This window comes from Lutjanus erythropterus, chromosome 20, assembly GCF_056507025.1.
Source record: "Lutjanus erythropterus isolate fLutEry1 chromosome 20, fLutEry1.hap2, whole genome shotgun sequence".
NCBI classification, from domain to species: Eukaryota; Metazoa; Chordata; class Actinopteri; order Lutjaniformes; family Lutjanidae; genus Lutjanus; species Lutjanus erythropterus.
In genome coordinates this window covers 17,852,090-17,908,466 of record NC_139336.1, presented here as the reverse complement: position 1 = coordinate 17,908,466, position 56,377 = coordinate 17,852,090, and the positions used below count along the sequence as shown (strand labels likewise).

General features: G+C 38.6%; 5 protein-coding genes across 6 annotated transcripts; 2 read left to right on the top strand and 3 right to left on the bottom strand.

The window, feature by feature from the left end:
- Window positions 1-10,587: 10,587 nt before the first annotated feature.
- Window positions 10,588-12,480, bottom strand: LOC146308351 (uncharacterized). The gene is made up of 3 exons (XM_084746185.1): window positions 11,765-12,480; window positions 11,464-11,646; window positions 10,588-11,377 (listed from the first exon to the last, which is right to left on the bottom strand). Exons 1-3 carry the CDS (start codon window positions 11,820-11,822, stop codon window positions 11,220-11,222), a joined length of 399 nt encoding a protein of 132 aa, XP_084602311.1. The 5' UTR covers window positions 11,823-12,480; the 3' UTR covers window positions 10,588-11,219.
- Window positions 12,481-16,760: 4,280 nt separating this feature from the next.
- Window positions 16,761-24,616, bottom strand: mtfp1 (mitochondrial fission process 1). The gene is made up of 4 exons (XM_084746384.1): window positions 24,458-24,616; window positions 19,709-19,836; window positions 18,672-18,904; window positions 16,761-17,051 (listed from the first exon to the last, which is right to left on the bottom strand). The coding sequence occupies exons 1-4, from the start codon at window positions 24,525-24,527 to the stop codon at window positions 16,985-16,987; spliced, it is 498 nt and encodes a 165-aa protein (XP_084602510.1). The 5' UTR covers window positions 24,528-24,616; the 3' UTR covers window positions 16,761-16,984.
- A 2,058-nt stretch (window positions 24,617-26,674) lies between these two features.
- On the top strand, window positions 26,675-33,652 carry lman2la (lectin, mannose-binding 2-like a). Of its 2 annotated transcripts, XM_084746369.1 has the most exons (9): window positions 26,675-26,878; window positions 27,303-27,421; window positions 28,169-28,286; window positions 28,387-28,469; window positions 28,600-28,632; window positions 29,694-29,855; window positions 30,656-30,770; window positions 31,152-31,274; window positions 32,098-33,652. In XM_084746369.1, exons 1-9 carry the CDS (start codon window positions 26,689-26,691, stop codon window positions 32,238-32,240), a joined length of 1,086 nt encoding a protein of 361 aa, XP_084602495.1. In that variant the 5' UTR covers window positions 26,675-26,688; the 3' UTR covers window positions 32,241-33,652. The 2 variants fall into 2 exon arrangements, with proteins under 2 accessions (XP_084602495.1, XP_084602496.1); XM_084746370.1 differs by lacking the exon at window positions 28,600-28,632.
- A 6,264-nt stretch (window positions 33,653-39,916) lies between these two features.
- Window positions 39,917-46,451, bottom strand: wbp1 (WW domain binding protein 1). The gene is made up of 4 exons (XM_084745430.1): window positions 46,220-46,451; window positions 44,177-44,279; window positions 43,342-43,509; window positions 39,917-41,366 (listed from the first exon to the last, which is right to left on the bottom strand). Exons 1-4 carry the CDS (start codon window positions 46,280-46,282, stop codon window positions 40,813-40,815), a joined length of 888 nt encoding a protein of 295 aa, XP_084601556.1. The 5' UTR covers window positions 46,283-46,451; the 3' UTR covers window positions 39,917-40,812.
- A 1,063-nt stretch (window positions 46,452-47,514) lies between these two features.
- On the top strand, window positions 47,515-52,259 carry LOC146308347 (ADP-ribosylation factor-like protein 3). Its single transcript, XM_084745431.1, has 6 exons — window positions 47,515-47,653; window positions 48,981-49,124; window positions 49,787-49,903; window positions 50,061-50,111; window positions 50,874-51,059; window positions 51,734-52,259. Exons 1-6 carry the CDS (start codon window positions 47,651-47,653, stop codon window positions 51,779-51,781), a joined length of 549 nt encoding a protein of 182 aa, XP_084601557.1. The 5' UTR covers window positions 47,515-47,650; the 3' UTR covers window positions 51,782-52,259.
- Window positions 52,260-56,377: the final 4,118 nt, after the last annotated feature.

The window sequence follows — 56,377 nt, the reverse complement described above, 5'->3', positions numbered from 1 at the left end:
AATTTTCATGTTGCAGCGTTGGGAGTTTTACATTTTCTCAGTGAGGCGTTTGAACATCAACCCAACATCATGTGACGTGTATAAACGGATGCACAGTGGCAGCAGTTTTATAATTTATGGTCTGTTCCAGGCTGAATTTCTATGTGTAAGAGATGAAGTGTAAATCTAACAGAGCTATTTATAGACAAGTGTATATTCCTTTTGCTGCCATCCATCTCGAGCAAAGATCATCATATACTGACATATCCAATCCATTATGATATAAGTACACTTCTGACATTAATCACTACATACAGCTTTATGTATTTGAGAAAACAGCTTGCAGCTGGTACATACTGCCACAGAGAGGGAGCCTTTAGTCCAGTGATTCCTCTTCTATCTGAGAAGCAGGAGGGGGGAGAAGATATGAATCAGATGGATGAGCGAGGGCTTAGCCTGGCGGTTATTGATCCCTGTGCTCCAGGAATGATCCAGGACTCATTTGGAGACTTTTCCCCCCCTTTTGTTCAATACATCCTTAAAGGCTTTCAAAAGACTCTCGCACACACAGTTTGGCACACTTGGTGTGGAGCTGATGGGATGAGATGCTATCAGTTTGAATAAATCTATTTCAATATGCCACGCATTTCCCCTCATCAGGCCCCCACTGACTTGATCTGTGTGTGAGGAGAAAAGAGGCGTCACTGCTCTGATTAAAGATAATGTGTTTGTCTAGACGATGTGTTTAGACTTCTTCAGGATAAAGAGGAGAGGCGTGTGTGTGTGTTTGATGTGTGTCTCTGCTAAGTATATGTGGATCTTTCATTTAGTCTACTGTCATATAAACTGATTAGGTGCAGTAATGTATTCGTGTGGCACATCTTTTTGCAGCAGATACATTATTCATTGTTTTATGATGTAAAATGTAAAATCTGATAAGTTGATTTACTTTTTAAAAAATGTAGGAAACATACTACGCTGTAAAAAGTAGGTAAATGTTACTATTAGTAATGTTTACTTTCTATCTACTAAAGTTTACTTTAAAATCAGTTGTATTTACTTAATTGTGAAATTGTTCCAACCTAAACATGGTAAGTGAATTAACTTCTTTTTAAGTGTGTGAATTATTTCTCCATATTATTAATCATACATGGTTAAATGAACTGAAAAAGTTTGTGGAAAAACTTTTACTACGAGTTAAACTCTAAAAACTTATCAGGAGCCAGTTGTACCAGCCATTAAGGTCAAACTAAACCAAGTTACAACATAAGTGTTGGCTAGGTGGAGATTCACCATAGAATGTATTTTATATAGTGGCCGGAGCTTCCACGTCTGAGCGGTGAGGCCAGTGCAGAAGTGACATCTGCATAAAGGCAGATGTGCTGTTTAGCTGTAATACAATAAAGACTGCATGTGTCTGGTCTCCAAACTCAGATCAAACTAGGCCATGCTGATAAAATATGAATCAAGATTCTCTCACTACATGTCTCATCCTAAAATGTTTTCAGAAAACTTAAGTGTGCTGTTTAGCTGTAATACAAGAGACTTTATGGCCAGGAAGGCCGCCATTAAACACATTAAACTTAAACACAATGAATTACAAATAGTTGGTGCAGCCCAATCCAGGACTCCCCAGATGTGGTTTGACCAGATTTGATGATTTGAGCTGGTGTGAGTAGAACAGATAAACATAAAAATACAAAAATCTTTAATGTAAATTAAGGAAAATTGTTTCGAATTTGGCAGAAAGTTGTGTGTTCTTGTAGGGCACAATCACTTGTAGTGAGAAGCTGATTGAGAAAAAAGGTTTTAGGGCCTTTAAAATATTACAAATAGGTCATGATGACAAACACTGCCTCTACATGTTTTCCTAAATGTTTTGCATACAGCTAACTGTTGGAGCGCTCATTATTAATTTAGGATCCTGCCTGCACGGACATGGAGGGGTGTTTATGATTCATACCCAGAGAGGAATGTGTTTCTCTTAAGAACAAGCAGTCGCCTCGCAGTATCTTCATTAGTGATTGATGGATCACCGCGCACTAAGTTAACACACACCTAGCAGCAAATTCTCTCCATAAAATCAGATGAGAGTTTCTCCTCTTCTTTTTCGCGGCTTCCAATACCTCTCTGGCATTTCCTGGAGCGCGGAGAGTCTGGCTGAGAAGAATAGATGGTGTGCATTATAATGAACATGGGCTGACACCGCCTCATCCATCATTCCACCCAGGAAAATTATAGCAGTGCCAGAGAGAGAGAGCAGGAGCGAGGGAGACTTTAAATCACAGAACGTCTACAGGTCTAACTCCTCTCAGACTGTCATCAGCTCTTTGTTGTTGTTTTTTTTAACTGCCCGGTACACGTCTGATTTGGCTCTCAGAGGGAAGCTGTACGACTGTTTGTCTCCCTGTCAGTTTACTCTATACTGACTGTAACTCTCCTTATGTAGGTTACCTTAAATATGTGTCTGTCTGTTCACACTCATATGCTTGTTTTGTGTCTGCTGGATCTACTAGACTCCATTCTTGTCTTCTTCTTTTCTTCTGTTAATATTATATTCCATTTCTGCTATATTCTGCCAACAAATCCATGTAAACCTTGAGCTTTAAACATAAAGTTAATTATCAAAAGGTAGCAGGTTAGGAGAGTTGCAGTCAGTATGTAGTAAACTGACAAAAACCAGCTTCCTTGTGAGAGCAAAATCAAAAAAGAAGTGGACTTGGCAGTTAAAAACAACATCAATCTAGCTGATGTTGAGTAATTTTCTGCTTGACAAATTGAACTGTTTCAACACCAATTTCAGGTTCACTCACTTACTCCACAGTCTAGCATCACATATTTTAATAGGCCTATTTTGCTCTTTGCCTGTCCTGCCCTGTGATGCTGGTTCTCTTTGTACTTTGCTGCTAATGACTGCAGCGTACTGTCTGTCTGTCTGCTGGCAGAGGATGCACTCCGCTGCCCATGATCCTCTCTCCCCAGTGAGCCCACTAAACCCAGTATAATTCATCCTGATACCGGTTCTGCTCTTTTGTGATTTTATGCACATTTCTCAACGTGCCAAAGATTTGTTTCTGGGCACTGACACGCGATTAAATTACACTGAGCGCTCTTGTCCTTTTCAGAGCTTTTTAATTAGACCTTTTTATATCAAAGGACACAGTGGAGGTGACAGTGTGTGTTTGTTTACCTGATCCTGTATGTGTGTGTGTGTGTGTTGTCTTTGTCTGCCTGTGTGTGCGCGTGTTCATCTGTGATCTTGAGTGATTCACTCAAGCACTGTGAAGACTGTTGTAATGGTGTTTCCGCAGCATATTGATTTCACGATGAGCAGACGATGTCTTTGTGAGATTACTCGAGAGATGGGAAATTAGATGTTATCTCATAGCAACAGACGACGAGGAATCATATGGTCTGTTATCTGATTTTGATATTACGTCAAGCTGTCAAACCCGCTGATACGCAGATGACATGTGTGCTACTGCAGACGAGGATGATTACCACAGATCTACTGTAACTAGTAAATCAAGTGTAAGATGGGAAACAAAATATAGATTTTAATTTAAATTGCAAATAGTAGCTTAAAGTTATGCAGGGTAGGAGATAGCCTGAAGGTTAGAGCAAGGCCTTTAATCCCCTGTTGCCCCAGTAAACCTCCTCTGCGACCACTATAGAAACCAGGTTGTATTGCATATTTCAGCCTGCGAGGAGAAGAATATAGCCCAAGCCGTGTGCTGCTGATGCTTTCATGTAGAAATATTACCACAGATAGTGTGCTTTAAGTGACCAGCCAGCATTTCCACTTGGCTGCACCCTCTGATGCCACCTGAACAGAATTCAGTAGGAGCCTTCAAGCTCCTCATACATAATGTATTGCTGAAGGTCTGCTCAGTTTTCATGTTCTCCTAATTCATTTCACAAAGAGAGAGGAGAGCTCTGCCAGCATACAGAGTACACGGCCTGTATCACACTATACACTGTCAAATCAGGAATCACCACTTCACCACCGACAGGTTCTTTGTCGCTTTTTGTTTGGACTGAATCTTTATTAAGCCAATATATATTGATCCACATGACACGGAATTGTTCCTGGTGTCATTCTGTCATTGTGGTTCCAGTTTGCTATAATGTATTTTGAGAAAGTCAAAATTATCTTAAAGACAGACTGCTGTTTGTTTTGTTATCATTAATTCACCCATCCTAAGTCTTGATCCTTTTTGCTCTGCTCCAGTAACAGTTGAGCAACCCCTGTACCTGCAGAGATTTATTTTTGGGAATGGCAAGGGCATGACCCATCATACTCTGCTTTTGATTGGCTTACCCTAACTGTGCCCAGTCTAACTGCTCATGCGTAAACCAAATTTTGAAGATAGGTAAACGATGTTGCTAAGGGACCTGTAAAAGCAATTTATACATAGTCACATCATAAGTTAGCTAATGTTAGAAAATGTGTAGATTTTCTTGCTAGTTGGCTAGATTTTTGCTAACGTTTGATATTAGATGTAACTATCCCAGCCACTGATTCATCTAGATTAACTAGCTAGTCAGCTAGCATTTGCTAAAATGTAACTAGATTACTACATAGTTTTTTTTTTTTCCTCGAGACTGTTCTGCCTAGTTCTGACCTGAGTTGACCATGTCCGAGTACAAGTCAGAAAAAAAAAGTTTTTGTGCTTGATAAATAACAATAAACACCATAGCATTGTGTCCACAGATAGAACTTAAACACCACTTTGTGTAAAACTGATGTAACAAGACAAGAGTTAATAATCAGCTTTCGCAACTGTTGATGTGTGGAGCGGCCATATTGAATTTTGACATCAAGGTTAGTGAGGTTCCTCCAACTTTCGGAGTCAGAAATCCAATTTCACTGGGCTTTCCAGTTGAAATTTACAACTGGGAATGAGCAAATTCTAGCTTCCTGGTTCAATTGGAGTGCACAATAGCTAGCTAGCAAACATTTGATGTAGATTAGCAAACTAGTTAACTAGCATTTTGCTAAAGAACAAAACGCTAGCTAGGTCGCTAATGATTAATGGAGATTAGCCAGCTAGTTAGCTTTCTGTACAGGAAAGGAAAAGAGAAATTTGACTGAGGTTCCGAAAGGGGTGGGACTTTTATTTAATTTATTAGTGTGAGTCTTTTGTGCTACTTATCATATCGTTTGATCCTGCATTTTTGCTTAAATGTATTTATAGTCTTTACACTTGTTTCAGTTGATAGTATGAGTATGATGCTTGCCTTTATTCTCTAAAAGATACTATTTGAAAATAAGCCACTGACTAAAGCACTAATAATATGCTAATTTGACCCCTTTACAGAGTTAAGGGCTTGATCAAATCAACATAACAGCATAATCCAGTAGAATTCTCCATGCTCTTTGTCTTCACGTTTCAGAAAGAGAAACTGATATTTATTAGTTTAATGCTCAGTGACACGGCTCTGGCCTTGGCCTTCATTTTTTATGTTGCTTTCCCTTATTTCTTTTGTGGCGTGATTTGATGTGCAGTGATTGTCTTTTGTTTCTCCTTTGCTCACAGCATAAAATCATTCATGAAAATCAATCCAACCATAGCCCGCTCCTCTGTTTCTCAAAACGTAGCCTTCTGCTGACCTCAATAAATCGACCAGTGAGCGTCAAACATTTCAGTTAGTGCCCTTAAAGTGGCCTTTCCACAAACATAGTCCTTCACTAAAGGGGGGTACTGAGAGCTGCGTGTGTGTGTGGGCTCGCATGTGTGTGTGTGGGAGAAAGAGAAAGAGAGGAGCAATAGCAGTGTGGTATTGTAGCATAATAAAATTATGGCTGATTGCCCATTGCTAATGATGGTGTCTGATCATTTTAGTTGATGTTATTTTAAGGGGAGGATCCTGTTCAGTCTGCCCTTTATCTGAGCGTCAAATAGAACAAAGTCAGGAAGTCAAACGAAATTGTATCTCGTTACTGATGCTTCTGTGTTTGCGAGTTGTGGGTTGTGAGTAATGATTTTTAGCTCCAGGGATCGTCAGTCAGTTCACTGCTTTGGTCCAGACTGAAATATCTCAACAGCTATTGGATAGATTATTTTGAAATTTCATGCAGATTTCCATGGTGCTTAGAAGACGATGACTTTAGTGATCCCCAGACTTTTCCTCTAGCTCCACCAGAAGTTTTTCACATATCCTGTGAAATATCACAACATACACAGTGTGGACCGGCACCGAATTTTGTACAGTTGTGGTTTCTAGAGGATGAATCCAGACTGACTATGGTGAGCCATTCAATTTTCCTCTAGTGCCACCACATGACTGAGATATCTCGACAACTATTGGAAGAATTGCAATAAATTTGGTGAACATGTTCATGTCTCCATCAGCATGACTTCTTATAACTTTGGTGCTCCTTTAATTTTTCACCTAGCACCACCATCAAATCAAAATTTGTCCAATACTTTGGTGGTGATTTGTGAAACGTGTCAGTATCATAAACATTTCCTGACACAGAGATACTTTATTGCAATAATCCAAAGGTACAGAGTGATAAGTTTTGGATTGCCCAACAAAAACATGTTGTCCATTCAGTATTCTACGTGTAAAACTAAAACTTCATATTTATTATAAACTAGCAAACGTTAGTATATTTTACTTTTGCACCCTTTTAACACACTGACACATGACTGTGGAGAAAAGGTGAGGTTCAATTAGTGAGTACATTTCAGACCCTGTACTTTTCCACTTTAACTTGAGTAAGGAAGTTGAGTCAGTACTGTTACCAGTCTTTTTACTGTATCTGTAATTCTGCTTGAGTAAGAGTGCCACCTCTGCAGCTAGCATGGCAGTCTAAAGGCACTCTAAAGAGAGATAATCTATCGTCTTCTTTCCAACCATGCGTGCATTGTTTCGACCTGGTTATCCTGTCTTGTTCAGAGGTGGTTGGGTTCAGCCTCCTGTGACCATGATGGGACAGGTTCTGGAGGCTGGACCTGTTCCAGTAACACACTGAGCAAGATCCCTCTCCTTTCCCCTGTATCCCACTGCAACATCGGCCACTGCCAGTTTTTCTCTTGGCCAAGAACCTCTGCACCCATTGCCACACTGGTCTTGTGGCACTGTTAACCTGCAGTATTCATTACTGCTACTTTACCTCACCTTCAGCTGCTGCAGGTTTTGCATGTTCTTCTCCAGTATCCTCTGCTCTCAGGCAGCCGCAGATATAATCTGATCTCCATTTGTAATCCACACATCGCACAAAAGCCGTGAAGAAATCAGAGCTCTGTATCTCTATTGAATCACCCTTTAGCACCTGTTCCTTTTAAGGGTCAGGTGCCTTTGAAGGGGCAGGTGCTTCAGAGAAACAATGGAGATTCAGGGCCAAGAGGGTTCCCCCCCCCCCGCACATTGTTAGAAAGTGCAGCAGCCTTCAGTGCCAATACTGGATTACATTTTGTTTGTTATAGCGAAAAAAAAAAGACTTTATTTTTCACTCTGAACTCACAGGGTCAAATGAATCATAATGTTAGCTGGAATCAAATATTCTTTTTTTTTCTAGTCTGGAAACCCAAACAAGGCAACTCAAATGAGAGCTCCAGTTATAAAGCCAAGCTCTTCCACTCTGTACTTATATGGACCTTACAGTTAAAGCATGAAAAGAGGATTACAACTGACATTATGAGAAGAAATTAAAGCGTGGTGTGACTCCCTGTGTTCAGGACATATTTTAATGGAACAGGATAATGTGTATTATCTCAGACAACAACTCCCAAGAAAATTACATTTCTATGTTTTAGATATTTTTATTATGATTTACATGTATATGCAATTTTGTCATCAAAATTTGATACTGAATGTGCATTTGTTAATCAGTTCTGTACACACGGTCCATTGCATGTTCGTTTTGGATGTGAGATCCTTCCTCTGTGGTTCTTCCTGAGTTTTCTTCCATTTGTTTCGATTTTTAAAGGGTTTTTAGGGTTTTTTTTTTTCCCTTACCTGGATTTAGGGTCTATAACAGGGGTTTCTAGTCTTCTTCATGTAAAGGACCCCCATAGATGCACATTAGACTGCAGACCCCCAATTTTAGAGGATTCTGTCTTAAGGAATCCCCTCTGAGTTTATTTTCAGTAACAGAAATAATCCAGTTTTGTTTTAGTTTACATAAATAAAACCTGATTACGTTTTAATATATTGTGGCAAATGACTCATTTTCAATTTTTCAAATTATATTAAGCACCGTAATGTAATCACACACCTCTTGCAAATTATGGCTTGTGTGTCCACGCTAATTTAGCTGATAAGCATAGATTTCAGGGGGGATGAAGGGGACAGGTCCAGCTCAATATTTGAAACCAGTGCATTTGTCCCCCCACCCACCCACCCACCCAATAAAAACATGAAAATGCAGATGACTTTTATTTTTATGAACCGCTTGCCTGAAAGCCTATCTGAAATCCACACATTACTAGTCATGATGTAACTGTAAGCAAACTGTATATTTAGAATAAGGCGAGATTGACAGATATATATGTTTGCTTGACCTGAGTGAAGCTTGTTTTTCTGCATCTGGCTGTATGGATATCAGGGAGGATTGTGGGGGTGGAGATGAACTGAAAGCCTGGGAATTCCTAAAAAAAAGAAAAAGCAGCAAGACAACTAAGAAGGAGAGAGGGGGGTCTTTTGGCCACTTGTGGCCTTCACAACCCAGGCACAAATCATAGAGGGACATGGAAATCTGAGTGACAGATGAACAATGCTCCCATTTTGCAGCCCCCTGTGAACAGGCCCATCCATCACGGGAGGGGAGATTAATTCAATTCATCAGCTTTTTGTCTCCTTGGGCCCCCTAATGCCACCTGATATTGCTCGAGGGGGGCTTATAAATGTTTGTGGACTTGATCTGAGCCCGCTTGCTTGACACTGAATTAAAACATTACTCTTTACTCTTAGCAGTGCACTGGGTTTTGCCAACAGCCTGCCTGCCAATTCTGCCATAATTCTGATCAAGATTAATTCTTATAGAGAGTAAAATGCTCGCCAAAGGGGGCGAACAAACATAAACTGGAGTTTACAAAGTGAGAAGAGCTTTGGTGTTTGGGAGGCTGGTGGTGCTTAGAGAGGAAAATACCGGTCCTGTAAATGTTTCATAGAAGAAGCTTTTAATGAAAAAGCTGAATCATCTCTGCAGGGATTCAACTTTTATTTAAATTTTTGTTAAAGCACAGAAGATACAGACACTTTTAGGCCTATTAGCATCACACTGTCAAAGGTTATTCACACAATGAGGGATCTCTACAACTTTGTTACACATGTTTGGCCAGTTTTGTCGCCTTTGGCCAACAAAACAATGGGCTGTTTCTAAATATTTACACAGACATAGCAGAAATACCCACTAATTATCACAGATAATTAATTCAAAGTTACATTTTAACATTATCAATAGTTTCAAAAGTATGGTGAACCAGCTTTCTATGCACCAAGGAACAAACTCCCATTACAAATGGACAAGCAACTTCTGTTAATAGTTTGAATAGCTCAAAATGTAATATAAATAATTATAAATAACTTATATTTATATGATCTTTCTTTTAATTAATCCCTCCTTTTAAAAACAGAATTGTTATTGCTTTAATAACTTAAAATAGCTTTTACCATAATTAGCTTGGTTTTATTAATAGTCTTATCCTAGTTTTTAAAATCTTTTGACTTTTTTTTTTTTAGCTCCTGTGTCTACTGTTTTAAATACATTTGTCATTTATTAGTTATTCTAGAGAAGCACTTTAAGCTGCATTCTATGTTATAAAAGGTGTTGTATAAATCAAATAAAGACATAAATGACCTAAATCTTAGGTGAGGTTGGAGGGTTGTAATTTGCTAGTGTTAATATAGTGCCAAAAGAGAATAAACTTGATGTACAGTGAAATACAAGTGTGCATAGCTGCAGTCCTGTCAAGTGGAAATGTGTAGCACCGTATATAGACAATGTTAGTGGTGACCTCTAGTGGTCATTACAATAACTGAAGAAAGGATTTGGTCTTAAAAAGAAGCTGTTTACAGTAAATCTAAACAAACATCTACCATGTTGATTTCTAAGTTAAAACATTAAACAATCCAACAGTCTTAAAAGGGTTAAAGAGATGATTTAATTGTGAATATTGTTGTTATATTATTGTCCACTGCCATTGTCAAGATGACAGACACTTAAACTTGCTGTATGGCCTGCTGTATGCATTTCTGATGTTATTAAAATTAGAATCAGTAGAATTCTTATTGTGTCTCATTTCCAGGATGTCAAATACCAACATTTCGGCCAAATAAACAGAAGGCAGGGTGTCAGATATGGCCACCATTACACACTTCCAGTGGGCCATAAGAAATGATTCAAACAGACTGTTTGAGTTCTGGGGTTTTTTTTTTTTCTTGTTTTTTTAACCTAAATAGTTATATTCATTCCTAACCTGCAATATCAGCTTCTTCACTCAGTTTTATAGCCCTCTTACTGTTTTTAAATTTTATACCAATAATTTCTTACTTTTTTTATACTTTCCCCTTGTTTGATAGAAGTGAATGCACCAACAGGATTGCTTCTCAATTTTGTTGTATTTTGCAAAGACAAAAGGAATTCTATTCTAAATATGCAAGAAAAATATTTCAGTATACTTAAGATTAGCTCTTTAAAACACTCATTTACTCCATAAACACTGAGTACTACTTTCAAGAAATACACTTTATACATCATTTTTCCTTGGACAATTAAGCAGCTTTTGACTTTCATCACCTGAGAAGCTGTGGCTGAAGAACAAAGAGCATCTAAGCAATGCCAGTTGTTTGCCTGGCACTGCTATTGAAGCAGACTGACATACCTGCTCTGCATAGACATGCCCAATAAACCAATAAATAACAGCTACAACCGAAAAATGTAGTTCAACTTTTTCCAGCTGTAGAAAATAAGTGTCTTTATGAACCCATGAAACTGCTGAAGGGTCAATAAACTGTAACTATTCAAAAACAGATACAGACACAGCTGCTGCATTATTAACAGACAAGATGGGTGAGTCATTAAAATTTATGTTACAGCAAACAACTGACCCCTTCCTCTGATGTATGTCCTTGTCATAGATCATTGGTGATAAAGAGAATAAGCCGTAGCATAAAAGAAAGTAACAAAAGTGCCCAGGTAAGATTTACAGTCCCATATCCATGAGTCAGAAAAAAAAACAACAACCCTGAAACATCTTGGGAATTTCAGCAAAAAAGCTCACTTTATTTTAAGTATAAACCTCCTTCTGAGGCTGATAGTGAATCCTGCCTCCCCTCCAGACACACATGTAATAGGCCACACTCAGAGATCCCACTACAGATACCAGCAGGGCGACCGCCACCAGGATAATTTTCCACACGGCTGATTCTTCTCCTTCAGCTGAGTCTAACAGGAAACACAAAATATTCAGCGGCTATAGATTAATGCTATCGATGCTCATGAAGCAGGCATGATGATTTGGATTTTCCCACCTTGGTCTTTCAGAACATGCAGCTCTGGAGTGGTCAGCAAGTTCTGGTCCTCCGTCACCACTTCAACAATTTCTGATGGGCTTGCGGGACAAATGTTCTCCTCTACTGTTAATTCATCAGTGTCTTCATACTGTGGGGTCTCATCAGCGATAAACCACTGGCCCTGGATGTACCGAGGAATGCCTGTAAATGTTAATATGTCAGCGTGGTACAAAGGGTGGCAGGGGAACAGGTGCAAAATTTAACTTCATATATCAAGCCTTTAGCCAACAGAAGAGTAATATTCTAATTTTCTTCTTACCTGACTGAGCCATTGATGTGGCCAAAACAGCCACAAACACAAGATTAAGAACAAACATGACTGTGTTTACCCGTGGTGCCTTTCCTCAGGCTTTTATGTGAGCACTTCATCTATAGAATTGGCATCAGCTGTGGCCTCGTGTGACTCAATCAGGATAAATTACTGCAACTGGCTCTCAAATCTCCTGCTCTGATGTGCTTTTCAGTGCATCCATTTCATTGGTTAAAGCGTCCCTTGAATTACTCCTCTTTGATCTGAAAGTGACAGTGGGTAGGAAGGAAGTGGAAACTATGCAAAGAGCAAGTTGTTATACCGCCACTTCAAGTCACACTTAAGAAAGGGCCTTGATGCAGGCTGCATTAAGATAACGCTGAAATATCAGCGCCAAACCTCCCATTAATGCTGTATGTATACTCTGCAGACCCAAGAAACCTGAAAAGGATAACAGAGAAATCTTTTCTCAAAAATGGTATTGTCATCTGGAGCAGCACATCAGCATTTTAAGGATACTTATCTGATTTTTATCTTCTCCATATGGGGAAATGCATATTTCAATGCCAAATTTAAGAATCTGTGCAGAAAATAGAGGACCTTTATATGCATGGTAATTGTATTACATTTGATCAGCTGTGTCAGAAACACAAACCTCAGTTCCAATGCAGATACTTTCAACTTGTATTCAATGTAAATACAGTATAAAGACAAGATATTTAATGTTCAAAATGATAAACTTTTTTGTTTTTTGTAAATATATGCTCATTCCGCATTTGATGCCTGCAACATGTTTCAAAGACTGGGAAAGTTGTGGAATGCTCAAAATACTCAAAAAACAAGTATCATGACTGGGTGTTAAAGGAGCATCCTCAAAAGGCTCAGTCCTTCATTAGCAAGGATGGGACCTGTGTGGGAATAGAGTCCAACAGTTTAAGAACAATATTTCTCAACACAAAATTGCATAAAATCATTAAAAGATTCAGAGAATCCAGAGATATCTAAGGGCCAGGGCAGAAAACCAGCATTTAAAACCCATGACCTCTGACCCATCAGGCAGTATTCCATTAAAAACAGACATGATTATATAAAGGATATTACTATATTGGCTCAGGAACACTTTGGAAAACTGTTGTCTGTAAACATAGTTTCTCACTGCATCTATAAATATAAATTTAAGACTCCGCATGCAAACAACATTAATGTCCTGAAACTCTGCTGACTTCTCTGGGCCCGAGCTCATCTGAGATGGACTGATGCAAAGTGGAAAACTGTGCTGTGGTCTGATGAGTCTCCATTTTCATTTTCAGAAATCATGGATGTTGCGTCCTCTGGGCTAAGGAGAAAAGGAACCGTCCAGATTGTTAACATTGTAAAACACTGTAAAGTTCAATGGACTTGCCCATGGCATCCTGGGTAACTGTCATATCAGTGAAGGCACCTTTAATGCTTTAAAGTAAATACAAGGTTTTACAAGGAGCAACATATGCTGCCATCCAGATGTGTATTTTTCAGAGATATAGCTGTTTATTTCAGGAAGACAATGCCAAGACAAATTCTGCACGTGTTACAACAGGGTGGCTTCATAGTAAAATAGTTCAGGTACTTGACTGACCTGCCTGCAGTCCAGACCAGTCTCCCACTGACAGTGTGTGGTGTTTTATGAAGCAAAAAGTACAACAACTAGAATGAGAAACAATTTCACTTTCAGAACAATTAGTGTCCTCGGTTCACATTTAAAAGAGAAGATGATTCATCACAGCGGTAACATGCCCCTGTCCCAACATTTTTAGAATGTGTTGCAGGAATTAAATTCAGAGTGAGTGTATATTTACAAAAAACAAAAAGTTAATCAGTTGCAACATTATTTTGTCTTTATACTGTATTCAATTGAAATCTAGGTCAAAAGGTTTTTGCAAATTATTGTACATTTTACAAAATGTTCCATTTTTTGGAATTGGGGTTGTGTTTTTGTTTTCTGTTTTGTTTTGTCTTATCTATTTTTCTTTAAGTATGTGAAATATGTTTATTTTCTTTAGAGTGTGAAACTTTTTACATTTCATTATCTATTTGTATGTGTGAAATATATGCGGAACTCAAAAATATAGTGTTTTTGTTGTTGTTTTTAAGATAATGCTATGATTATTTCCCAAAGTTAAAAAGTGGTTATGGTCAATATTTGTTTTGTGAAAGAAGACGTGCAGGAATATTGAACAAACAGACTTTACAAGGATCGACATGTAACCGTATTACCACTCATTCACACTGTGATTTATATGGTTTGAAAGAAAAAATACGCATGCTCATCATTACATAATTTATTTCACTACACAAGTTGTTTTTTCTCCAGTGTTCAAGAAGTTGTTACAGAACTGGAGGACTGCTGAACATTAGGTGTCCATTGTAATAAATGGCGGTTTCAGCTTCCATCAGTTGCTTTCACATCTGAAAAAAATAACCTCCAGCTACAGCACAACGAACAAAAGTTCTGAGGTTTGACAATTTTTGTTTTCAGTTAAGGCTGAAAATGTGACTAAAAATCCTCCTCTGACCACATAAGTAAAATGTCAAAAATGTTCAAAGAAAAGAGAGTAAACTGTTTCATTTGCAGCAGCCAACAATAAAAATACAATGAAGTTCTGTGTACAATCTGAAATGTTAAAATTGAATATGAATATATAGATCCTCACTGGGGATGCACCAATATGTTTTTTTTTTTTTTAAAGTACCGACAACTTGATGTATCACAGCAGAAAAAGCAAAGGTATAATTAATGATGTGTGCAACACATTGAAGTGTCCCAGTTCCAGGGCCACATTACTGTGCACCATTAATCACTGTTGTAGTTTACTGGGACACTTCAGGAAACTACATGTTGATGTTTGACTGTGACACTTTTTTGACTTCTGCCTTTGCTGCAATGTTAAGTCAGACTGTCTGTGTGAAAAAGCTCTGTCACGTTACACTTACACGAGGTTAAAGTGAGCTCTGTGCTTTTAGTCAATGAAAACATCCAATACTGCACACATACGTAAGTTTTGACCATTTAAAAAGACAATAAAAAACTACTGTTTCAGTGGTCTTGTGACCTGCTCTGGTTATTAAATACTAAAATATTACATCATTAGTCAGTACCAGCAAGTAAAAACATGACAGTTGGTGCACCCCAAGTTTTCACAATCTTTTCTTTTAGCATGACAAAGTGAACCACATCCTTCATAGCAAAGAGAATATGGTGTGACACAAACATATACACAAAGATTATTGCTAACATGGTACACTGGTGAATACTGACACAAACATTGGCAATGAAAAACATTTCCAATATGGTATATCTTGGTGACAGCTCTTCAAAATATCAAGCTACGTTTGTATCAGATTTCCCTTCTTAGTTCTCAACATTTTAACATTATGTAACCACATACTTTACTTTAATTTTGGGAAAACAATCCCTTTAAGTTTCAAAGCTTGTGTATGCACACAACGATTCGTTTCCCTTGCATAGTTCAACATGAGATACAGTATTTTATTTGGCTCCTCAAAGAAAAGCGTCAGAAATAATATAAAGACATATAGCATCTGTATATTTCTTAAATAATCCCTTAAATCATTTTCTGCATAGGTATGACGCTGACCTCAACAAGTATTTGAGAAGTTAATACTAAATCTACTCTTATACATCAAGGAGGAAAATTGTGCGAAGCTTAAAGCGTGCTTGGAGGAGTATGATGTTTTAAAGTCTGATCATACCATACTGTCTCAGATTAATCTGGAGAGAGACGGAACTGAAACAGTTTGAGTCCAGGTGCTACTAAGTCGGTTTAAAATTAGTTACAGATGTTTGAAACTGGTATGTCTAAGATTTCCAGACTAAAGAAGCTACAGTATTGTACAATAAGATTGTTAGACTACAAACTTATACATAATTATTCATAAGTTGCACACTGACCACTTCAGTCCGTTGTGGTGAAACATCAACACTGCTGCCATATTGGACCAGCTGATTCTCAGCTAATTTCAATGAGTCATTTTATATCCAATAATTTATGATCTACATGGAAGAGGGAAAAAAGGCTTTTTTTCAAACTCCATATTGATCATGAATCTTTGAATTAAAAAAAAGCCATCGCCTGCCCAGGTGAATGTTTTCACTATTGGTTGAGGCTTTGATTCTGCCCCTTCTAAGTTAAACTCGATGCAAAGAAAGCACGCAAATTCATGCCCACTTCCCTTAAATTCCCTTAAAGTGTAGCCGGGCCTTAAAAAATATACACAAAGAGACAGGGCTCACAGATTTTTTTTTTTTTAGGGAATCCTAAAATATTTTTAGTGACATCCGACAGTCAGAATTAACTATGAATAATATTGCCTACTGCAGCTTTGAGATATTACTGAGAAAAAATTCAAATACTTGTGAATAACTGTATAAGTGCAACTTGTTGCTACTACAAGTATACTTCAGTTAAGAGGACTATATATCATACCATAGAGAATAATATAGATTGTAACCGTGGTGTAGAAAATGATCCCAGTGCAAAGCTTGGCTCCCGTGACCAATAATAAGGTAGAACGAAACAAGACAACTTGAAATATCTATTCCAAGTAACAGACGCCTTTGTTAACAGCAAGAAAAAAACACAGCCGAAGAATAAGTAAGGAATAAGAGGGACATCATGGCAAACTGGCTTTTTGGCCTGTCAGTACAGTACCACTGAATATGGCTAATAAACACAGCAACAGTGTGACATCTGGACATGAGGTGAGCCACAGCCCACAGCTCTAAACCATGAGGGCAACCGTGGAGGCTTTCTTTGTCAGGAACATCAGGAATATAACAGCACACTGTATCCCTGCAGAAGAACACTTTCAAAAGCAGGATTTCACTGTGACAAGTAGAATATCAATACATTTTTCATGCTGTTAGATTCCTGTTTAAACATTTGTTGGTGTTGTAACCCAGACTGTCCTGAGAGGTTAAAGTTAAGGATCCCCAAGAGGGCATTTCACAGAGCAGGACTTTTAATAATTTACCTATATAAATTCTACAATTCTGAAATTAAGTAATTTTATTATAGACTCTGTATCTTTGAGTAACTGTACAGTCTTGCTCCCTGAAATCCTTCTTCACACGTTTTTAGTGCTTCACAGTGGTGGATAATCAGCACAGGTCTGCATGGAGATGACTGGTCTCTTCCCAGGAGGGGACCATTTGTCCCGCACAGTCCCTCCTTATTTGTGCTTCTCTCCCTCATTGTAGACCTTCCGAAGGCTCGAGTCCAGCAGGAAATCCACTGACCTGCAGGGTACACAGAGTGGACACATTGTGACGTTGGATACATAATGCAGCATTTCTGAATCCATTTCATACGAGCAGAAGTGAAAACTTCTACTTTGTGCTTTCTGTTTGTGCAGCTCTCTATTGGTCCACAATAGTGGATGAACCTGAACCTGCAGCACAGGTCTTTTACATATACATAATAAATGGCCTCTACATTCAAAATTTTGCCAAATGAGTTCATACACAGTGGAGTTTTTAAAAGCGGTATCTGTGGGAACATTCCCATGCTGGTGGGAAAATATGTAAACCAGCAATAACTGGTTTGCCAGAAACAAAGTGGGGGACAACTGTAGCAAAAAGTAGGCTGTAGCATTCAGGAGCCTCTGCCATAAAACTGTAGACATACATCATGAGCACGTGTTGTTTGTGTAATTACTGTCACTGCCAGAGTGGATATGAAAGTTCCACACTGCAGGTTTAACAAGAGCAGCTTTGACAATAAAGACAAGCGGGCCTAAAACTTTCACATGTAGGCTAACCACAGACACATACACATAGACGCTTCAGCTTGTTGCTGCCTTATGTCTTCGTCACCGCCATTTTCATCAGGTCAATATTGACCTGTGAACAAATACAAGTAAACATTATGATGCTTATTTCTCAACCGATCTCAATGACTAGAGTTATATTCAAGGGTTTATGATCAATGTGGAAAAGCTTAGGAAAAAAAAATCTAAACTTTTTTCTCATTTCACGTAGACTACACATACTCTGAACTTTTAAATCCTAAATCTAATCATTCCAAACTAATCTGAACTATTTGTCATCATTTTGATGAAGACAACTTAATTTCTCATTTGAAAAAATGGTGGCTTGTTCGTTCAAAACCATGAATTCGTAAATGATACATCTTGTGTTAATCTATTTTTTCTTATTGTAAACAAGTCCCATGAAAGACAGATACCAACAACTGTTTTAGTTCAATACTCTATGTTCCTACTTAAATTGCAATTTTGTTTTTTTTTTCAATCCAGACCCTGTTTTACCCCCCGTTTTTGTCTAAGTGTTAGACTACTGTTAGAGGCAGTGGGAAGAAAACAGCTGGGAACTGTAGGTTTTATGTTGGTTCAAATGTTAATAAAACAAGAGCAAATTGTGGGGGCTATTTTCACCAGTTGATTAACACCCATTTGGTGCCCTGGTGAGTATTTCCAGCAGCCGGTGTATGTGGGATTAACAGCACTGACTGTGTTCATGACAAATGAACGTGTCACCCAGTGCAACAATGTGGCTCTTTCATGTGTTTTTAATCATTTTTAGACAACAATGGAGGTCTATGGCACAGAGGAAGAAGATCTATTAGGCTCTGGATTCACAGACAATACTTATTACAAGGATATATTGTTGGTTTTGGTCTTGTAATGTAACTTGCTGACATTAAGTAGTCAGTCAGTCTTCCCCTTTCATAGTGTATAGAGAATACATCAATCACAGAACAATACATCGGTTGAACTGAGCTGCACTTTGCACAAAACACAGCAGCAATCATGAGCGAGCAGCCAAACCATTAAAATCAATTCTTGCATAATAGGCAACTTATATAATACATAGATTATACATGGACACAAATACACCAACCTGTCTATTGGAGTAATGATGAAGGGGATTGTGGAGAGGCCTATAGCTGTGGTGGTCCACTTGCGGACGGGCAGAGGCCACTTGGTGGTTTTGCCCAGCAGGTGCAGTGACGCAGCACACACACGGTTGATGGTGAAGCCTGGGATAATCACAGAGGCGAGCGCCTGCCATACGAACGTATCCACCACTGCCACGGCTACCCGTGTTGTCTTCCCTGGGTTGTCCCCATGGGCCTTGAGGGACAGACAGAGGATCAGAAAATGAGGGTAGTCAGAAGTTTTTCAAACACAGAAAATAATATAATAATTAATTTGGGCTTGATTGACTAGTTTTAGACTTTATTTATGGACCCTGTTCTTTCTGATCATCTAAGAGGCTGGTTCCCAAACGTTCTGACTTGTGACCCCTTGCATCTAACTTAATTTGAATAATTCCTTGAGTCCTATAGCAGTAAAAAAAAGAAAGAAGCAGAAATAATAAGCACAACTATATGTAAAATAGGTTGGTTTTTGTTCAGCTTTCTGTTAATGCGTCTCATGATGCCTCAGATTAATCTTGTAATCCCCTGCAATAATCTCCACATTCAACCAGTGATCTAACATGATGTTGACCTAATATTTATTTATTCCCCTTTATCATTACATAATAACTGAAAATTGACCGAAATAAGAGAACAAATACAATCCCAATTCCAAAAAAGTTGGGATGTTTTGTAAAACGTAAATACAAATAGAATGAAATGATTTGCAAAAATTTTTTGGCCTCTATATATGCTCATTCTGAATTTGATCCCTGCAGCCCGTTTCAAAAAGGGGGAGAGGGGCATACAGGCAGCAAATTCAGAATGAGCAAATATTTGCGAAAAACAATTAAGTTTATCACTTGTAACATTGAATATCTTGTATTTATACTGTATTCAATTTAATACAGAGCAAAGGGATTTGTAAATCATTGCATTATGTTTTCATTAATGCTTTACACAACTATTTTGTCCAAACTATTTTTGAATCTGGGTTGTATAAACAGCAACATCTTACCACAGCTGCTTTCTTCCCTTTGTCCACAGCATCAGCAGTAACATACGCAGTGGCCACAGCATAGCTGCCCCAGACCAAACTCACTGGCACCAGAGCACGGAAAGCCTCCCCGACTTCATTGGCATAGCCTGTGTGGATACATACATAAATACAGATAAGACTTAAACCTTCTTAGTCTCCTCTAAATGCAACATAACCTTAGTTTGACAACCCACCAACATGAAGTTTAATGTCAGTCTGAGCATTGGGGCAGTGCATTAAAAATTCAAAGCTCGGTTTTCAGTGATGTCACATCTGAGAGCACTCTCAGGATGACCATTTTTTTAATGTGAAATTGCATAATATATATCCTGAAAAATACAATTGGCTAATAAACCTCAACTTTATCTCTGACATTGTGAAAATGGTAAGTGACATTTGGAAAATTATGCAATACCCATTCCACAAAGGATTGAATGACTCAAATGTCCTTGGTCTTTTATTGAGAAGTCACCTGTGCCGTATGCCACAGTACATGTAAATCACCGGTAAAATTAACTTGTCACACGGTAAGTATTATCTTCAGTTCTGCGACAACAAAACTATCAGAGCTTGCTGAAGTCAAATTCAGTGGTTTGTCTCCATCTCTGGTACTGCTGGTGAAACTGAGCCTATAGACTATAGTTCACTGTGCTACCGGTGTTGAAAAAAACTTAATTTACAAACAACCATGTCACAGCCAATGAAACACAGCATGGTGATGATCCACTTTTATCCCAAAAAATGGTGTTTGGCTAAATAAATAGGGAACAATTTTTGGAAGCCAATGAAACACACACTTATCAGTTTTAAGGCTTCTTTCTATTTATTCTCCAGTTACGAAGAGCAAATCAGGATTTAGTGAGGAAACTGATAAGATTCAGATTATAGATTTCTGTCTAAATCTAATTAATCCTTATCATGATTTAGTGGATCATTGAAACAAAAGATTTTTATCATGTGCATTGACTGAAATATTCAGAATCTCCTACAGCAGCATCAATACAAATTTCAATACAAATTCAAAAAGGAGTCATGCAATAGTTATTATTGACGTTGTAGTCAGTCTGTGTGGGCTGTCCTGTACTTGAGTTAGAGTCCTGTTCTGAATTGCTGTCTCAATGCACCCCTGCTCTCCAGTAGATCTTGTACTGAGGGAAAGGTGCATCAATCCAACACACCAGATCAGCATCACCAACAGTGACCTTACAAAGAGGATCAGGTGTCGGTCTTGACATGACTGACTGAAACAGTGTCTTCCTCAGTGTGTTTTTTAAATTCTGTGTTTTTCTATCAGCTATATTCATTCAGTTATAGTGGGCCAATAACCTCTGGCCTAATGTTCCTTTATGTACGTATGATCAGAATGAGTTCCATGCAATGTAAGACAGATTTTAAAATTTGGGGAAGAGAGCTGGGGTATTTCCAGATGCCCTGAGCTGAAAGATACCCAACGCTATTTAACATGTTTACAGTAACTAAAATACTTTCCAAAAAAAGTGTCTTTCAGTATTAGTTTGCTACAGGCTCACATATTCACAGAATTGTGGGGGAGCTTACAGAAAATAGGACACAACAATTCTTCTTTGCTCACTTTGAGAACAATTTCATTGGAACTCAGTCTTTAGTAAGAGATGCAGAAGTGAATCATTCCTCTGCAACTTCCTTAAGAGAGCCAGCTTTATTTTTGTTTTTCCCTGGTTTCTAAGCAACAGTCAAAGAGCACATCCCTTTAAACTCAAAAACTAATCATAGCAAGCTTTGTTGTCAGTCATGTTTAGGACTGAGCAATACCCCAAAAACGATTATGACCTTCTTCTTATTCTTATTATGATAACCATATCAATACAATACCACAACCTTGAGTATCTGCCAATCCTGATACCAATCTAATATTGACTTTTTCCCTCTCTTAACCAAGTAAGCTGTTAATAATACATTTGTATGGATGTATGCTGCTTTATCTGCCCATATCAAAAGCAATGTGGTCTAACTGTGAAACAAATAGTCCATGTGTCACATTACGGGTTCACTGTGACCACCAGAGCTGATCACAGCCATGCTACACAATGCTTGTGATTCCACAAGAAGTGCTGCAGTCTGTCCCAGAAATGTATAGCGAATCCAGTCAATTTTCAAAATAAAACACCATGTGCAAGCAATACACACCGTGCAATACACTTGCCATGTGGAGGATTGATCACAACCAGTGATCTGACCCGTATCAGGCAGATTCCAAGACTGAGGTATTGGCACATCCATAGCAATAGGTGCTTAGAATTCCAAATTTAAGTTTGCATAACATTAAGTGGCTATATACACCAACCCAAAATACTGATCAAGAAAATATGTATGTCTCACAGTACCTATAAGAAGTACGTTTCTGGACTAGAGGTTGAGTTAAAGCTTACACTGTGCAAAGTCCTAAAAACTGTGAAAGTGATGTGGAACAGTAAAAATATCCATTTAGATATGATATACTCTCTTTTTCATAAAACAATGAAAACCTTCCTACCATGACAAATCAAAATGTCTTTTGGGAGGAAGGCTGGCAAAGAGAACAAGGCAACTTTATGAAACTTGGTCTTAGCTGTAGGCTGCCTGGTTTAATACTGTAGCAATGAAAATGACAGTAAAGTAACTACTGGACGTGGAGCTCCTGACACACTTGTGAGTACAAGGTGATAAGGAGCTGGACTGGTATAATAAAGCATGATAACAAGGAGAGCCTAGATAAGATTATCATCTAGCAAGGCACTTACTTAATAATAAAATGTGCCATGCCCACACATAATATGACTAAGGTCCAATTCTGACCTGTGAGCAAAGGCTTCAGATTACTATTTGCAATTCACTATTTGCCGTCAGCCCACCACGGCATGAAGGTGTATTATGTAGACAGAGCGTGTGTGTTCAGAGGATGATGGAGGCAGGAAAAACAGATGAGATAAAGAATGAAAGGAGGGGAGCGAGGTGGGGAAGCTGATGTGGTGAGTGATAAAAGAGAGGTTCACCAATGTCCAGTAACAATGACTGGCAGCAAGAAGAAGAGAAAAATAAAAATGAAATATACGTACAACAACCATATCCAGTCTCTGATCTACACCTCAACGCTGCTGCTGTTTTATTTACCATCAGTGGATTTTAAAAGTCACCTGGGATACTACATCACATTGAAAGAAACAGCTATCTACAAGGATATCAGTCAGTCCTGTCTCTGCTCTAATGTTATCCACCTACTCTTATCCTGTTGAAAATTTCCACAAAAGAACTTTGGTCTAAAAAGGGTATTTAGATCCATCAGACTGGTGATACATCATTTTAGGATGGTGTGTGTCAGCGAATATGTGATCTGTGCCCACACGAGGGGCAGTGAACTCCTCAGGACAGACATCTGATGGCTCTGGATTTTCCTGCACATCCAGTCTTTGTTACATAACCACTATCACGATTCACAGCTTTTCCACAGTAGTAAGAAATAATCTTTTCCAGACAAGCTAGAGAATTTTGGGAATTCAACACTGTGAAGAAACTGGTTCTTGGCAGAATTATGTACATAGGAATAAGAATAAGTAAGTAAGTATTTCAAGGGAGAAGATACATTATATGCGTTGGTTAAGTGTCCCAGTCACAGCACAATAATGAGAAAATAAGAAGATAAATCCTGCATAGTGCTTTTGCTTTCATGCTTTATTGAAATAAAAGTAGCCAGCCATGACCTACACATGTGCAAAAACTGCCATGAATTGTGTTTGGCAATGAAAGACCACAAAACTAAACATAACTGATAGATATCAGCAACAATATGGAAATTATAACAATAATTACCCATGTAATATCACAGTTGATCATTACAGTCAGGTATGGTATCGAGACATTTTGTATTGCATTATCATAATATTTAAAATATTTTTGCATCCTTGTTAGAAACTGATGTAGGAACACTCTTCTCTGTTTTCATACGAGTGCATGCAGAGATGGAGATATTTCACTGCACATGAAGGATTAAAGACGTGAGATTATGAGTTTATAAGGGGGCTAAAGTGACATTACATGGTCCCTGATGGCCACAGCAGGAGATTAATGCATGTTCACCAGGAGAACAGCCTGCACAGATGCACTGTGGGAACTGCTGCAGTGGCAGTATGGATGCCCTTCAGCATGTTTCTCCTGTACACGACCCGCTCAGCTAACAGCTCATTGGGTGACAGTGTAACTCGTGTTACGAACGACCCTGGTGTTTCAATTAGAGGAGGACATAAGAGACACCAAGTACTACTAATCAAACCTATCTGCCACAGAGTGTTATTCAGTCTGGCTATGCCTACGGGCGTTTCTTTGTGGTCGAGTGAGTCACTGCCTCAACTTGCTCAACAACTACCTTTACTGAGTCAGAGCTGTATTACAGAGATAACTAACGCAAAAGGTAACAGTTAGATAGCTAACGTTATGGAAACAAAAAGCGCAAATGACGACAGTGTTGTCCACTTTCGGACTTCATCCATTCCGTCCTGTGGTAACGGAATGTCCTTCAACAGACAAGTTTGCTAAAAATAGAATTTTAACAGTGTAGTTAGCCAGCTATGCTAAGCTTTAGCTAGCTAGCACACAGCTATAGGTCACAACGGCTCCGGTGTAACGTTACCGGTATGTTCTGTAGTAACTGTTCATTTAATCTGTCGGTTCAGGACGAGCTAATCAACCACACACAGAAAACATAACAATACATACCGAGGAAGCGGACCCATGTATCTCGATATATGTCCACCGCTTTGCTTGTTTTTTCTTCAGAGGGATCCATGCCTTCCTGCTTTTACTCCATCCCCCTGTGCCGTGCTATAGTGTGAAGAGTGTGGGAAACCCGACAGACAGTAGGGGCAGTGAAGGGGGCGTGATCTTAACTAACTACAGCATCCCGCAAAAAAGTCCCAGCCCCTGAACTCAACACAGGGCGGCAGCAGAGCCACCGCACAGGCGTTTTTGGGCTGATCTCCCTGTTTTATTCATTCTTATTTTATCGTGTGAAGTACCTTAACTTTGTTTTGAAAAGTGCCACCTAAATTAACTTAACAACAATAATAATAATGATAGTAATAATAATAATAATGTTATTATTATATTTTTTATGAAAATGGTTTAATTATTCCTGCCCTCCACATAATTATTTCATATGTCTTCTATAATTACATGACACATCAGCTGATATTCTTTGAACAGCATATATATATATAAACACACATTTTTTGATCCCTCAAAAATGATGAACATTTGTGACAAGTAATGGAGGCATTGTAGCTTACTTTACTGTCTCAAATGACATCAAGGCAATGAAACTATAAACTCTATCCAGTATTTAATCATTATAAATAACTATGCACTCAAAAATGCAAACAGAAAAGAACACATGTATAAAATAAACCAGAATTAAGAAATAAGGATTGACTATACACAGAATGCACATGAGGGTTTGAAAATAATGCCAGCTGCAATAACAGTAATTCTTTTCAGAAATATCCCATAACTCTGTGTTTCATACAGGTTTATCAGAGTTTGCTACAGACATTTGATGGTCTTATAGATCATGATGCATCGCTGTAGATGAAACCAGCCAACAGTGGCCTATAAAGTAGTTAAAGGGATAGTTCATCTAAAAATGAAAATTCAGTCATCCTAATGCCAAATGAAGGGTGGGTTAAGTGTTTTAGTCCATGGAGTTTCACAGGAAAACAGTGTTGCAGAATCGCCCAAACAATAAGAGTGAATGGTCACCGGTTTTTACATGTAAAAAAACAACAGAAAAAATAACAAAAAAACACTTGTCTAGTGTAATCCAAGTCTCCTAAAGCCCCAACATGCCAAGTTGACTTGAAAAATGTTATCTATTATTCACACCATGTGAACTGGATGTGAGTGTTTTGACGGTGTGCAAATGGAACAGTGGGACTTTAGGGGACTGTTCACTATTCACTTAAACTGTCTGGGAGATTCTACAACACCGTTTTCCTGTGAAACTTCAGCTGTGTTTCGTGGACTGAAAACCTATACCCGACCTTCAATCAGTATAAGAATGAGTAGATAATGACTGAATTTTAATTTTTGGGTGAATTATTCCTTTAAAATGAGCTCAACCTTAAACATCTACAGCAGTAACCATCAGTAACATTAAAAATATTAATCCAAAAACATCAGACATGATAACACTGACAGGGAACATTTTACTGTAACATTAATACTTTAACTTTACGTATATTTATCTGATAATTTTTCCATTCCTTTACTTCCATAAAGTTTTGTGAATGCAATGTGAACTGACATATTTTCTCAGCTTTATAGTTTCTGTCTGAACCAAACTCCACTGCTGCTGCTTCAGTAACTTTTCTCATAGTTATTTTGCAAATCATTAATTATGCTACTTCACTGTATTTTGATTTTTTAAATAAAAAACTCCAACTTTGCACACTTGTCAAATTTATATGATACCCTCTCTTTACATAACAAATTGTGGCTTGTTTATAGAGTTTTTTAAGTTATATGGTGTACTATGTAAATGCTTTACAGATTTATATCTTCTCATTTGTATATGGTATGCTATGTTTTTCTACTTATTGTATTATTTCACTCGTTACTTGTGGGGCTATCTTTAAATTGCTATATATTTTCTCTCTTCTTTATGTATGTCACACTGATCCCGTAAATAACTAACCATCTGCTTTTACTGAAGAATTAGCCAGTTTGAATCAGTAAAGGCTACATCTATCTATTTTACAGTTACACACTTCCAATTCAATAAGTTAATTGATTTATTTTCACCCTTCACACGTTCTAAAACGACCCTACAGCGCATCCAATTACAAGCGTGCATTCTGATTGACAATCAAATAGACCAATGGGCACGAGCTATGCAACATAGCGAACCAATGGGAAGGAAGCTGACGCTGTAGTGGGATGAGTTTTGACCTACGATGGCTGCCGTCAGCAGGAATCATCAGTACAGGGAGTCTAAAATCCCATTCAGACGGAAAATAATGTCTTTTAAATTAGAGTGGACTTTCGCTTTTCTTATTTTCACTGCCAGTCGGTGTTTGGCCGACGATGACCACGAGATGGAGGAGTTTTTGAAGCGGGAGTACACCCTTTCCAAGCCTTATCAAGGTACCGCTACCCGTTATACAGTCTATTAACAGTAGTACTGATTCACAGGGCGGCAGATGTTTCTAGAACAATTCATGTAGCGTTAACGACTAATTTACTCCTGTGTTTGAGCTCTTTTGTTACCTAAATGTATTGATTAGTCTTAGAACGTTTGTATTCTTCAGATGAAGTCCTGCTGCTGTTGCATCCAGCCTAACAAACCTTTATAACGACAATATAAGGGCTACTAAAATATAATTACATACGCCATATTTAATGCCCAACATTGGGCTTGATTAATAACCTTTTCTTGAGTGCTTTGTCCACTTTTTCGCCAGTCAAGCAGACGTTTTGTTAAAATAACAAAGCACCGACTCAATAAACTCTATTTATGGGGTTGCTGTGTCAGCTTTTCTCATGGCGACGGTACTATTTGTGTGCCCAGGTGTGGGTTCTCTAGGCTCCTCCCACTGGGAGCTGATGGGGGATGCCATGGTAACCACCGAGCAGGTGCGCCTCACACCTGACATGCAGAGCAGGCAGGGGGCAGTATGGAGCCGCATTGTGAGTATATTCAAGTACTTGTGCATGTGAACTGTAGCAACACAGGTGTAACCAATGATGCTAAATAAGGTACCGTTCCATGTAGTGTAGCGGAGCTCTTCTACTGAGCCAGCATGAACAATAGAAGCATTCTGACTCTGTTTGACCTAAATGGAATGAAACCATAGTTATTGTCATAGGTAACATCTGTGTTTACCTACTATTTTCATGTCAAAATGGCTGCTGTGAAAAAAGTCTGTTAGGTTCACCAAGCTCAAACGAATGCAGTCTAATAAAAGTAACCCTGCAATAATAAAGATTATAACGTTAAGTGTTTGTGTTAGAGCGGTGTTGATTCAAATTCACTGTGTGGGTGTGGAGTCAGAGCCAGGAGGGGTGGGATCGCAACATAAAATGACATCAAAGTAGCAGATTTCATTCAAAATTTGAGGATGTTGAGGGCTCATCATTTGGGGTCTTTTGGCAAGACACCTCAGGTGACTGAGTGACATAAAAGTCGCATGAATTGCAATATGACTGTTCACACTGAGGTTGCATTGCCAAATCAGATCTGTGTCTGATTCAGGGCCACAGATGAAAATGGCCTAAATCAGAATTAAAAAGATTATAAGTAATCATATTTTTCATATTTCTGCTCAATATATGTGCTGTTCACATATGAGCAAAAATAAATAAATAAATAAATAAACACATCAGATTTGGGCCTCTTTTGCCTTTAAGTTATATTTAACCTCTGTGTGTTTCTAGCCGTGCCATCTGAAGGACTGGGAGATGCAGGTGCACTTCAAGATTCACGGGCAAGGAAAGAAGAACCTGAATGGTGATGGGTTAGCCATTTGGTACACAAAGGAACGTATGCAGAAAGGTAAACACTGTCGGACATACTATTTACTTATTGCATGAGGAACACGTTTTTTTCTATACTAATATTATTATAAACACACTGTCTTTTCACTTCATTACAGGTCCTGTATTTGGAAATATGGACAACTTCACTGGCCTGGGTGTGTTTGTAGACACGTATCCCAATGAGGAGAAACAGCTAGAGGTACGCTGTAGCAGCATTGCGTAGAAAGAAAAATAGGGTCAAGGGCAAGTACAAGCCACTTTCAAATGCTCTTGCAAATTTGTGTAAAAGGGCTGTCTTTGTGTTCTTTTGTGAAACTATTTGGAGACAGGCGCAGAAGAAAAGATATACTCCTCGCACACAGGTAACTGGATTTTGGAACATTTGATACCAACCCGAATATCTAACCTCATTATTCAGTGTCCATTGGCCCTTTAGCGTGCTTCTCTAACTGCAAAATATGAGATGTTTATTTTATTTTGTCCCTGCATGGTTGCTGTGTGGTCTTTTTTGTGAAGTGGGGTTGTATGAGGTATTTATTGACAGTCAGTCTGCTATCTGCAGTAGATGCCAGTCAGTAGAACCCGAGTTTCTAGAAGCAGCAGGAGGACCGGTGTAGTGTTGTGGACAGGGTCAGCAGCAAAACGTAATTTAGCTACCTAAAAAAAAAATTAACATCAATTTAAGTGTACGATATATTTAGAATATTTTCGCAACTGTACTTAATACCACTCTCTCCAAAGCCACCAGACTCCATAGGCAAAATTAGTAACTTTATCTCACAGGGACTTGCTGGTCTACTGGGGCCTCAGTCTATAAGTCTGTTTGTGTTATTGTCTGACTTCTGTGTTTTTAAGAAGTTGGTTCAGATTCACTGTCACACAATCACACAAACAAACTAAAAGATTGAGGCAGTGGTAGTCCAGCAACTCCTGTGTTCTGTGAAGTAAAATGATTTTACTTATGGAGTTCGGTTGGTTTAGAGAGAGTGATATTTGGCTTATATAATGGTGGTTTCCATTGGAAAAGGCTGTTAAAGTAAAGTGATGAAAACAGTCTAAAGATAGTATACACTGATATATATATGTATATATTTTTAGGTGGGCCTTTTTTAAGTGGCTAAAATACATTTTGCTGCTGACCCTTGCTGCTAAATTGTGAAGTGAAAATACATTGTGATTATCAGGTTACTTCTACAGATCACAATATGATAGCAGCATGTCTACAATGAAATTGTGTGTTTCAACATCGTAGATTCTTGTTCAAGTGTTTCTGCATGACTCCAAGCTGTTGAGTGTGAGCAGCCCAGTTAAAATCTCCTCTGTCCACTAAAAAAAGTATGACCAACTCTTAAAGCTATAACGATGTATATGAGGGACTTACTTGACTGTTTCCTCATCCTTGTCTTTTCCTTGTGACCACAAGAGGATCTTCCCCTTCGTTCTGTCCATGGTCGGGAACGGCAGCATCAGTTACGACCACGAGCGGGACGGTCGCCCCACAGAGCTGGGTGGCTGCAACGCCATGGTGCGCAACCTCAAACATGACACCTTCCTCTTCATTCGATACGTCCGGCGCAGGCTCACGGTGAGTCACACACACATACACACTACACACTGTGACCTCTGTCTTCAATTATCCACAACAATAACACTGCTTAGTACACGCAGACATGTCCTCATGTCCTCAACTGTCCAACTTGTTATCAGCATACGCAGTTTTTCCAGAGGAGTAAAGATAAAATTTGACATAAAATTTATGACATTTCTTAGTCACTCATCTGACATTGTCATAAAATGCAGCATTGTATTAAATATATTTTATTGAGACGAAGAAAATTATACTTACAGCATACTATTGTCAATAATAAAAAATTAACAAAGATAAAATAGAAAAGAAAAATCTGAATCTATAAATAGGAACATAACTCAGATTAGTCTTCCTCATTTTCCTAAACGTCTCGTGTTTCCCTGTCTCCTACTCTTCTGTCACTCAAATATTCATCATATAAAATAACTTAGTGTGTAAGTACAGATTACAGCTTAGAAACTTCAACATGCAAGGTGTGAAATAAGTGGTTGATCTAAAACAAATCTCATCCTCTCTAAATGTTATGTTTTGGTTAAATCATGTGGCCACACACTGAAGATAAAATACAGTGTTCAGTTGTCTAACAATTTCTCACAGCAAAGTAACAATCAGTAACAATTGTTTATATTTTACTCCATGTCCAGGATCTGAGGGCATTCTGGGTTTTACTCACAAAGTCATTCAGATAATTGAATGACCTGCTTCTGGGAACAGAACCGAGAGCCAGATGTCAACACATTTTCATTCTGCAACCCTCTAAAAGTCACTGAAGCTCTCTGATTGCTTCTGTTCTCCAGGTGATGATCGACATCGACGGGCAACACGAGTGGAGGGACTGCCTGGACATACCCGGAGTGCGGCTTCCGCTAGGTTATTATTTTGGAGCCTCAGCCATCACTGGAGACCTCTCGGGTAAACAGCTGTCTCTCTCCCATGCAGCTCAGCAAGTAACAGTGACTCAGCAGCACAGTATTTTCAGCTTTGTCGCTGCGAAAGTACATACAACACTAGTGTCTTCTGTATATCTGCATTTATTGTTTTTTAGCAGAAATACTTGAATATAAATGAATCTGCAGGTTTTGTGGTATTTAGTATGTAATATTAGGAAGAAGGACCACTTTGTATTGATGCTTTTTTGCACCTGATACATTAATTGATACACTCATTGTAGCTTGTCATGCTATGATAGATATGTATGATCCTGTAAGTGATCAGACTGAGGACTCTGACGAAGGCAGGATATATCTGTTTTTTTTTTAAGTGTAATCACATTTTCCAATTCGCCATTTATAGATAACCACGATATAATTTCTCTGAAACTCTACCAACTGACGGTGTTGCGGAGTCAACAAGAAGAGGAAGAGGAGGAAGAGGAGATAACCATACCCAGTGTAGATAACATTGAACTACTGAGATGTAAGACACAAACACTTTAACTATCACTCTGTCTTTTCTGCTGCTTGTCACTCTTTTCCTCCTTGTTTGCTGTCATTCCTCCATCCAACTCGCCCTTTCAGGATATATGCACGGATCCTGAAGTTAAATTTAATACCTTTTCAGACCCTGTACATACATTTTAAGACCTCATCACCACTTTAAGGTCTTTGTCTTTCATCAGCAACACAATTTAACTTACTTATTTACTTAAAGGCACAGATTTGTGCCTTTCATTTGATCCTGAAATACAAAGCACATCGCAAAGTCTGTTTCAATGTGTTTTCTATAGATTAATCATTGGTAATCGTTCTGATGTTTATGAATGGTGACTGAGATATCACCATGGTGATGGCTGACAGGTACATGTGATGCATTAGGGGTATGGGCCCCAGAAACAACCACAGCTTTGTGTGATGGTTGGTTCTGTTCTGTTAGAACCTCATTGATGGAAACCAATCTTTTAAAACTATAATATGTAACATTTCTGCATTAAAATGTCTATAAACGTCAAATCCAGAGAAATTGTAATTTATTCACGGTAATAGTTTGTTTCCTGATAGCCACTAGTTGCTATAATTTCCAGGAAAACTGTTATTGAAACCTCTGGAAGCAGAACTTACATGGTGTGCATTTAAATTGAAAACTTGCATATGTATTGAAAACAAGCTATTATATAAAATTGGAAAATGGCATTTAAGACTTTTTAATAGTTTTTTAGAGCCTTAGTTGTCACTTAATTCATTTGTCAACTCACACTTGCATACACCCTGTCTTTAACTCTGACTGTCGTCCTCTTTTCCAGTGGGTCAGACTGAAGAAGGGATGAGTGGAATAGCTCTTTTCTTCACCGTGCTCTTTTCCATGCTGGGCTGCATCTTCCTCATCGTCATCGGCCTGGTGGTCTACAGCCACTGGAATGAGAGCCGACGCAAACGCTTCTACTGAGACAGAAGAGGGAGAAAACAAAGCTGGAGACTGTGATCTGACTGTGGTCTGTGGACCCAGCTGCACTGAGACAAAGTGAGACGCTGCTGTCGGCCAGCAGGGCGCAGCAGATCGTTTCATCCCGAGGACAACACTAGTCTGACAGGAGATGGATTAGAGTATCACCTGCTCCAGAAAGCCATTCTCTAACTTTGCCATTTGGTAGTCATGAAGCAGTAGGAGGACTTTATTTCCCACTTCAGCCCCTGCCTGACACACACCAACTCGGCCTTACCACCACATGAGTTCTCATGAACATTTGACAGCTATGAAATTCTTTAGGTTTTGTTTTGTTTTTATTAATTTTGCAGTTCATTGATGTCAAGGAAAAATAAGTATCCCCTGTGTTCCTTCTCGTGACCCACCTGCAGTATCACTTGAAGCGCTAACCAAATAGCACTAAAAACCAAAGATGCCATCTTTATTTCAGCTCCTTGCTAAATAAAGATGCATCTTTACTATTCTTTGCATTAGGAAAGCATCTGAGTGATCATTTTGATTGTGTGTGTGTACTATATTGTGTACTGTATATTCTCATCCTGTAGTTGTAGTATGCATGGTATTCATTGAGCTTATTTTTATATGAATGCATATGGAAAACATGACCTCTGTCACGTTGGTGCATGTGGAAAAGATGTGGGTGTTTCAGGGATTATTTAATTTCAGTCTCACAAAATGTTTATTTATATTTATTACTGTTCCCTTCCCTAGATTTAATGCATGTATTTGTGAAAAGGATTATTTTGGGATTAGTTGAGAGCAAATTCTTCTAAATATATTTAAAATAGATTATTTTAAATGTCAGAAATGGACATTGCACTGAGGAGACTTTGATTTATTGCAGCGTTTCTCTTTTGCTGACACTTTTCTTTGCACACTGAGTACTCACACTGACCTTTTGTTTGTGTTTCTTTTGTTATATGTAAAAACAGAACCTCCGTGTTTCTATTGACTGTGTCATAAACTGAACAAACATGCCGGTTTGGCCTCAGGCTGCCTCCTTTGGATCGGCTGTTGACTCAGCCCTGTCTTCTATATGTTCTGGAAATGTCAACATGTATCTTTTATGTGCTTTATGGTTTGTTTTCAATCATACCATGTGGGAGGATTTTCTCATTTCCTGTCACCACTTTGACAACCGCCCTACCTTTTTCATATTCTCTTGATTCATTTTCTATCATTTGTTGTTTTGTATGAAAACCGTGTGCCTCATGTACCCATTCATTGACCCACAAATTACTTTAAAGTTTTTATCTTGTGTCTTGTGACTTTGAACTATTTGAATTGTGAATAAAGACCAAACAAGACCGATATTTATATTGTGTATGACTGCTGGGTGTGAAGCACAATAAATATTAAAGGACAATAAAGGACATATTGACCATAGTTGTTCTATATTTAAAGATGCACTGCACACCTAAACACGTTTTTTGAGTTGTAAACTGAATGGTATGACTCTACTATGATTTAACACATCAATGGTGTTCTTACCAGATTTATTAAAATCGGCATTTTGTGAATTGAAAAAGGCTCAACATGCCATTAAAACAGGGTTGCACCAACAGAGATTAATTTAATCTGTGATCAATTCTAATCACAGTTTAGTAAAACTGAGTAAATGTTTAAAAGTTAAGCAGAGTCAGAAACATATTTATGTTTTCTAGCCAGTTAAACAGTTGGTTAGCCTAGTTAGCCTATTCATGATGGCTCAGCAGTGAATTATGTTGGTCAATCTGTCAGCCATTGTAAAAGTTAAACCTCAAGTGTAAATTTAAAGGTAAAACTGGGTCACTGTTTAAATTTCTAATTTTGCACTGAACTTGAAATTTTAAATTGCCGACACCCTCTAATCAGAGGTGGACACTATAAAAAGTTAAATCCCAATGTTAAAGTTGTAAAGTTAAATGTAAAGTTAAAGAATAAACCTATAAACATTGAGCATTTTAAGATGACAGTGCGTGTGATTATGTGTTTTTGGATTACATAACATCTCGTCAATAATGTAGGCTAACGGCTGGCGGTGCCTCTCACATAACCATGTGATAATCCTGCAGATCAATATCTCAGCTGTGTCACATGTCTGTGTGGAGTACTATTTTCACTCTCGAGTGCTCAAGGTTACTTTATCTTTGAGCACTCGAAGAACCTTTTTTCAGGCTTTACACAACATGCAAGAATCCTGCAAAAGGCTGCTTGAGGTTAAATGAATAAAATCAAAAGGGTCAAGAAACGACAAAGAGAGAATTGAGTGCCAATGTTTGTTTTATTAAAAAAATAAAATACAAATGATGACCCAACGAGTACACAGCAGACTTCTTACTAAAACCAAAGCATTTTTATCATTTTATCATTCAGTGCTTTAATTTTTTTTTTCTCTTTTTCCACTTTACTCATTTTGGCTTGTTTAAAGTTATTAGGAACAAAAATGTAGAGAGTCCAGTCTGTTTTCGTAAATGCCTGCTTCCTTCTCAAACTTGGATGTTTCTCATTTTGGCAAAAAAAAAAAAAAAAAAAGAACAAAAGAAGAAGAACTAGCTCAACCATGGCACCTCCATCTGTTTGGTATTATCTCTGGTTGAGAACAAAGTACAGTTTAACAGAAACAATCACACTGATAATGTTCCTTTTCTTGGAGGGGTCCGCTAAGTATTTTAACGTAGACTAAGCTGACTGTGTTCCATGTTGAGGTCTTTCATGTGTATAATATATATAAAAAATTTGAATTTGACGGTGTAATAACTGAGGATTAAAAGGCAACAGTTAAATATTCAGTCCGTGAATGGAAAGAGAGGAAAAGCTGTTGCTTGAACTGAGAAAACCAACACATTGGATTAATTAGTGCAACAAAAACGAGAGATGGGAAAGTGGCAAATAGACCAAAGATATCATCAAAAACAATATATTCAACATTTCCTTCCGCATACAAGACTTAATAACGTGGTTTATCTGTAAGTCAGGAGTAGAAAGTGTTAGTGGTTGAGGAGGCAGGCAGGAAAACGCCAACGGGGGGGAATATAATATAAAACTAGAATGGCTTTTTCACTCAAGCCCCTCAGCTGACACAGAAGCATACACACCACATCATTACAAGAATTCTTTTTTTTTTCTTTTACAAGTTTTCTTAAACAAATACATGTACACAGACCAACCAAAGAAGTAGATTATAGTACAGTGCAGTGCCACACGTACTGATCGACAGTTATATTGCTTGTACTGGTGCCCAAAGACAAATCAATAACACAGAACGTGAGAAAAAGGGGTCGCAGCATATTAACAGTACGTTTATGTTTTTGCATAGCCTAGTAGAGTAAAGTACAATACACACTACAGAGATGCGTGATGCAGAAACACACAACAAAGGGGAGTGACTGCTTTGGCTTTATGAGGCTGGTGGGTCAAAAAATGTGTTGAAGATAACCCTGAGAGTGGGAAACCAAACACACCATCACCATGACAACCACACACACCAGGGAAAACAGTGATAATCAGTGTTGCATGGAGATGGCAGCGACTTTGGTTGATTATTCTGCAGACAGCTCTTCTGCATGGCTGGATGTGCCCTCCTGTTTCCAAGGGTTCAGATTAGAGCCTGACCGATACTGAATTTTTGGGTTTAATTTAAAACTTTTACAACTGCCACATAGGATGACATGAAAATCTTAAATTTAGCATACAAATAACATGGGAGAGATTTATCTTCAAGTTCACATCAGGACATGCTGGACAACATATACACCGTTACTGATATATCGGTCTGGCTCTAGTCCACATGCAGAAAAACAAACAGCTACAATGTTGGCTACAGTTTCTGTTAGCAAGATGGAGCTCGGTGGAGGGTGCAGTCCACCAAAGAGCCAACAGAGCAGACTAAAAACTCAAGCAGCTGGTTACATAACAGAGAATGGTTCTCATTGGGTGGTGGGGGGTGGAGGGATGTCGCATCACGCACCTCCATTGAGGTCGACAGAACAAAAAGGCAAAGTTAAAGCCTATAAAACAAACATACACGGTCATATACAATCAGCTATTAGTTAAACATGAGCTCCACCACAACATTAAAAAGGACATCCAAATCCAAACACTGAGCATGCTCACACCGACCACATTCAGATAGTGGACCTCGGCAACTGTGGCTTTAAAATGAATAGCACAGAGCAGACGAATCTCTCAGTGAAACTGATGGATGGATGTTTGATGACAGATATAGCCCTTTAATCTCAGTAAACACAGGAGGAGGCATAGCAGTTGTTTGGCAATGGGAAAAACTATGGACCTCCAGTTCACGCATGCACAGAAATACCCCTATACTCCCCTCACCCCCCCTTCCCCTTATTATTTTGTCTACATATGAATACAAGTAAGCAAAAATGCACCTTTGCAAGAAGAATACAAAGCAATCTCTTGTTGGAGTTACATGTACTCCAAACACACAACACAAACAAGATGAAACAAAGAAAACATTTTTTACTCATTTTTCTCATACTTTTCCTTATGAGTGAGTTCATTACAGAAACTAATCGTGACCAGGTCCGTGAACTCAAAATCTGGTCTTGACAAAATCCGTCAGTGCCACAACTAACCAGACACACAGTATTTGAAATGCAACTGAACCTCGCCTCAGATACAACACCAATGCAAGTAAAACTCTACATAACATGTGACAGTTAAAATCCTGTGGCTTTAAAATGCTTTTAAACCACATCCTCTTCTCAATAAGCAAGCAGGTGCTGTTTTCTATTGATACAAAAGCGCTCCTCTGCCTCTGCTCGGAAGCGATCATGCTCATAATGACGCAGACGCTGCCATTCAAAAGAAATCCAGAACAGAACCACATAACTAATCTAATAAGGCAGTAGCACATCTGTTTCTGCACACAGAGGCAATATTTTATTGTGCAGCTCCATAATCAAGACATTTGCTCTCTAGAGATACAGCAAGGCAGCTTGAGGTGTGTTGGTCAAAAAAAATGTCTTCTATTATGTGTACTAATGGGCGTGCAGTCATGCTCACAATGTAACAGCTCCTCTGAAAAGGTCATTGTCATGTTAGTCTGGCTTCATATTCAAGCACCTGCTCTACTATGCAAAGCTTTCACAATTCCTACAAAAATGGCTTGTAGCATTTTTGATTTGGACATGAAACTAAATAATCTTTCAATTTTAACCTTAAGGAGCTGTACATTTGTTTTGTTTCACTCTATATTGATATTTTTAGTACGCTGGCCCTGTCTTTTATTGTTCTCCTATGCTTAAGCCATAATTGTATGTATTGTAGCTCAATTTGTAGATCACAGACACAAGAACCACAACCACAGCCAGTACAAAGTGCTCCGGACTGCTGCTAGTTCGGAGGAAAGAGGAAACCCAGTGTTGTGTCTTGTTAAGACGGCAAGAATTTCCTACACGTGTCCTCGTCAGAGTTCAATCAGTGCTGAAAAAAGAAGTAGTCGGGCTGCACAATACTGTAAAAACAAATTACATTTAGATTACTCTGACAGATACTGCAACTGTGATATGATTCACGACTAGTGGGAATGGTCATTTTTGCATCACATGATTCAAATAAAAATGATTAAAATCATGTTTTCTTACATCTGGAGAATGAGATTTGTAGGCCAGGGCATCTCTGCAGAAACAAATGATGGGAGGCCAATCAGGAGTGTATGTGTGTGTGTGAAGCAGAATGACTGACCCTTGTCTTTACACTGCGCCCATTTAGACACACAGTATCAGAGCTGACAAATAAAAAGTTGTTAAAACAAAACTGTCAATGAGACATTTACTGACTTATCAGATACTGCTCGTCTTGCACAGCAACTATTTTGTTTTGCGGTGGATTTACTATTTGACAACACCCAGTTTGACTGCTGCTTTGAATACATACTGTACAGTATATTGGACAAGCCACAGGACATGCAGAGAAGCATGCAATTAAACACGATGCATTCTGCAGCTGTGCCAACACTGACTGGGCTGCAGAGCAGAGTCTGCAGCCACCTCAAGTTGCTAATGCACCCACCTTTTGCTGCCAATGGAAAATACCACTACAAATCCCTCACACAGCCAAGAGTATCGGGGCCCACAGAGAGCCAGCTCACTCGCTACCAGCACTGCATAACAACATAGCACAGCTCACACAGTCATAACAAAACAATGAAACTACATCCAGGGTATCTAAAACTCAGCACACTTCTTTAGCCACGTTTCCACCCAAAGTACCCAGAACTTTCAGTCCCAGGAACTACTTTTCAAGGAACTAAAATGTTCCTTGTCTGCTTTTCCACCGCAGTCTGAAGTCCTGCAAAGATTAGACTAATAATTTGTTGATGTATGAAAAAGCAACGGCTGTTTTTAGACATAAAAACTACAAACCAGTGACATGTACACCTTATCCTTGTAGGTCAGAGATTCCAATTCTGACTGGATTTTGTCAACAAAAATTGTCAATCCATTGTTGTGTATCTGTAACTCCATGTGTTTCTGCACAATGAACAAAAAACAAACTGATTTACAGCTTAACCAATCAGAGATGTTCAGCACTACAAGCTGCACCATCTAAATTCCTCTACTTACAGAAAATACTAACCCCCGAGCCAAACATGTTGGGGGGTTAAATAATGTCCCTGGAACTTAATTTTGAGCCTGGTCCCTGCAGTTCAAAGAACATACTCGCCCATTTTTCCACCTTGGTTCTTGAACCAGTTCCATTCAAGATTTCTGGAACCTCGGTGCTATCTAATAAACCAAACCACGTTTCCACCAGTTCTGAGGGGAACCATTATAATCAAGGATGTCATCAACAGAGGGCACTGAACAACTCAAGCCCACTTTGGTTCCCAAGGAAAACCTGCTATTGTTTGGTTCCAGCCCTGAACGGTTCATAGTTAGTTGCTTGAATGGGGCTGGTTTCATGTTGGTGGAAAAGGCCTAACTGAGTTCCTCCAAAGGTTCCTAGTCCCTGGGGAAAGCTTCTGGAGTGGAAATGTGGCTTTTCTCCCTGAACATCTGGGCACACCGTCATGTAGCCACTGTAGCCACCGTAGCCAAATTTGACAAACAGATTAACAAAGGAAGTAGCACAACAGCTTGAAAACGCTAATGAACTCAAATATAATCACAGAAATTCATGCCTCATGCAAAAATACCAGTGCTTTTAATGGTTAATCCACCTCAGTGCTGAATAAGTATTTCAACCAGACGCTACAGCACTTTAAAGATACACACATACAACTCAACCTTGCCCTACTGCACTATAACACTCACTAGTACACACTCTGGCAGCCCCCGTCAGGAGCTTTGTTGCAATTAATAGTGACACCTGTGGCATTTACCGAAGCATAGCTGGTTATGAAATAAAAAAAAAGCAAGTACATCCTTTGTTATGAACATCCAAACTATATACTTATGTGTAGGATGAGCCACAAGTAAAACCTGCGAACACTCACACACACACAGAGCCACCAAAGGGCTTTTTATTGATTAGAAAAATGGTGGCATAGCCCTCTTGGCTATTACTATGAACGCAATGCAGTCAGAAACCGAAGTGGGGAGATTACATGCACACAATCACTAAACCATTAAAACCTTGTCACTCTTTACCTACAGTCATGCTGATTGGTGATGTAATCATACTTTTTGATATCAAAAAAGGAAAAGAAAGGTCTGGGGTGGTTGACATTTAAAGTCCAGAAACAAAACAACAAACTCATTCCTGTCTCTCTCCTCTGCTATTTGCGGGTGTATAATCTCCCCCCCACTCGAGATGTGCAAGTCCCACAGACTTCACACCAGACGCTGGTTGCCATGACCTCAGAACTGACATCACCATGCAGCTGTGCCCTAGATTTCACAGTGCACACACGCGCACACGCACACACACACACACACACACACACACACACACACACACACACAAACAACTCTCATTCACACACACACAGCTTTGGGGAAAAACGTGTGCTCTCATCTTGTCATTTCATCCAGTTTCATCCTAAGTTTTCAAGAGGTTTGTTTTTCTCTCCTCTGCTTAGTCATAGTAGGGACTTGTTGACCGTGTCAGTATGCGCCTCTCTGACCCGACCATCCCACTGTAGGTAAAATGTCAGACAGAGGGAAGGATGGCAGGAAATGTTTTGACCAAAGGAGAGTGGTGAGACAGAAAGGGAAACGTGGTGGGAAGGAGCAAGGGACACAGTCTCATTCACAATCAATTGCTGCCTTCTCGCTACCCAATGACCAGAAAAATGGAACATCAACATGTGTTTGCTGGTTTCCCCGCTAAGGAAAAGCAAAGCAAAAAAGAAAATATGCCAGGAATTTTGTCCACACACAATGTGTTATTCATCTTTCCAAATCAGGAGCCATTAATGATTAGTCATCATCATCATCATCTTGATGTCATGCCTGTGCATTAGTTCTAAGAATTAAAACACAGACAGTCCCTGTGGTGATGATGATGGTAACATCTGTCTCGTATCACCCTGTGTGAAGCAGAAAGCCAGACCGATTGGTTGGCTTATTAGTGAAGCTGTGGATCACACCATGTGGTCCCCAGTGCTGGTGCTGGCGGTCTGACTGGGCAGCTCGGAGGTGCGCTCCTTCTGTCTGAAGGGCTGCTGCTGGTGCCCAGAGCAGCAGTCCCGACCGGTCACCTTACACATGCGGTGCTCCTCGTCGCTTTCCTCTTCGAGCCCTGAGCCCTCATCCATGTCCAGCTGGCAAACGCACACCTCGATCCCAGAATCTCCGGTCACATGGCGACGCCGAGTAACAAGCTCCTCGTCCTCTTCCTCCGCTGCCACTGCCGCCATCAGCGGGGCCTCAACGTTCTCCTCTGCCAGACACTGCGCTTGGACTGGCATGGACACCGCTTCCTGGTCTGATGATGAGCCTGAGGACTGAGTGTCTGCCCTTGGGTCTGCCTCAGCCAGCGGTTGTGGCACCGCAGCAGCGTCTGGTTGGTTCGTTTGTGCAGGGAGTGCTGGTCCTGGAGTCGTCTCAGGAGGGTTTTCAGAGTAAGGAGGAGGTGGTGTCGGGGGGTGACCCACCACTTCTTCATAGTCAGGAAGCTTGCAGTCATTCCAGAACCCTGATGATCAGCAAATACACATGATTTAGCTTTCAAACGGGAGTGGGCCTCCCTGGGGGGAGTTCAAACCATTTCAGAAGAGGCTCAGTAAATGGAAATGACAAAAACATTGCATTACTTATTACATTAGTTACCAAAATGGGATCATGCAGAACACTTTTCCAGAATCAGTAACTAATAAATGCTTCTAGACAGACTTTTTTCATGTGTTTAGTGTAGTTTGGAGTTATGTCAAAGAGCAATTTTACACTATCAACTGTTGAGTGTCTATGGGATCAAATAACAATCATAATCCCATCTGCACAATTAATCAAAAACTATTTTGATAATCAATTGTTTGGGTCATTTTTTAAGCTCAAATGCCCAAAATGCTCTGGTTCCAGCTTACAGAGTAAACTTTTTGTCCCTGAGTGAATATCTATCTTGGGCACAGTGTTACAGTCCATTGCTTCACATGAAAAGTCACAAAAACATGAGATGTGTTTAACTCAATGTGTTTCTTCACATGAAAACATCTTAAATTATTAAGAGACATTTCACTGATGGATGAACATATGTTTTATCTTATCATGTAAAAACCTCTGGAAAGTTCCAACTGAATCTGTGAAACAGTGATCTTCTTATTGTTCCATAAAAACAATATTAGTGCAACATCTTTACTGGTCAATAAACAATAATAGCGCTGATTCAGGCACATCTGTTTTCAAACAACAAAGTCCTTGTGGTTCATGAGAAGACTGTCTGTCAGGCTCTTCTGTAGTCCACATGCAACAACTAATCATTTTGTTTTGCAGTGTTCTTGATTACATGTCTTAATGGAGATTGTGCAACCGTTGGGCTACATTTTTGTAAGCCTACTACAACTTTCCCATATGTCAAAAGCTCATCTAACCATTCCTAATAGCACTCATTGGGATTCAAGGTCCAATAGCACTTCTACAATGGTGGCACCTCATGTTCATGCTGGTTCAATAGATGATTACATTTGGTGAATACTGTCTGAGGACACAATCAAATGAAGATAAATTTAAAAGAGGTATAACATGTCTTTGTGTACAGGTTTGGAAGGCATGCCTAGGAAAACTAAAAATGTACCCTGAGCTTTTGGAGATAACTTTATTCTACGTTCTCCATAATATCCTTTGGGAAGAGCTGTAAGAGTACATGTTCCCCGGATCTCTGTGTGAGTCACCATCTGTGTACGGTCACAGTTAAGAGTTGTGTTCACATTCTTGACATTAAGTCAAGCATGTTCACGGTGGGCCTCAGACTCTGACTAGTGTGCACCTTGTCCCACCTCCTGTTTGTGATATTAGCAGACAAGATATCAAGTTTCAGCCAAGCTCCAGAGTGACCACTGACATGAGGGTGGCATCTCTGCTGTCTGCTGTCCCTCTGGCAATGTCCGATACACATTCGGACAATTTGCAGCTGAGTATGATGAGATCAGGAAGAGGATCAGCACCACCAATTCTAAGGTTATGACTCAGTTATGTCTCGGTAAAAGGTGGCTGATTCATTCCAGAAGAGGGGAGAACAGCTGCTCCAAGGACAGTTGTATTGTACCTTGGGGGCAGAGAGAGAAAAGTTCAAAGTCCTGACCCTGCCAACATGAAGCCTATAAGATAGCTAGCTCTCAATGTGTCTATGATATGTAGAGGAGTGAAGTTATCTAAGACAAGCTTGGTATAGAGCTGCTGCTCTACACTGAATCGGGGAGACCTCAGATCAGGCTGAACAGAAAAAGGAATCTCCCAGCAGGTCCATGATCACATGAGGATCCCATGGGAGAAGCTGGGGGAAGTTGCTTCTTTGCTGAAATCACCACAACCCTGTTCGTTGCTCCTATTTGTATTCAAAATGCAGATGTCCATTTCATGGAGTGGACACTTAACAACTGTCAAAGGCACCAAAATAAAACAATAACATCAATAATATCTTTAACATCCCTAAAGCAAACACAAAGGCTACTCACTTAGATTGAGCGGCGGAGGGGAGATGAAGGAACTCGAGGCTCCCTGGTAGGCCATGAGGCTGATCTCACGCTGACGTTGCTCCTGCTGAAGACGCATCTTGACCCTTCGGTGTCGGTACGCACAGCAGCAGCTAAGCATGATGATCAAGGTCCATACCAACCAGAACCCTGTGAGGGGGGGGGGGGGGAGATTCAATCTAATCTTATCTTCATCTACAGGTAACTGATGAAACTGAGCAAGGTTTTACTTGACGCTAAACAAGGCAAAGGCAGTAAGTTCATGAGCATTAAATAATCTTAAATTCCAGGTTAATGGCACTTTGCTTTCAGTATAGGGCTGAAACTAACATTTTGATTTTCGATTACACTGCCAATTGTTTTCTTGATTAATTCATTTATTGTTTGGTCTATAAAATGTAAAAAAAAAAAAAAAATGTTTCCCAAAGTGGCACCTTGTTCTGTACACAACCCAAAGATAATCAGTTTACTGTCTTAAAGGAGTAAAACCAGAATGTATTCACATTTAAGAAGCTAGAATCTCAGAATTTTGACTTTTTTTCTTAAAACTTTACTCATATCAATTGATACTCAAAATAATTAGCGATTAATTTAATACTTGACAACTAATTGATTAATCATTGCAGCTAAATTTAAATATGCTTCTTGTTAAAGTGAAACTAGTTTTTGGATGAAATAACACACATTAAACAAACCAACACAAATCTTGAGAGTTAAATCTCCAAAACAGAGAATTAAATGGACAATAGGAATGAAATGCAAAGAAACATAGGAAAATGCAAAAAAATTAAAAAAAAGAAGAAGAATTGTAACTTACACCAGAGCTCATAGTAGTAAGTGCAGCACTCCGTCTCTCCACAGCAGTATCCCATCTCACAGCGATACTGCTCATTGTTTACTCCAAAACAGAACTCCTTCCCCTTAAATACACACAAGAGGTACACAAAGTGAAAGTCTGAGTCAATACTCAATCACACAAGCTGCTTAGCGAGCTCTTGATAGACTGACCTATTTAGCCTTTGTCATTTTGTCACTTCAGTGTCACTTATTGTTTACGCAATCTGTGCTAATTTTCTGTACAGTCAATCCACTGCTAGATGTTGCTATCAATACACTACAACTATTGATTGTTACTACAATGAAATTGAAGGTGACTTTATATGAGAGAAACCTGTATTTATAAAAGAATGATACTAATGTTACTGTTACACCTCCAGTGTCATTAATTTTATGTCCATAAACAATAGGTTCCTTTCAGGTCAAAAAGAGTAGCAGAGTTTTTCATATTTTTGTGACACTGTAAGCATCTGGTCTATATTTGTGATTATATTGGGGTTCATAAAATTTAAACTATTTATGAAATTTCATATTCAAACGGATACATTTCTTAACCCAAACCCATATTTTAAGCTGTTTCTAACTGAATTTTAATTGAATTTGAGTCTCTTGACTTTTTTTCTCTTTCCTCTTTTACATGTTTGTTTGTTTATGATATTACTTTCTGATCTTTTTTTTAACTGATCTGGTATGACTGATTATTTGTATATACCAGGGGTGCCAAACATACAGACTGCCAAAGGGTCCACTCTGGCCCACTGGATGACTTTGCAAGGTGTAAAAAAAAAACTGCAGAGCAGACAAGGAAATTGATCATTGCAAAAAATATGGTGCATTTGCAGCTTCAGTAAGAACAATTTGTATCAGATTTCTATCTTAAAACAATATCGGTCGAACCCTATTGCTGAGGCACTGCCAAACCTTTTGATTTATAAAAAGGTGTGTAAGGCAAGTGATAATTTAATCTTCATCTGCATTAACATCTACTTTAGTGGGTGTTGTATGGTGAGGGCAGGATTATTTTTTAATTTAGCGATCTCTACATTGTGATGTGAGATTAGACTTTTCTTAGATCTTAGATATTCAGATTCTTTAAGATCATCATTATCTGAGAATTTATGGTATGTTATTTTAAAGAAAACGTGTAAACCAAGACATATGTTGTATACTGCAGTATAGCCTAAACATATCAAGCTATTATTTAAATACCATTTCACCCAGCTCTAATTACTATATTGTTATTCTGTTCCAACAAACCTAAACGTTTGGCACATTTAAATACATCCACTGTGATCTGTGTATTGTAATGTACATGCAATGACAATAGACTTACTAAATGTGTAAGAACTGAGACATTGTTGAAATTGCATCATCTCAGATTTCATCAGTTGTTTTGTAAATAGACGGTTCATTAATTGTGAACATTTCCAGAATGTATATTTACGTCTTTACAGTAAGAAAAGGGTAAATTTAGGGAGTAGTGTTATTTATATGTTAATATGATTACTTGGGATTGGATCGGACTGTATGTGGTTCAAGAATTAAAATGAGTTTGATACCCTTGCTGCATCCGTAATACACATTTTAAAAGAACATTATAGCACCATTGTGATAATATAAGATAGTGATTATACAAGGGAAGCAAACTGGACAAACTGGGGCTCACTGTCCTGTCCTGCTAGCCAATATCAACAACTGTGGATAAACACGTCAATTTGCCGGGTACCAGTTAGCAACGGCTAACGTTAATCTTGATACCCTTGATTCAAACTGTAAAAATGTAGCTAATAAAACACGTCCGTGTAGTTTTTGAGTCGTAATATAAATTTTCCATCAAGCAAACTGTCGAAATATAAATAAAACTTTGACAAACTGACGTCATCCCCAGTGTAGAGTAGTGAACCGTGCCCAGTTTCCTTTGTGGAGGAGACAAAAAGGATCGGCACTAGGCCTTCCCCACCCCAGGAGCCGCGGCCTCGGCTACAAACGTCAGCCGAACCAGCGAGCGCTAGAGGCGGCTTACCTGCACCAGACAGGTCCCGGTACAAAGAAGACCTACAATGGATCCCAGTGCTTTCTGCGGCATCTTTCTGGGTTGTCGGCCGTTGACACGATGGGAATCATATAGCAGTCGGTCCAATCGACGACTTGTTGAGGTGACTGCAGGTGGTTGATGCTATTTAACGGTTCAGCCTGTCGTTCTCGGACATGTTTTTGTTGTTCCTTGACTCAGAAACAGCACAGATAGTAATCCGAAACGCAGGCGGCTGTTGAACTCTAGAGGGCGCTGTGTGTACGTGAGTGAAAACATATGATTTCACATAAAGCAAGTTCAAGTTCAATCTTCCTCTTCTTCTGATTCTTTTAATGGGGCAGAGTATTATCGCCCCCAACTGTAGTGTATCATAAATTATATAGGCATCAATACTGCATTTATTTACATGTGCTGTACATTTCAACCAATACTCTTATTTATAATATTTATAGAAATAATTTTTTAACATTATTGTCAATGTTTGTTTATGTACACAGTCATAAACAATATATAACCATTTATATAGAAAACAGGGAAAAATAAGAAAAATATGTATACTACAATATATATAATTCACATATTTCACATACTTCTCATTTCTTGTCATTTATACTATCTTATGTATACTCTTGAGTGTAACTGTAACGTAACCCAATTACACCCCTGGGGATCAATAAAATATTTCTAATTCTGATGTTTAAAACCAGCTTACTACTTAAAAACGTATTTTCATATGAAATATTTTCTTTAATCATTATGTATTATGTATATCACACAAATAGTACACTGCTGTTGGAATTTTTTTTTTTTAGGATTTTTGAATCTACAAATAACCATTAATAGAACAAAAGAAAAACACACGAAGAATAATGTATTGTAGCAGCACTCAGCAACACTCAAAGCTATATCTCTTTGTCAATTAAAGCTTTCTTGAAACAAACCTTTGAGTTTTATTGCTGTAGCTAAATATCATTTCAGTGATAAAAAAAAAAATTAATAATAATTAAAAAGTCAGTCAGTAAGTAAGTGTAGTTTTTGGCAACGAAATTTTGAGTAATTTGCTTAAAGTTTAAAGCTTCCCAAAATTATTTGATTTATTTATTTCATTTATAATTGTTTTGTCATTTGAATTTATTAATTAGCAACTGTTTGGTTTCGATACAAAATCTCTCATTGATGTGCTTTAAAACTGAGAATGAAAGTACGTTTTTTTTTTGTAAGAAGTCATATAAATATTTTAATGTCATATTTTGCATCGTCCGTTTCTGCTGGTCTAATAACCACGGTCCGTTGTTTAAGCCGACGTCACCGTTTCCCTGGCAACTGAACTTGACAGCTGTTCTCCCAAGAGGCAACGTTAGAAAGATGTTAATCCACTCAGCCTGAACAGGAACCACAACACCAACACCTGAGGAAAACATGGTAAGCTATCATGATTCACAACCACACATGGCTGCTTTGGAATTTGAACATGACAATTTAATCTTTTTATTTTCATTGAATAACAGTTGTTGTTTCATTACGTGTGTGGTAACTGTATTAACGTTAGTTAGTTAGTTAACTGAAACTTGTTAGCTAGCTACAAGTGGCCAACATTAGGCTACAGGCCAGTGAATGGGGTACCCAGTTAGGATACTGAGTCAGTTTTTAGAGAGTTATCACTGTCCAAAAGTACTGAGGTTGATGATGATAATATGTTTTATTAAATTATACTATTTAAAGTTTTATTCTCCTTTTGAGATCAACCATTCTTAAAAATTCAGGCCTCTATCAATGCAGTTCTACCAATATAAATACTGATACTTATGGATAGTCTTATTGATACTACTCACAATAATTTGGTGTAAAAAAAATAAAGACATGAGATGAAAAGATGTGGAAAAACTCAAGGGTTATTTTATTTTATTTTATTTTATTGGCATAAATGAGTTAGATAATTTCCTGAATTACTGCATTTAGCTGCATTTTCATTAAATTTAGTAAAGTGAGCCCACACTTTTGAACGTTTTGCCCTATCAGCTGTTTATGTAACATTATATGAATGTAAATATCATTATTGTTTGTCCAGGAACGTATTAATATTTCTGTACTTACAAGTCAGGAACCAGCGCCAGTTCAGTACTGGTTTTCGATACTATCCCTAACAATATATGAAAACAAGGAGACAAAGTGGACAAACCACAAATTAGTAACTTAAAAAAGTAGCAAAATCAAGAAAAAAGCAAAAGAAGAAAACAACTGAGTTTTAACAGTTTTTAAAGATGTGCACTGAAAAGGAGTTGTATCCTTTGGAGATCAGCTGTTTCTATATTTGACACAGTACACATGTTACAGGTTGCAGAGTTGCAGTGACACCATTTTCGTCCTAACAGAATACACTGCAGGGTAAATAGCTTACCACTTCCTGGATACAAGCCACTCACTGTGTCTAATCTTGGCCAATGAGAGCTCTCGGCCTGTTACATGTGTACAGTAGGTCAGTGCAAGCAGCTAATAACTAAATCCTCATGCTCTAGATGATTCCTGCTGTGGCCTGAGTGTTAAATCTCCCGTACAAGCTGCGCCAGGTTCCTCTGCCAACCCCTCACACCGTGTTGGCCTCTGGTGACGGGTGTTTTATCTGATAAAGCCTCATTGGCCATGATTCTGTAACAGTATAGTGAGAAATGCCTGCAGGTTCCCATTTGAAATGTCATCTTTGAACCTGCTGTTTCACTGAAGTCATCACCTCTGACTGATCCCCCTGCAGGGCCTATTGTCCATTCTGCGGAGGCTGAAGCAGTCTCCAGAGCAGGAGGTGCGCTTACTGTTGCTTGGCCTGGACAACGCTGGCAAGACCACTCTGCTGAAACAGCTGGCAGCTGAAGACATCAGCCACATCACCCCCACACAAGTACAAACATGCACTTACACCCAGTAGCTCAGTCACACACTGTGGAAGTACATTTCTTTAGTTTCCAGTCAGAGTAAGTACTGTAAGTATTAAAGAGACAGTTCACCCCATAGTCAAAAATGCATATTTTTCCTGTTATTTATAGTGCTTTTTATCAATCCAGATTGTTTTGGTGTGTGTTGCTGAGTTGGAGATATTAGCCATAGAGATGTCTGCCTTCTCCCCAATATAATGGAACTTGATGGCATATGGAGGAACCTCTTCTTTCTTTATGCTTAATTTCTTTATTCTTCCTTCTGTGTGATGATACAGTTGGCGGGTGTAGGTCGGTAGAAAGAAAATAGTTCCTACATGAAACCTCTCACGACAAGGTCTCTGAATATTTTTTGAATAACTGGCCCATGAGACATAGCTGTTCAGTTTTTCAAAATTACTTTTTGGAGCTTTGAGCTCTTTAAGCCATCTAGTTCCATTATATTGGAGAGAAAGCAGATATCTCTACAGCTGTTATCTCCAAAACTCAATAACTCGCTCCAAAACAATCTAGATCTAATCTAGTCTAAATACCACTAAAGACCAGAGGAAAAATCAGTACTTTTGATTTTAGGGTAAAAAACTGTCCCTTGAAATAAGCATTATGAATTTATGTTATCTTTCAACAGGGCTTCAATATAAAGAGTGTTCAGTCATCTGGCTTCAAGCTGAATGTCTGGGACATTGGAGGTCAGCGCAAGATCCGTCCCTACTGGAGGAATTATTTTGAGAACACAGATGTACTGGTAGGTTCTCTTTATGTGCTTGTTACAATAACCAGAATTAAACAAATTCAACATTTACAGAAGTTCTCCGGATATTGTATTCTATTATCTGGATAACTAGAATCTAGGATTCACATGTAATGAATGCTTTGGTAATCAATGAATTTGTTATTTGCAGATATATGTGATTGACAGCTCGGACAGGAAAAGGTTTGAAGAGACAAGTATGGTGAGATACAATTTACATTTTCTTTAATGGAGTGAAACAGTAAGATATTTTGAATCAGATTTTTTGTAATATACAGTAACTCGAGAATATTTTTAGGATTAGAAAATATTGTCAGTAACACTTTATTTGGAGGGGTTTGTATGAGACTGTCAATACACTGTCATAACCATGTCATGACTTCTGTTACAAACATGAAGGACTCTTTATGAATGTTGTTTCTGAGTGTTGTCATTAAGTTCAGGAAATTATTCATGACACCGTTAAAAAGGCATTTGACAATGTAATAAAACTTAATGACATCTTTATGACAAGTCCAAAAATGTACATCTTTACTGGAGGTCAAAGAAAATATTAATGACACACTTACAATGGTCTCATGATGGCCAGTGTCACAACCAACCACATATGACAGTTTAATGTAATGTTAAAACATAAAGTTAAACAGTTTCTTTAAGTTCAGTAATGTCAACAAAGACACTGACAGGTTATATTGTCTTAGTTAATGTCAAGTTGTCATAATAAAAACATTACTAACTTGATTAAAGTCATAGTTAGTTGTTGTAACATGGTTATGACAATGTAATGACAGTCTTATGCACACTCCTTGTTTTACCATATTGTCATTGTAGTGCAGACTCATCACAAAGAGTAGGAATTAAAAGTTGTGCAATTCAAGCCTAAAGTCAATATGATTTGTTTTTCTGATTCTTCCAGTACACATGCAGTATGTCACTGACTGCCCTCGTGTTTCTGTTCCTGCAGGAACTGGCTGAGTTGCTGGAGGAGGAAAAGCTCGCTGGTGTGCCTCTGCTAATCTTTGCCAACAAGCAGGACCTGATGACGGCATCACCAGCGTCTGAGCTGGCAGAAAGTCTCCATCTGCACACGATCCGGGATCGCATGTGGCAGGTCCAGGCCTGCTCAGCTGTCACTGCTGAGGGAGTGCAGGTAAATACAGTGAACGCTGTCTACACACACACACGGCGAGGGCTGAGGCAGGGTGGGCCGCAGAGTGGCAGCAACTGCCTTTTGAGAATCGTGGTGTTGTGACGGATATTGAGATATTTAAAAAATGAAATATTGATATCATGTTAATAATACACACATGTTAACATCATGTAAATAATCCAGTGTCTCTTAAACATACTGTATGTGCTTAAATCACCTCTGTTTTTTCTATTCTTTATTCCGAGTGTGTTGAGTTAACTTAAAATAAACAATGCTTGTTATGTTTGCGTGAATATTAAATTTTCATGTTGACTGTCATAAATATTTGTGTGGACAAATGTTCAGCCTCCTATGACATTTTCATCACCAGCCACAGTAAGATAACATTATCCCTACTGCTAATCAACATATATCATCCAATTGATAACAGTCTAAGAGATGACACTCCACCCTTAGTACTATTTCACATTTTATTTGTCTTAATTTTATCGGTCAGTTTAAGTAAGGGGTCGGTGACACTGAGCACCAGCATGTTACGATTCAGTAGTTTTCTTTCTCTCCTCATCAGTAGGTTGTCCTTAAAATCAGCAGTAAACTAGGCCTTGTAAATATATTTAAAAGTCACTTTCACCTCACTAATTTTCACAGCACAAACTTTGTCTGCTTCTTTCCAGGATGGAATGACCTGGGTTTGCAGAAATATAACATTTCGGAAGAAATAATTCAGGAAGCCAAAGATCTGTGAAGAATTGCAGTTGCACCCAGTCACTTTATGTCCCAGGCAAGACGACAGAATGTGTTGTTATTAATTTTCTTTTTTAATGGATGTCTCACTTTTGCCATTTTGTTCTTACTTGACAGTATAAAAACATTTTCTGAGTAGAAGTTCTATCAATATAGTGACTACATGTGTTAACTTCTGTCAATGCATAACTTGAAATGTATATACTGTATATATTATTCTGTTTTAATCAAACTGCTGGTTCTGCATGCTGTTTTTGTAATGTGGTACTTTGAAAGGTTACGTAGGCACTGACTGTCTGAATGAAAGAATTCAGTGTTTTGTGTGGTTGATTCATGACTGGTAGATGTGACGAGTGCCTGTGAGTCTCTCTGTGTACAGCTAGAGGGCGGCCTTGCGCTAGTGTTGTCTCTCACAGCCTAATGCCCAATTATTAAATCTCCTACTGTCCATGAGTGATGTGGCTTCCTGTGCCATATTTGATTTGTTCATTTCATAATCACCATTTTAGTTTCTGCAGTTGATATCGTATGCACGGCTGTAGCCTGGATTTTAGACATACTGAGGGCAGAGGACCCTCTTTTTAAAGCACAAAAGGAATTTAAAAAAAAAGTTTTTGATTATTATAAATTCTGTCATATGTATTAATTCATTTAACTGCCATTAATTGTTAATTATATTTTTATTATATATTATTGTTGTTATTAACAGCCTATATAATGCTCTAAATGGTGTCTCAAAGCCTTTAATTACTTTTTAAAAATGTGTTTTGGTTATTAATTTGTTTCTCCACATAGCAATTTAATTTATTTCTAAACTGAGAAAAATAAAAATTTAACTTTAAACTTTAAATTTTAGAAAATACTTAAAACTAGTTGATTTTTAATGACAGGTTCAAATACTCCTATTAAACTAGCGTTTTTTTTAGCGGCTCTTTTTGTAGTGTAAGAATGTCAAATGTGAAGATACTGAGTTTAAACTAAATCCCAGAATCATACTTAAAAAGACATGTACAGTTTGTGTGTAATTGACCTCATTGTCCTCAGTAGTAGCAGCTCTGATACTACAAAGTCTATCTTTGACATATTGTTTAACAATTTCCAGGCAAAAAAACAAGGCTGGCATTAATCAGCAGCAATTCATTTAAACTGATGCTTCATTATTTTGCTCATGAATACTTTTTCTCCAACATTTTGATCATTTATACTTTTGCTTCAATGTTTGTGCTTCAGCATTTTGATCATTCACACTTTCACAGCGCTGCTTACAGCCACACTATGTTCTGCTCAGGTGCAGAAAAAATCTGTAGCTTGAACAAAATGACCATAAAACATGAACACCTGCACACGCTGAGTGAAGTGACCTCAGTACATCTCTCTTGCATACACAATAAAGCGTACAGAAACACCTTGGCCATTCAATTACTCAACTACTCACCTTGTTCACCATGATTTACCACAAGGCAATTGCATTTTTCTGTCTATTTTTCTATTTTGTCTTTTGCAGCACATTTGCCACAAAACCCACTAATCTGAACTGGCCCAGTGCTCCGTGGTGGTCCTATAGGGCATTTACATACAAACCTTTTCCAGGACTAATAGCTCTCCAATACAATTTGCATTTATATAGCCCCCTTCATACCAACATGATTTGGCGCCTTTGCCCATGATAAAAATAAACCTCCTCCTTTGGCCTTGAGTTACTGCCCTGCTGCTGCTGCTGCTGCTGCTGCTGGTGCTGGTGTGTGTGTTCGTGTGTGTCCCTCTACGTATGTAAGGTTGGTTGATTTTAATATGTCAGAGCTGCTTGATCCTCCGATCAAGACCGAAACAAGTGCAGAAAGCCTCAAAATGGACCTCATAATGATTCAACCCCCCAGTATGGGCTTTGTTCTTATGTAGTATGTGGGTTTTCTGCTATACAGTACATTTGTACATTGTTGCTGCAGCAGTGTGGGACACTTGACGAGGGTGAAGAGTCGCAAGGTAAATTTGAAGCCAAACATGTTTTCTCAGACAAACTGAAAAAGAAAAACCTGCTGTTATTCAGTTGAAGCTGCTCTCACTTTGATCATGACAACAGGTCTAAATCTTTTCTAAGGCTCTATGGAGCATATATGAGAAGAGAAAAAAGTAATGAATAAGGAAATGGAAGTCTACCATGTGAGACTGAAAATGAAATGCCCCTTTTCACCCTTTGGAGTGCTTAATCATTAACATCTAATCCATGCGATTATCACCCAGCCTGTAAAAAATACACCCAATTACACATAGAAGTACTCTGATAAATCTTTGCAGTTGGATCTTCCAATATAGCATCAGACGGTAAAGGCTGGGAAGTGCCTTTACATCCCAAATGAATAAAATTGGATTTACCAAACAGAAGAGTGGATTGGAGCAAACCAGTCCTCATTACCTCTGGCTCTATCATCAGCGAGGTGAGAGGCAGTCAGGCCTGCAAAGGGCCATAAATCATGGGACTTTCCCAGCTACTCAGGCCAGCACACCGGCCTCCCACACAGGGGAAACGAAGGGCAGAGAGTCTGATTGACTTGCAGGGCTAGAGGAAGAAAAAAAGGGGGGGTGAGATCGTGTGACTTAATTAAAGTGTTGTGTATCTCACACACTGTAACTACAGCTCAGTCACTTTGCTGTTACAGCAAAGTGGGATGCATCAATGCTGAGACTCGGTGTAAAAATCACCTTATTATTTGGTATTGCCACCACCTCAACCAGATCTGAAAAGAAAAAAAACAAAATATTTTCACATGTAAAACAGAACTGGGTGAGGTAATGGTCTTGCTGGTATAAAAACTACATAATTTGAGACTGTAAATTATACCTAAACATTTACATGCACTGTATGTGGCCTGTCATTTAGTTCACCCCACTGACAGAGTAGATTTTCCTGCTTCCAATAGTAGGGGTAAAGCCAGTATTATACTTTCCACATCTACACATGCACATGGGTCTATGTGCAGAGGGTATACGTCTAGGCTCTGTTTAGACATCTGTGTAGTGTCAATTCGTTGTGACAGCGGGGACACTACAGACGCCAATCTTTTGCACATGTGTAGAAGGGGTCCTCCAAGTTTACTCCACAACATATTATAAAAAGAACTAATAGGCATCAGTGGTTTCTGCAGCTGTCTGTATCTGTCCATGTGCATGTCTGTTTGGGAGTGTAATCAAGCCCCATGATATATTGCAAGGCATCTCAAAGTCATCTCAAAACACATCCTCAGTATAAAATGATTCAAAATAAAGAATTAATAAATAAAATGCATGAGGTCTTAGCACTTTTATTAGGAGCATGTATATGTGACTATTAAAATTAAACTTTGTGTTGCTGGAGTGAACACAGTGCACATGCGTAGTAGAGCAGAAGAGAAGTTTTGCAGAAACTGCACTGGAGGCAGGAAGTTTTCTCCATCTCTATATAAGCCACTCAGCTTTACTGAGTATTCACATTTGTCAGTTATGATTTCATTATTCACAACTGAATTTTGACAGGCCATTTTTTCTTTATATAATAATGTATATAATGTATCTGTATATAATAATGTGGTATTGTCAGCTAACAAGTAGTCTGACTCACAAGATGTAGACTGTGGGTCTTGTGGACTGTTTGGCAGCTTATAAACACTTGTTTCTGGGTTTTTTAACTCAGTGGTAGGGCATCCCAGCACATATCAGGTTCTAGAGTTTCTTCTGTTGTTTGCTAGCAGACGGAAAGTGACAAGACATATCCTCACACAGCACGAGCCAGTGGGCAGCCATGGATTGTTTACCTCTCCGTTGTGGGTGGGGCTCAAATGTGCTCTATCTCTATTGGCTCCCTGTTTCAGGCACCATCTGCTATCTGTGTATTGCTGACTTCAAAATCCCTTTTTCCCTTGCTGGAAACCCTCCCAAGGTAGCAACTTACACACTGAAAATGACAAGTTACAACCTGGGTTGCTAATGGTATGAGCATAAAGAAGCTAGCAGCTTTTACCTTTTCCTTTGCATAGATTCAGCCATTTTAATGTGATTGTATGCCTCCCACGTGAAAATGTTACATCAAAACAAGTTTACAGTTTACAGATTACAATTTCATTTACCAGACGCTTTTATCCAAAGCTGATTGAACACAGGAAAAGATCTAGACAGGAGAGAACATCATGAATAAGTGCCATGAAGCAAAGTTCAGGGACAGAGATGGAACAGAGTTAGGTTACTCGTTCTACCACCTGAGAACTGCAAAAGTGAGGAGTCTAGTTTGTGACCTAGGTCGCTGTTGTGGTGGTTGAATTAGGCGCCTTTCATTGGCAGAGCATAGTGAGTGGGAGGGAGTTCAGGTAGGTGGGAGCTGTTATAGTTGCTGTTTCAAGTGTCAGGGTTTTGAATTTGATGAAGGGAGCCAGTGGAGTGAGCAAATTAGCTGCTTTGCTGCTTTTCCCCCTTTTATGTAACTGTATCTTTAATATCTTTGGGTTTGGGGCTCTGAAAAATTCTGAGGGGCATTTTTCCACTATTTTTTTTTTTTTTTTACATTTCCTGGACCACACAATCATTAAAATAACTGGCCGAATAGT

Excerpts from the sequence above, each read along its gene's own strand:
- wbp1 (XM_084745430.1), bottom strand. The coding sequence starts at position 46,282 with ATGCCGCAGAAAGCACTGGGATCCATTGTAGGTCTTCTTTGTACCGGG. Across the intron at positions 43,510-44,176 it reads TTACTACTATGAGCTCTGGT|GGTTCTGGTTGGTATGGACC; the intron begins GTAAGTTACAAT and ends CCCCCCTCACAG. Across the intron at positions 41,367-43,341 it reads CCCTCCGCCGCTCAATCTAA|GGTTCTGGAATGACTGCAAG; the intron begins GTGAGTAGCCTT and ends GCTGATCATCAG.
- lman2la (XM_084746369.1), top strand. The coding sequence starts at position 26,689 with ATGGCTGCCGTCAGCAGGAATCATCAGTACAGGGAGTCTAAAATCCCA. Across the intron at positions 27,422-28,168 it reads GGGCAGTATGGAGCCGCATT|CCGTGCCATCTGAAGGACTG; the intron begins GTGAGTATATTC and ends GTGTGTTTCTAG. Across the intron at positions 28,470-28,599 it reads ATGAGGAGAAACAGCTAGAG|GCGCAGAAGAAAAGATATAC; the intron begins GTACGCTGTAGC and ends ATTTGGAGACAG.
- mtfp1 (XM_084746384.1), bottom strand. The coding sequence starts at position 24,527 with ATGGATCCCTCTGAAGAAAAAACAAGCAAAGCGGTGGACATATATCGA. Across the intron at positions 19,837-24,457 it reads TACATGGGTCCGCTTCCTCG|GCTATGCCAATGAAGTCGGG; the intron begins GTATGTATTGTT and ends GTATCCACACAG. Across the intron at positions 17,052-18,671 it reads ATCATTACTCCAATAGACAG|GTCAGTGGATTTCCTGCTGG; the intron begins GTTGGTGTATTT and ends TGTACCCTGCAG.
- LOC146308347 (XM_084745431.1), top strand. Across the intron at positions 49,904-50,060 it reads TTGAGAACACAGATGTACTG|ATATATGTGATTGACAGCTC; the intron begins GTAGGTTCTCTT and ends TGTTATTTGCAG. Across the intron at positions 50,112-50,873 it reads GGTTTGAAGAGACAAGTATG|GAACTGGCTGAGTTGCTGGA; the intron begins GTGAGATACAAT and ends CTGTTCCTGCAG.
- LOC146308351 (XM_084746185.1), bottom strand. The coding sequence starts at position 11,822 with ATGTTTGTTCTTAATCTTGTGTTTGTGGCTGTTTTGGCCACATCAATG. Across the intron at positions 11,647-11,764 it reads CACATCAATGGCTCAGTCAG|GCATTCCTCGGTACATCCAG; the intron begins GTAAGAAGAAAA and ends TAACATTTACAG. Across the intron at positions 11,378-11,463 it reads GCATGTTCTGAAAGACCAAG|ACTCAGCTGAAGGAGAAGAA; the intron begins GTGGGAAAATCC and ends GTTTCCTGTTAG.